Source organism: Saccostrea echinata, unplaced genomic scaffold (assembly GCF_033153115.1).
Source record: "Saccostrea echinata isolate AGI-Se365-2 ecotype Australia unplaced genomic scaffold, CSIRO_AGI_Sech_v1 ptg000048l, whole genome shotgun sequence".
Lineage (NCBI taxonomy): Eukaryota > Metazoa > Mollusca > Bivalvia > Ostreida > Ostreidae > Saccostrea > Saccostrea echinata.
This window is the reverse complement of record NW_026889797.1, coordinates 1,060,673-1,132,761: the sequence shown is the minus strand read 5'-3', so window position 1 is coordinate 1,132,761 and position 72,089 is coordinate 1,060,673. Positions and strand designations below refer to the sequence as shown.

At 32.2% G+C, this 72,089-nt stretch overlaps 5 protein-coding genes across 6 annotated transcripts; 3 read left to right on the top strand and 2 right to left on the bottom strand.

Annotated features, from left to right (window-relative positions):
* The first annotated feature begins 3,894 nt into the window (after nt 1–3,894).
* Nucleotides 3,895–17,470, top strand: LOC133203133 (uncharacterized). Its single transcript, XM_061338978.1, has 6 exons — nt 3,895–3,946; nt 4,243–4,485; nt 4,721–4,975; nt 5,252–5,386; nt 15,547–15,683; nt 17,303–17,470. The coding sequence occupies exons 1-6, from the start codon at nt 3,895–3,897 to the stop codon at nt 17,468–17,470; spliced, it is 990 nt and encodes a 329-aa protein (XP_061194962.1).
* A 14,787-nt stretch (nt 17,471–32,257) lies between these two features.
* Nucleotides 32,258–39,105, top strand: LOC133203132 (multiple epidermal growth factor-like domains protein 10). Its single transcript, XM_061338977.1, has 8 exons — nt 32,258–32,321; nt 32,685–32,927; nt 33,464–33,718; nt 34,010–34,144; nt 35,927–36,061; nt 36,714–36,854; nt 38,273–38,410; nt 38,630–39,105. Exons 1-8 carry the CDS (start codon nt 32,258–32,260, stop codon nt 38,890–38,892), a joined length of 1,374 nt encoding a protein of 457 aa, XP_061194961.1. The 3' UTR covers nt 38,893–39,105.
* Nucleotides 39,106–50,122: 11,017 nt separating this feature from the next.
* LOC133203131 (multiple epidermal growth factor-like domains protein 11) lies at nt 50,123–60,058 on the top strand. Its single transcript, XM_061338976.1, has 6 exons — nt 50,123–50,234; nt 57,391–57,528; nt 57,686–57,826; nt 59,303–59,431; nt 59,605–59,662; nt 59,893–60,058. Exons 1-6 carry the CDS (start codon nt 50,123–50,125, stop codon nt 60,056–60,058), a joined length of 744 nt encoding a protein of 247 aa, XP_061194960.1.
* Nucleotides 60,059–64,615: 4,557 nt separating this feature from the next.
* On the bottom strand, nt 64,616–71,291 carry LOC133203189 (integrase/recombinase xerD homolog). 2 transcript variants are annotated; one of them, XM_061339033.1, is made up of 3 exons: nt 71,223–71,291; nt 68,487–68,954; nt 64,616–66,335 (listed from the first exon to the last, which is right to left on the bottom strand). In XM_061339033.1, the coding sequence occupies exons 2-3, from the start codon at nt 68,947–68,949 to the stop codon at nt 65,359–65,361; spliced, it is 1,440 nt and encodes a 479-aa protein (XP_061195017.1). In that variant the 5' UTR covers nt 68,950–68,954; nt 71,223–71,291; the 3' UTR covers nt 64,616–65,358. The 2 variants fall into 2 exon arrangements, with proteins under 2 accessions (XP_061195017.1, XP_061195018.1); XM_061339034.1 differs by lacking the exon at nt 71,223–71,291 and having other exon boundaries at nt 68,487–69,000.
* LOC133203130 (uncharacterized) lies at nt 70,512–71,111 on the bottom strand. Its single transcript, XM_061338975.1, has one exon. The coding sequence runs from the start codon at nt 71,109–71,111 to the stop codon at nt 70,512–70,514; it is 600 nt and encodes a 199-aa protein (XP_061194959.1).
* Nucleotides 71,292–72,089: the final 798 nt, after the last annotated feature.

Genomic DNA, 72,089 nt, shown 5'->3' with positions numbered 1-72,089 from the left:
ATCTTTTGGTATCATAGTATACTGTTATATCAAAGTCCAAAATCTTTTTGGTTTCAATTGGTATTTAGATAAAAAAAAATGACTCTAAACTTTAGTTATCCTACTTTTAGAAAGACTCTAACACGGGGCTATATATACACAAAAGACAAAGGATTTCTTTATAGTGTGGGTAGCCTAATGGTGTACTCTGGACTGTTTTCGTGTTTTGGGTCACCGGTTCAAAGCCCCCAAGTTCTAGATTTGTTTTTGTATTAATCATAGTTATAATTCTTATTTATTTTTTTTTTACTTAGCTAGTTAATTTTTATTCATCATATTTCCCAAAATATATACACATCAGACATAGTTCTATACATTATTTTTCCAGCACGTCTTCTTACTATTTATATCTAAATGTAACGTTACCTGGACTTAATATGAAATAAGATTTTCGACAATTTTGCAAAGAGGAAACACATGAATAGAAAAAAAGTTGATACTATACTTAAGATCTAGCAGTATTTCTCGAAACGGACATAGTGATCTAGACTTTTCATGAAAAAAAAAATATCTTGAAAACAGCCAAGAAAAAAAAATCGTGTAACATAATTCTGTAAAGTGTTAAACAAGTAAAATATTTTAACAAAAAATTATTTTAAAAAATTGATTTTATTATAGTGATATATGCATATATGCAAAAAAGCTTGTTGTGAAGTAAAAAAGGGACACATCACGTATAATTTAAAGACTGTTGTGAACTTATAGCCTAAAACAAAATTTACGAAGGAATCTTTTACATGATAAACACATAGGAGCAATTCCACATATCCAATGTGCCTGTCACGTGGGCAAGCTGGCTATATCCAAAAATCACACAAATTCAACTAACTTATAACAAATTTCTTCACAAAAATAATAACAACAAATGTTACACACAAACAACTGCACTCTGATCCACACTCTTCCACACTATGAAACAAAAAATGGTAACCAATTAAATAATCAAACAATTAACCGATTAACCCCGGATATACAATCCAATTATCAAGTTATCAATGCCAAACATTTCCCAATGTAGTCGTCATCTCCATATCAATGATTATCATCGTCATCATCATCACCGCATGAGTGAAACCATTTAAAGTTTGCCAATTCGTCAGTGTTCATATAACGAGCTAACATAATGTTATGTGGATTGACTTATCTGTATATGTCCACCACCAGTGAATCTTGACCCAGGCACAGCAATCTTCGCTGTATCTCGACGATCCCCTTAGCTTTGTGCATGTATTCAGCATAGGTCACAGCAGTATCATTAACGCTACAATGAAGAATACTTTTAAGTCATATGTTTCACTAAATAATGTTTGGCAACAGCACTGTTTGGCAATTCATTCTCATAAAAGAAATCAAAAACTATAAAGTGCAATGGTTACCAGTTAACATGTCAAAACAAATCAAAACAATATTACTGCCAACATGGCACACATTGCTTTCAACTTCCGGCCCTTCATTTCCGCCTAGACATTTAAACCAAAAATGAAATGGACAAAATTTTCCACTTAATGTAACAAATCTGCATAAAAGAAAATTGCGAACAATAACAATTTAATTCTATCAATATAATACAAAAGCTTTTTGAACACTCTCGCTACCCGTTACACCTAGCTGAACACCCTCCCTAGCCGTCACACCTGACTGAACAACAAGTGAAATGGGGAGATTTGGCCAAGTTCAGAAATAAGAACGAATAATAAATCTGCCTTAAAAAAACTACTGTAAATCACTTTTTATTCGCGGGATCTCTATTTTTCCTTAATTATGCGAGTCTGTCTGTTCAGGAAAAAATTATTCTCGCCTATATTTGTATTTTAAATGATTATATAGAACGGAAACCACCTCTAGCGAAAATGTTGTCTCGATAATAAATACCAAATAGTTATCTCGCGAAAATAAGGTGTCGCGAAAATATAGTGATCTCCAAAATATACATTACAAATTATTATTAATATCATAAGTAAATACTTACCACGGACCGGAAAAAAATCAAACTTTTTGAAACGTCAAGTGTACTGTGCAACAACATATTCGAGAAGTGGAGTAAATCAGATGTGGATACTAAACAATTTCAAGGAACTTTTGAAATATTTGAAATCACAAGATTTTAACAAAATCAACAGCTTAAAAATTTACGACTTTTCAACTTTATACAAAACAATTCCCCACGATAAATTAAAGTCCAGGCTTTTTGATATCATTGACAGCTGCTTTTTCATTAAAAATGGAACTTTACTTACCTTGTCATTGTGCATTTGCAAAATTATTTTGTTAAAAAGCATTCTGACTGTACACAAAAGTACTCAGAAGTTGACATTTAAAGCTGCTTGAGTTTCTGATTGATAATATCTAGGTGGTTTTTGGAGACCAGGTCTTCCAACAATCTATTGGAATTCCCATGGGTACAAATTGCGCCCCGTTATTAGCAGACCTTTTTTTTGTATTCATATGAAGCAGAATTTGTCCAAAATCTTATACGTGAAAAGAAGAAAACACTTTCTGTGGCCCTCAACTCGACATTTAGATATATCAACGACGTATTGTCAATTAATAATTGTTGTCTCCATTCTTATGTCGATATGATTTATCCCGCTAAGCTTGAAATAAAAGATACCATAGAGTCTGATGCATCTGTTTCATATTTGGATGTTTTACTTGAAAAGACGTTAATGGTAATCTAACAACCAAGCTTTATGATAAACGTGATGACTTTAACTTTTCAATCGTCAACTTCCCTTACTTATGCAGCAATATACCTTCATCACCTGCATACGGGGTTTATATATCTCAGTTGATTCGATACACAAGAGCATGTCCTACGTATGTACAATTTCTAAAACGAGGTAAATTATTGACAAACAAGTTGATGAAACAAGAATATCAGCTGTCTCGTTTAAAGTCATCATTTCGTAAGTTCTATGGTCGATACAATGACCTTTTCAACAAATATAATTTATCATTGAGTCAAATGCTGACTAACTTTTTCATACAAATTGTTAGGCCATTATTTACACACTGAATTGTCGACGGATTTTCCGTTATTTTCGATCATGACAAGGAGCACACGGCGGGTGTGACCGGTCGGCAGGGGATGCTCACTCCTCCATGGCACCTGACCCAACCTCTGATGTTTTGGATGTCCGTGTTTGCTCTGCTCCTATTTTGTATTGTTTAATGGAACTTTGAGCTTGAACACAGTTCGTTATCTCCATATATTCCTCATTTCTGGATATAAATTAATGTACAATTTGAATCATCTGCTCTGTCTCATGAATACAAGATCTTGACTCTGATTAAAAATTGAGCATATTATGCAATTGCACAAGCCATTGTATATAGATAGTTATGGTTGTTAATGAATTTTAATGCTAAAAAATTGTAAACTTTAACGGTGAAGAGATGTCATTTTTTTCTCTTTTTCTTTACGATTAAATATTTATTTTTTCTCTTTTACTTCCTTTTTTCAACCTTTTCCTTACATTTTCTTCGCTTTCGTCCGTGATCAGACGTATAAAGGGAATTAAATTTTTAATCAGTGTTTTTTTTTCTTTAGTAACATCTTTGTCCGTTTAAACGTCATTATCCTCATTTTCTATTAATTGTTTTTCTTTGCCATGATTCATTTGGGACTCGTATGTAAAAATTCAAGTTTTCTTTTGTAAAGTGGTGTTTAAATCGTATGAAATGGGAAAAGAATATATAAGAAAATGGTTATGATAAATATTATTTTTCATATAACTTAAACATAAAGTATGCTTCTTTGAATTCTTTTAAGATAACATGTTTATAAAGAAGCATCAAGGGATGCAGTGCCTGTTCTTTCGTATTTTATTAACTTCCTCAGTCGTGCCTACCACCATGTTACACCTCAGTCTGTTATTGGCAGTTCTGCACATTATTCATGGACATGGTAAGTTTTTTGAGTCATAAATTTGTTTTTAATGTAATAATAAATCATTCTTGAAATTATCACATCGATTAATAAACGTTATGCATTGTTATAAAAATGCATTAAACTTAAATGGTTATAACAATTCTGTTACGTTCATAACAGTGAGAAGAAACTAGCATATTATTGCTATAAAATGTTACTTATAAATGATATTGTTTTCAATTATTTTACAATGATAGGAATAAAAAAGGCAAAACATGAAGCTATTTTCATTATGTAAACAACCTTTGTTTTTTTTGTTTTTTTTTTTTTAGAAAACATAGTTTTAAATAAACCAACACATCAATCGAATGCGTACATGAGTGCCGTATATGCACCTGCTACATTTGACTCCAGCAATGCTGTTGATGGTCTGAAGACTAACCTCTCAGCTCTCAGAGGACAATGTGCTATTTTAGGTGATGGTCAGAAAAGCGCCATCCGGTGGGTGAACTTGACATCCGTCCACAGCATCCATGACATAAGGATATATTACAGGACAGATAATGTACCATGGGGTAATTCTACTCATTGTTTAAATTCATATTAAGGTCAGCATTTTTTATCACAACTTTTATCTTTACGCTCAGGCTTTACGGAAACCGTACAATATAATATATTTTATCTTCAAAAGATCATTGATGAACTTTGAAACTGAATGTTATTATTTTTTTTAAGTTTAAAGGGACAATCTATATAAGACGTAGTCAATACTTGTAATTGATTTTAAATTTCAAATTACATTTTTTTCAGGTCATTCAAATGGTCACACAGCACGTATCTTGGGTTTTTATGTTTATGTTTCTAACACCACAGACAGACAAGATGATTATTTATGTTTTCATGACACAAACTATACCAGAGCCGACATTCCAGCTGTCATCGACATACTGTGTCCTGTACATGGACAATTTGTTATCTACTATAATGAGAGACCACAGAATTCATCATATCACACCCAGTACTCTCAAGATGCACACGCTGATTTATGTGAAGTGGAGGTGAATGGTATGGCTTTTTTAACTTTTTATATCAGCTCTGAGCTCTGTCTTATGTATTCAGAAAAGACTACATATCCTTTTTTGATTATTATAGACAGTTTTAATAATTAGTCTAGAGATTAAGAGAAAAAAAAAATTCTCTTTGAAGCAATTGTTCGACAAGAGTGCATTAAATTACAAACAGAACATTCTTAGTTCTCATATTAGTTCCTAAAAATGGCTATACTATAAAAAAATATCATTTCTATTTACGTTAACAAGATTATATTCCCTGCTATTTAAGGATGCAAGAAAACGGGATACTATGGATCAAATTGTTCTCTCCCCTGTCCAGACACGAACTGTCGATATTGTCACATAGAAACAGGTGCTTGTCAGGGATGTAAACCTGGATACCAGGGACATCAATGTAAAATACGTAAGTAAACTACAAACATATCATAATTAATCCATAAAAAATCCATTTTGTTAGCTTTTGTTTGCTTGAGACAGAATACTAGGAGATGAAATAAATACAGAATTTGAGAACAGGAATTGCAAAAGCTGACTAGAATACTATTATACTGATTGACTTATTCAATGTAACTAATTTTAAGCTTCTGGAGTTTTCAAAATACGTTTTCAGAACAAATCATAGCATTATTAGATAGGAGATTTTAGCATTTAAATTATTATAGAATAAAAATTACATTTTTTGTATTGTCAACTATATCTCAGTGTACATGTAAGTTGTATTTATAGCAATGTTACATGACAAAATTTATCACATGATAATCAGATTATTGTGTAACTTGTCATACCCATATTTATTTAGCTAAATCGTAATAATGTTAAAAGCCAGCTATTAATCAAAGGGAAAAAAAATCCATTTTTCTTTCATCTTAAATCATGTTAGAAAAAAGCTATCTACACTTAGAGATATATCAACAAGCAAAATCTGTATATATCTGAATAGTACATACATGTAGAAGAGATAATATGTATACAAAATAGTTTAAGCTTTTTTAAACATACTATTTTTTTTAGAGAATTTTCTACTCTGCTTTGCAATTTATATAAAAGGAGACAATTAATGGTACAATCCCATACATAATTTAGTTCGCTTGTAAAAAAAAATCTCACTTCTTAAAAAAAGCTTCCAGCACTTAGGGATATAAAAACGTACACTTAAATCTGTATATATAAGAAAACAAAATAGAAGAGGTGTGTAAACAAAGGGCTTTTCATCTTTCCAAAGGTAGCTACTTTGCTTTGCAGTATATAAAAAAAGGCAAGCAAACTACACTTCCGAATTATTTTAGTCCCATTTCTTAAAAAAAACCCAGATCAGAGAATAGTGTGATAATAAACAGAGAGTTGTAGAAAGACCCAGATTCATAACATTGTGATACAAGTACCAGGGATATCAGTGTAAAAATTACTTTATTTTACTGGTTGGTTTTAAGACAACAGATGAGAAAAACACATATTTTTTTAAGTGTTTTCCCCTAAAGAACGGTAAAACCGTATCTTTTTTTTCTAATTACTTAATTCTATAAATTTTCCGTTTTTCAATGAAATATTACCTTAAGGTTCATGTAACTGCATGAACTTCTTTTTCAAAAGTAATAGGATGAAAAACTTTTTAATACATCCTTTTTACTGTGTGTTGGAACTACCTTCATTGCAATCAATAAAATGTGACGGTGGCACATATGGACAGGATTGCGGACAAAGATGTGGAGCCTGTCTGGGTTATAAACAATGTCATCACATCAATGCTTCATGTCCTGAAGAGTGTAACGCTGAGTATGAAGGAACATTTTGTAATGAAGGTATTTTTTTAATAAATAAAGGATATCAAATGTTTTAATTTGTAGCTGAGTATCGAATTTATTTCAGGAGTGGGGCAGGATTTGTTGATATTCTCACGACTGCGAAGCACGAGTGAAAATATATATATGAAAAAAATCCTCTCTCACGAGTGAAATAAATTCCATATCCAACTAGTTTATTACATTTTCTTTGATTTTCCCTTTGTCTTTGTCTTTTCTTAACACATTGTCATAGATTGTAAGGTCATAGTTGAGCGGTTGAGAAGTCATAGCTTAGCAGTTGTTAGATTGTAAACATTGTAATATGGATTTTACAACAAATTTGGGAAGAAATTGGCACTTTTATCTCTGTCAACACGATTTAGTTACTATCTCTATCTTATGACAAAGAGATAATTACTTTGATATCCTTTCACACTGTGAAAGAATATCACTTTGGTATCCTTTTAAACTGTGAGAGCATTTCACTTTTATTCAATAAACAAATCACAGTATTTCACAGTTGAAAATGTATTAAAATGTTTACAAATATGGTATTTTGTATCATTACTCTTGACTCTTGACACTTGCACTTTAGGAATATAAAATATTGTGACATGTCTATTTCAATATGTTTTAAAACCTTCATTACAGAGTGTTCAGCAGGAAAATTTGGAAATAACTGTGAAAAAGATTGTAATGAAAACTGTGGTGATCCCATAAAATGCAATTGAACGACGGGGGAGTGTGAAGGTGGATGCCAACTGGGCTGGAAGGGACCTCAATGTACTAATGGTAAATATTTTATTAAAAGGGTAATTAACAGATTAAATTGTTAAATGTAGAGTGTATTTAACACTACTCATTTTTAAGAGATTCAAACAATACGCGAGATTGTAACTCTCCTACGATAAAGGCGCAAAAAGTATCCATATCAGCATGGAAGTGGGACAAGTTGCCAATGTATACAAACGTGCATAAATAAATGAACGATGGCTAAGGCTTTAAAAATGTATTTAATATTATAAAAAGATGATAATGCTAAGCAATAATCATTTTGATGGTTTTATAAAACTCTGCTATACATATTTACAAAATTTACTTTCAATTAGGATACTTGAAAACGGAAAAAAAAAACGTATGTCATAACGTTAGCTTGGTTAGTCTTTGTAAGAAAAATAATTCTTCGATTATACAAACCTTTTCTGAAAAGTTATTGGGCTCTTTGAATTTATTATAAGATAAAGAGTAATTCAAAATGCCTACCTACAATGATCAGATGCGTGGTATTTATCAGAGATCCATATCTCTTCCCTCGTTTGATAAGTTCTTATCCACTGATATTTTCTTTTGTTCGGAATTTTATTTTCTTTTGTTCCGATTTTTTGTTCATAGAAAAAAAATGAGGCCTTTACTTTAATTCGGTAATTTCTGAGTAGAAGAGTGCATCCCAACATTCAGTTACGATGGTATATCGATGATATAGTGTACCCAATGTATAGATAACTGTCCCGTCTGCCTGCTTAAGTGGAAACAACACTCCCCTCCGTAACGAAAGAGCGCACCGAGGGAAATAATCTCGAAACCTGCGTATTGAATGTATAGTATATGTTGTGTTTGTTAAGCTTATGTATCTGTTTACAAAATTCATAATTCAGACTTCTTTAATATGACATACCTTCAAAATGTATACAAGAAGTATATTGATGTCTCTCAAAATGTATACAATAACTATATGGATGTTTTCAGTGTCCGAAACACGTCATCTTTACATATTTTTGGGAAGTAAATTTAAAAGTAATTTATAAATGTAATATACGCTGAAATAATCTCAGAAACAACTTTATTCGACAAATTACATAAAAGATATTTTAATGAGATTCCCCTAATTATCATTATGTTATATCGAATATATGTGTGTCTTCCTCATGTAATAATAATAATAATAATAATAATACTTTTATTTATAGAAGGTCACCCGATTAATGCAAGCACTAGTCTTCCCCGGGGCCTTCTTTATAACACATATACAATGACCTACATGTATATATACAATAAACACAAAACACACTTATGAGACATTAAATATAAACATTATTTTACAACAAAATAAATTAAAACATCAAATTTTCATTATATGGTAAAAAGGAAAGCGGGAAATAAGGAACATATTTTCATGTAGAGGCAGTACGTTTCGCAAGTAAAAAAATTCAACATTACTTTTAGATATTGCAAGGCATTTGGAATTCCTGATACTCATAGGCAACTCAGTCCAGATAATAACCTCTGAATATTGCAAAGAATTTTTAAATAAATTTGTTTTATATTTTGGTAAACTAAGTTCTTAATTTGTTTCTGAGCGTAACATGTATGATCCAGAACTTTGAAATTCGAAAAAAAAGTCATGCATATAATCAGGAGACATACCATGAAATATTTTGAACATTAGAATGCTTTTCTGTATATATAGAAGTTTATGAATTGTTAACCAGCCTAAAATATTAAATAAGGGCATTGAAGTTGCATCATATTTTTCATTTAAAATAATCCTAGCTGCTCGTTTTTGAAGTCTGTATGTTCTATCGATGTGAGTTTGAGGAGAGTAACCCCAAATGGATAGACAATATAAAATTGATGGTAAATTGAATGCATTATAAGATAGCTTTCCAGTATGCAGTGGAAGGAACTTTTTAATTTTTCTTAAAGTAAACAGTTCATAAGTTAGAGTTTTGCAAACTGCATCTACATGACATGTGTATTGAAGAGTTTGATCAATGTGACCACCTTATAATTTTTCCATTCAACGTTTTCAAGGGGATGACCGGAAAGTTGTAAATGAAGATCAGCATTTTCTAATTTTGATTTCTTTTGTTGTGTTCCTATTAACATACACTTTGGTTTATCAGTATTTAAAATCATCTGAATTTGTTGACACCAGTTTTGTATTTGATACAGGTCATGATTAAGAGTTGTTTCAGTACGTGAAATATTGTTACCATGAAAATGCATTGTTCTGTCATCAGCAAACATATCAATATTACAATGTTCAACAGATAATGGTAAATCACTGATGAATAACAGAAATAATAAAGGGCCTAAAATAGAGCCCTGTGGCACACCTGCTGTGTCTGGCAGTGATTCAGATGTGCATGTACCAATTTTTACACTTTGCGTTTGATCATATAAATATGATTTAAACCAGTTAATTGATGTTGGATCAAAGTGATAGCATTTAAGTTTTCTAATTAGTATATCATGATTTACGAGATCGAATGCTTTGCTAAAATCCAAATAAGTAATGCCAACAAAATTTCCTCGATCTTTTGCATGCAGCCAATTGTCAGTTAGTTTTGTGAGAGCCGTCTGGCACGAGTGAAATTCTCTAAATCCAGGTTGTGCTTTCATTAATAAATCAAAGTGAGAAGTAAAGATGCGTACATTTTCTGCTACATGCTTCTCTAAAACTTTTGATATAGTTGGTAAAATTTAGACTGGGCGATAATTTCCTGGGTCTGATTTATCACCTTTTTTAAATAAAGAAGTTACTTTTGCCACTTTTAACTGTGAAGGAAATGTTTTTGTTTGTATATTGTTTACATGTAACGTTCCTCTCGAGAATTTTTCACTCATATGGAGACGCCACCACCTGCTGGTGGAGAGCTGCATATTTTGTCCTATGCTTGGCACTTACGGCCATTGAGCACTGAGGGATCTTCAAATCAGCGACTATTTCTGCAAAGTCATCCTCAATCGCATCAATGTTGCCGAAATTAGCTACAGCATCATCTCCAGCCTGAATAATAATGTTTTGGATCGAGGACACATCAAACATCTGTAATTTTGAACGAATGTGTGCAATACTGGCACTTCGATTTGTATTTACTTTCAAACTTTGATCTAAGCCACGGGCTTCCATTCTTTGAAGAATCGAACTCCCAATGACAAGTGTAGAAGTTTGGTTATATTCTCTTACAGGAGGCTGAGTATTCCTTGTAATGTTGCTTTTTTTGTTAGGGGTTCGATATATTTTGAATTTCTTTGGAGATGTGTACGTCTGACTTTTTCTTGGTTATTTTCTTCGTGGACTGCATGTTTTTCCACACGGGACTTGGACTGACATCTGCATCTGTTGAAGTACTAGAGGTTCTTTTCACAACATTAAACGTACACTAAGTATGCCTTGAAATTCCATTTGTTACTGAGGCTGAAAGTCCCTCGGTCGAAGTTTCCTTCTGTTTCACTTTTTCCCAAAAGTTTGTTTAGAAGCATTAGAACACGACTTTGCTTGTTCTGCTTCCATTAGCTGCTTCGTTAGGATTTCAATTTCCTTGGTAAGCATTTTGACCGTCTCGGAAAGATGTTTTATACTTTCCGTGCTTTTACAATGGTCGCATCACGTCTCAGTATTTGAATCATTCAGTTTCTTAGAGGGTCTTTAGATCGAGGTACAGTTCGGCTGATCAACAATAATTTTGCACTCTGTTACAAAGTCAGTGTGGCTCATATCTTGTTGACTCTTTATTTTATTTCGAAATTCATTCAAAAGCACTAGACCCTAGAATGAGAATGGTATTTGTGCTTCTGTAAATCGTTACAGTTACTGAATTACATGCAGATTTGTAGATGCACCCATTTCTCTTTTTTTCCCCATGAAATAAAAGCATTTTCTGAAGCACAGATAAAACAAAACATGCTGATGGCCGTCGTAGTTTATGGTCACACGTTCTGTGGAAAGCTTAACCTGAAGAAAGTCTGGTATACTCACTGAAGGGGTTAAGTCCAGCTCCTTATCTTTACCATTAAATAATTGTGATAATCCACTAAATAAGTTCAAAATTGATTTAAAAAGACTAGAATTTACACTAAGATAAATTATTTCTTAATCATTTTACTAATCAGCTGGGTATAGATAAGAGCCCATAAAAACACGTCTTATCTCTCCAACAGTCTGTGGTACTGATTCTCCTATACAGGCACGGAATTCATTTAAGAAATAAGATATCATTTTTAGAGTTTCATTGGAGTATGACATGAAGTCGGTCACGTAGATTTAATCACGTACCGACTTCATGTCATAACGCAATGGACTCTTAAGATGATATTTTATTTCTTATATTTATATTGTACTTTTTTATTTGTGTTACAAAAAATATAGGCACTATTTAGACTTTGCTATGGAAATGCAACATAACGTACCTACTGACGTCACAATCGGAACTTTCCAATGACTGGAGCATTTTGCTTTCCATACGCAAGAAAGACTGATCATTCGATCAACTGCATGTCATTGAAAATTGAATTTCAATTTAATTAGTATTGTTATATAAGGAAAGACATTGGCAAATGTAAATATATAGCTTTGCATGAGAATGAGACAAAGAAAAAATGCGTAATTTTCACATGAAATTCAAAGAATATTTGAAAAAGGAACTCGCACGATAATCATTAAAAAAAATTTTTCAATGAATATCTTGCAAAGACCATAATATTTTTATAACACAATAGCTAATATCAAGCTATTTTTTTTCTGTTACCCAAAAGTTCGATCCAATCTACCATGATTCCTCGGAAACAAAACTTGTGCTTCTTGTAAATTAATTTTTCTTGACTATTCACGATGTATTTACACGTAATATATTTCTTTACTTATTCATTTAATGCCATAATAAAGTAGGCATGATTATACAAAAAAAAAAAAAAAAAAATGATTTTAAAATAAACTAAAGTTGTGTTCTGTATTTCCTGTCTCTGACAATAAGTTCTACATTTAAAATAAATAAGGAAAGAAAAAAAATAAAACATGGTTTTTATTGTCTTTTTCATTGTGATTCTAATCATTTGAAACTTTTTTAACTTTAAATGCTACTATTATTCTTTAAGGAATGGTTTCTTGGTATACCTGAAAACAAACTTAAATAATAATACGTTTTTTTATGCCCCCGTATCGAAGTTTCGGGGGTATATAGTTTTGCCCTGTCCGTCTAGCTGTTTCTCTGCTTGTCTGCAAAAACTTTAACATTGCTCATAACTTTTGATTGGCTGAAGCTATGGCTTTTCTATTTCACATGTGTATTCCTTGTGACAAGACCTTTCTCTGGGTACCATCATGTTTGACCTTTTGACCTTTTAGTTTGACCCAGTTTTGTAAAAGTTTACTGAACTATAAATTTAGAAACTTTTGAACGGTTGTGCCAGGGCTTTTATTCTTTCCATGTAAAATTCTTGTGACAAGACCTTTCTTTGGATACCAACAACTTTGACCTTTTGACCCTTGTCCTAGGAGTTTGACCAACTGTTGAAAAACTTTAACCTTGGCGATAACTTTTGAACGCTTAGAGCTAGGGCTTTCATTCTTCACATATGTAATTCTTGCGGCAAGACCTTAGTTTAGATATCAATGGTTTTGACCCTTTGACCTTGGTCTTGGAGTTTGACCTACTTTTGAAAAAAAATTAACTTTGGCAATAACTTTTGAATGGTTTGGGCTAGGGCATTTGTACTTCACAAATATAATTCTTTTGACAAGACCTTCCTTTGGATACCAACAACTTTGACCCATTGACCTTGTCCTTGGAGTTTGAACTTCCTTTAGAAAACTTTAACCTTGGCCATAACTATTGAATGGTTGGATCTAGGGGTTTAATTCTTCACATATGTAATCCTTGTGAAAAGGCCTTCTTTAGAATACCATCCAATTGACACTTTGACCTTGGAGTTTGACCTACTTTTGAAAAACTTAAACCTTGGCCTTAAGTTTTGAACAATTGTTTCTACGGCTTTCATATTTCACATGTTTATTTCTTGTGAGAAGGCAATTACTTTGGTATCATTAATTTTGACCATTTGACCTTGACCTTGATGTTTGACTTACTTTTGAAAAACTTTAACCTCTTCTCTATCTATTCAATGGTTGCTGATAGTGCTTTCATATTTCACAGGTATATTCCTCAACGCAGCTAGGTTAGGACTTACATTTCTACGGCAGCCTATGCAGAGGTTCGGGAAAGCTATTATGATTTCACTAGAATACTTTCGTTTCTCATAAATGTTATAAAGATAATTTGATGTGCAACTTATCTTGCCAAAATAGCACTTTGAGTATGTAGATTTAAAGCCAGCTTGATCACGCTCTACTTACTGAGATGACGTCATTTCTTAGTATGACACGCAGCTTCTCTGTACTTGAAGCATGGAGCAAGTTATTATCGTAGCTTGTAAAAATAAAAAAAAATCGAAACACGCTTAAATGGACCAAAATAAATATACATTTTAGAATAAATTAAACCATATTTGATTGCCAAACTAAATTGATAATGTGCAGAACTTAGATATAGCCGTAGAGAGCTCATTTGTACAGTAATGTGCTAAAATGAGGGGTCCAGCCCCTCGAAAATATCAAAAGTTCAAGGTTATCCGCTTCACTATAAACTCTGAAAATTTGAACACGTGTAGCTATTATTCCTACTGTTCTGAAAAGTGCTCGGAGCTGGTTGTGCATTGTTTATTTTTTCCGTAAAGTGACATTATTTCAGTGCGTATTACATCTATGTCTGGAGTTTATAGAAAGACGGCTAAATTTTACACAATTCCCGAGCATGGGGAAGTTGCTCCCAACAATTTTCATGTTAAGAAATTTGTCTTAAACAAAACAGAATAAATTTTATAGCAGAAAGATACCCGTATATCGTTGAACTTTTATGATCTTTGTAGTAGTACATATATGTTCTAATTTTAAACCTGTCACATGACAAACAACTGATGTAAGCGATGTCGCTTTGGCCGAACTCAGGAGAGACCCGATATATACAAGTGCAAACACCACAATTCACATTCATCAAAACTAATGCTGTGAAAAAAAATAAATTGTATTCATTTTCTCTGAATATATTAAGGCGTATATTTCATGGGCGTCCTTATCCCAGCTGCGTATTTAATATTAAAATTAAAATTGTAAAAATATGTTCAAATCTTTGTTTTTCTTCTGTTTTTTTCGTAAAATGAATGCGACAAACACATCAAATGATTTTCTTTCTACCAATTGCCAGTTGGATATGAACTGGCACCTATACCGATTCAATATGGAAAAATAGCATAAAATTTACTTACCTTTCACTTTATGATGAACACAAATGAAAAGTTATTCTACAAAAAACTATGAAATCTGAAATATATATATATATAAGTGCAAACACCACAATGTACATTCATCAAAACTAATGTTTAATTTAAATTATATTCACTCATATATATATATATAAGGGTGTATCATGGCGTCCTTAACCTAGCTGCGAAGACAAGACCTTATTTTTGGTACCAACACATTTGATTTGCATTTGATAAAGTTTAACCTTTGCTAAAAGTTGAAACACATCTTGTTTTTATGACTTACGATCAGGATAATTCCATGTGTACATAATCAACCATTAGGGCAGTGTGTTCTTTGGAAGTGATTTCATCGTAAAATTAGACTAAAGCCAACAATGTCAAAAATTCAATCCCTGTGACCTTGAAAATACTAAAATGACCTACATGCAGAATTGTTACATACGCTGTTCTCGGTTCTAAGTAATACTTGTGCATGTATATGTTGTATTCTCCACTGAAATGTTACGGCTATTTTACTTTTTAAATGTACACCCAGTTCAGGAAACCATGTTTGATTACGGATAAAGCTTTGCGACATTCATGTATAAACTTCTACTTTTTTGTTTGCATGATCATACAATTTTTATGAAAAGTAATTACATTTCCAGGTTTCATTATAAATATTTTTTAACATAAATAGAATGTGATAACAGATCATATGGATATTACTGCCTTGAGAACTGTGGAGCCTGTCTTGTCTTAAGCAATGTCATCATATCAATGGGTCATGTCCTGGGGGTTGTGACGCTGGGTATGAAGGGGAATTCTGTACAACTGGTAATATTCCTGATTGTATTATATGCAAATACATTTAATTTTGAGAATGTTTACTTCAAGTATAAATTAAAATACACGGAAATATTAAATTAAAACAAAGGGAAAACAATCATATGCTAGGTTGCTAGGTTGTTTGAGTGGAAAATTTGGTATAAACTGTGAGGAAGTATGTAATGAGAAATGTGCTGTACCCTATAAATGCAATGGAACGACTGGAAAATGTGAGGACGGATGTCAGCCTGGATGGGAAGGACTTCAGTGCAAACAGTGTACGTTGTCTTAACCTTTAGAGGAAATAGGTTTTATTTCAAAATGTAGCAAATATATTTAATTTTTGTGTAGTAAATATATATCATACACTTTGAATGTACAGTTTTGTATTATCAGAAACATATACCACAAATTTACCTTTCAAAAAATTGCCTCTACAAATTTTAGAAGTATTCTTGAGAAGTAGAATCTATTTAAAGGCAAAAAACTGAAATACCTCTATCAGTACAAGCAGGGCACAAGCTTTAAAAAACAACCACTTCTTAAAAATCAAATATAATGGTTTAAGTCGGTACTTTGGAGTATTCTGAGAGACGGGTCAAAAGTCAGTGTGAAAGATATCACATGAGTTAAATACCAAATCCAAGAGTCTTACATTTCTAAACGAAATGAAAAAGATACAGGTGGAAGTACAAAGACAGACAAACAGAAGGATATCAAGGAATGCAATGTAATGAAGGTATCCTTGATTAAAGAAAAAATAAAACTATAAAAATCAATAGTTTTAAAACCAGGATTTAAAGAAATAGACCGTTTTTCTTACAAATTTACAAATTAACTAATTAGCTTAATTTAATGTTTATACATGTATGTTACGTATCGGATAAAAAAGAAGTCATTAAAATTGGAAATATTGTTTTATATGAAGTTGATTTTCCCATATTTTTCTTTCTCTTTTATTATAGTTTGCAATTCAGGATTTTATGGAGATGAGTGCAAAAAAAGAGTGCAGTCTCTTCTGCAACTCGTCACGTGAGTGCAACCACGTGACTGGGTATTGTAACGAAGGATGTATTGGCGGATGGCATGGTCTGAAGTGCTTGAAAGGTCAATATCTTCAAATCTTATATATAAGGGTCAATGTCTTTGAGTGTTGACAATCCAATCTGAATATTAAAGCACCGTATAAGCAAAGTGGTGAATTGTTTCTGTTTATTTTCGTACAGTTGCAGTGGTGAAAATGGATGATTTCCAGACACAATTTTATGTCGTCCTTGCAGCTCTCTGCGTCTCTCTTACTGTCATTTCAATTTTGGTTGCCTACATGTGTATTAATAGGTTAGTGTTATATTACACAATATATTTCACAACTTATTTCAAATTATGTACCTCAAATATCGCCTGTATGTAATTCGTATATATATATATATATATATATATATATATATATATATATATATATATATATATATATATATATATATATATATATATATATATATATATATATATATATATATATATATATATATATATATATATATTGTTTCGCACACATTATTTAAAAAAAATGAATTAGGTAGTTGAAAAAATAATGCACTCTATTTATTTGTATTACATCCAAATAGAAGGAAGATCAAAGAGAGACATACGAAACAGAAGTGCAAAGAAAACAATTCGACCAAAGTAGGAGGACTGGGCCTATACAACATTTTGCAGAATCCAACGATAGTGATAACAAATATCACGAGCTTGGTGAATTGTCGCTGCCTTCAGATTATGAAGGACTCCGATAATGTTTATAGAATGAATGTATAAAATGTAAATACATGGGACGAGTATCATTTTCAAATTTTTAGAATAGTTCAAATACCAAAATGAAGTTGACAAGGAGCAAAAGTATATGCATATCTCTCTCTCTCTCTCTCTCTCTCTCTCTCTCTCTCTCTCTCTGTGTGTGTGTGTGTGTGTGTGTGTGTGTGTGAGTGTTACTGTAAAAACGTTTCAAAACTTTACTACGTTTATCATCGTAAACGTCATGCAAATCGTTATTGTTTGAATATTCTTTGACAGAGTTCATTCATAAATGTGTTTATTTGCGTTTCATATATAAGGGACCAGACCAAAATATTTATACAGAGGTCATATCTTCTTTTAAAGCAATTAAGGGATCTTTCAAAATTATCTGAGTTGTATCAAGCTTTTATGACTTTAGCGCTGACTGGTTGAATGTATTTTTTTTATTTCAAAATAACGAAATAAGTAGGTGTGGTCAGTGATGTATAATTTGAAATATATATATCTTAATCTTAAATATATCTTCATTTTTTGGCAAATTCTGTTGAGTGAACGTGAAAAATTTGTTTTTAAGATATCATTGAAACCAATAATTTATATTCCTAGAATGTAATACTAAAAAAGAATCGACGACTAAAAATATGTATAGGTAAAGTTCTAAGATAAGAAATCAAACGAATGCGTAGATTTGAGAAAATTTCTTCTAAATATCCTTCCACCACATGATAGATCTCCCCCACCATAAACTTTGTTTCTTTACAATTTGTAAACAATTTTTAAATTGAATATCGTATAATTTTCATTGTTGAAGTCAAATATGCCTTACAAATTAAAATTAATAATTTTGAAGTTAGAAGTTCTGGCCAAACTTTTCTCAAAAGCTGAAGCTTGACATACCTTAAGATTATTTCTTGATCCATTGAAATTTCTTATATGTATTCATTCAGGACACTTTTTACAGTTATATGTGTAGAGTTCCATTTTCATTCTTTTTTTCAATTATTCCGTTTCCCGATCATGACAAAGAGAACATGGCAGGTGTAACTGATCGACAGGAAATGCTTACTTCTCCATGGTAACTGATACTACCTCTGATGTTTTAGAGGTCCGTGTTTCCTTTTTGCTTCGATAGACTTTTGAGATTGATTACTGTTTGCTTTTTTCATATTTTCCCTTAAAAACAGATCTACAATTATTGTGCAAAAAATGAGTTTAATTTACAATGCTTATTGAAATATTGAAATATGAAACATCTAGTGGTGTAATTTAAATTACAATCATTTGAAGCTAAAATGAAATATATTGTAACAAAAATGCAATTATAAATCATTGATCCTGTTTTTGACATTTTCAAATTAAATAATTTAATGCTGACTTTGAAAAAGTAAATCACTTCTATCTTTATAAAATCATTTCAGGATTTGGATTTACTATGCCGAAATAGTAGTCATGGTTTGACACATTTGGTGCATGAGAAGGAGGCGATTGCATTATGAGTCAAACCCTGAATACAGTTTTGGCATAGTACATCCAAATAATTATTATATAATAATTATTATTCTGAATATTGTTTGTATACGAAAATTTGATTAAATCATCAATCCAAACCTGTATGCAGACGTTAAATATATTTTTTTTTCTTGAACATTCTTTAATCAAGCTTTATATCAAAGAGCATTTTAGTGACTCCGAAGTAACATTTCGATTTTGGTTATTTAGGTTATAGATACACTGAGTTATTTGTCAGAGTACTTTTGTCAAGAACTCCTTATCAGTTTTGAAATTCATTTATTCTTGTTTTGTGCCTTATGTATGAAAACTACCTTTATATACTTAAAATGTCATCATTAATATAACGATGTCTGTTGTGTAATCGAAAACGAGTTGGAATAACGACCTCAAGTTAGAGAGTTTGATCATTTATGCATTTTTTTGGCTAAGTTTTGATTGTATGCATATATCCATAAATATTTTTTCAATCAATAATTGACAATAAAACATAGTTCTCCTGTCAAAGATTATCTGCACACATGATCATAAAAAGAAATCCTAATATAGCGAAAATTTTTTGCACAATATTGTGTTTCTCTTCGACACAGTAAAGTATTATTTCCCAAGAAAGCCTAAAAATCTTGCACACGGTCAAATGGTCAACCCATATTTACATGTACATTCCGATAAAAGTTTTTAAATACCTTACTTTTAAATGTTTCTAAAATTCATTTCATTTTAAGAATGTTACAATGAAGCGCATTGAAGTGGTAAAATTTTTCTTTCGAATGGAACGTTTTGGTCTTTCTTTGGAATTTCAATTGTTATAGAATGATACGCCTGTTTCTTTAGAAACGAGAAAGCAATATTCATCGCAATGTTTTAAGTCACCCCCACTCTGCGACAAGCAACATGCGTTTTGCTGATATGGAGATTTTATGAAGTTACGAGAGAAAGAGTTAGAGACTCCGCTTCTGTAAAATATATGTACAGTACATAACTAGGAACTTATCATTTTTATTGAAGTTATCACAACACATGTATCGGTCGAACACGTGTTTACTTGTTGTTTATGAAGACTGTCATTTTGATTGGCTAATTTAATTATGGAATACCAGTTCTACAGGTATTCGAATGAGCTATTTGACCGCTATTTGTCTTTCTGAAGAAATGGGCGTGTCATTATGTGACAATTAACGTTCAAATGAAAGCTCAAAACCTTCCAATCAAACGAAAAAAAAAAAAAAAAAAAAAAAAAAAAACTACAACTTTAATGCGCTTCATTGTAGTTAGAATATGGATTCATTATCTCAGCTAATATTGGCAAAATATCCCATACAAAGTATTTGTTTTAAAAATCATTATTTATATTATTCAATGAATTGAGAAATAATATGAACTTTAGATCTTGGATATGCAATTTTTCATTATAAAATATTTTTATGAGATGATTTAGGTTTTGGACAATTTTTTGTATATTCATATTAAGCACGTAATACTAGTATTCTTCTCTTCATCATTTATTCTGGATCAAAGTATATGAAATACCCAAACAATTCGTTGATTAAGGAAAACTCACTGTTATTCAGTCCTCTTGTTTCAGATGTACATTAAAAGCTTTCATACAGACTGAAATTTCTTAGCACAAAAAAGTGCGAAATGACATATTTGTTGGTTACAGTGTTATCAGTGAAAAGGTTATTATTCTGTGTTCAATAATATAAATTGCAATCCCCGATTACCACCTAATACGCAGATATATTTATACGCAGCTGGATTAAATAACAGGGCCTGAATAATTACCTACTGCCTCTCTGTATTCTAAATGTTGAATATTTTCCTCAGGTGAGTTAATCCAATGAGATGTCAAAAACTTCGAAAGAAATGTTAAATGAAAGTATATGCTGTGCATGCTTGGAATAGGGCAGTTAAGTTACCAGTGACATAAGGAAATTACTCATGCTTTTACCCAGAAAAATAAGAGCTTACACTGTAAACTTACTTTTCACCAGTCCCGGAAGCCTAGTGGTCGGTAATTGAGAGGTACAAGGTTCGATTCTTGTTCCCGGCACCTCGTCAATCCTAAGTTGTTTACATTCGTGGTGACTTTTCCTTCGCCAAGCTCTCGACATTGGAAGTAATAGTCAGGTTCTTTGGGATATAACCTAAAAACGTGCCGTTAAGTCTCAGGTCACGTCAGTCGTTGGCACGATGAAGCACTCTCACAGCTCAATGGTATTAACTGCCGAGTATAAGCATAAATTTGAAAACCTTAAAAGGGGAGGAAATAAGCATCGCCTTCAAATTTACCTGGTCTGTGAACCCCTGGAAATCAGCAGAATTTAAGCTTGGAATTGGATACTAAAATTAATTGACATCTAGTTACCAGTAATTGCATATATCCTGTATACCTTGTCTGGCCACCATAGCGCCCATCGAATGAACGTTTGATTTTTTTATGCTTATCGCACATGAAAACGCGAAATAGAAGCAGAACTGATTTTACCCCCTTTTTATATATTATTTCAGCCTGTCAAATGATCGATTTAGTAAATGTATTTAAATGACATGAAAAAGCATGCTTGGGTATTTAAATTTAATTCTTTTTAGAGTCGATTTTGTTTCACGGTATAATTGATAATTATAGACTGTTAAACAATTATTTGCATGTGTATTGATTTTACTTCAAACAGAAAGCTAACGACGAGTGATTTAGTGCATGTATCCGTCAGTTTTGGTGTAAAACTACCAACCTAAGTATTGAACACTGGATGAAATCTCAACTTTTAATAAAAATAGGTCATATTTCTGGACTGCGTCATTTTTGTTAGGTTCAATTTAACAACAAAAAAGCCTCAAAAACATTTCCTAAGTGATCTCCGCCTATTTCCATTACAAAAGAAAGTTGCTTATGGAATTTTTATAACCGTTGTTACACATATTTGGTGCGACACTCACTTGAAGTTTTATTTATTGGATACACACCAATTACATTCACCAAGTTAAAAGAAAAAAAAATCATTAAACAATCCTGACTGTGGAGTAAAAAATATATACATTGAGGGTAGGCACATTATGTCGCCGATGACAATATGTACCTGAATATTTTTTTTTTTTAGTTGACGACAATATTTGATGATAGACGATGTAAAGTGTGGACATGTGCATATTTTTTTTCGCTGACGACAATATGTATGAAACGACAATATGCACCGTCCAGTGGCGGATTTAAGGGGGGGGGCGCACCCGGCGCCCCCCCCCCCCCTAAAACTGTCAAAGTTAGCGTAAACCATAGTTTCATCAAGAAAATCAAGACCTCATTAAAATCAAGACCTCATTTTAACCCTACAAAATGTCTAGAATCCAGGAGCTTCCGGGGCCTTCGCCCCCTGAGCCCCCACCAGGGCTTCGCCCTGGACCCACTGGAGGCCTCAAGGCGGCCCCCAGACCCCCTGCCCACTTTCTGCGCCCCCCCCCCCCTAACTTCAATTCCTGGATCCGCGCCTGCCGTCACATTCCCTTCCTTATGAAAAAAAAATTAAATAGAAATACTCATTGCTGGAATATTTATCTTATGAAAGACGATTTTTTACACATACATGATCACAAAATAGCATGTATGTGTCGTCTGCAAAATACAATTTAGGAATCTATTATCGTCTGCCGTATCTATAAATTAAACACAGCATTTACTGCAATTAGAACATTTTTGTGACGTCATTCTTTTGTTCTACAGTCTCATATTTCAAAGAATGTACTAGCCTAGTCCAATATAATTTTCAGGAGAACAGTATTATATCTAATATTTTACACCAAAATAATACTGGACTGTGTGAAACAAATGCTTGCGTAACCCAGCTTTTACACAACGAATGAATAAGGCCACAAATAGACAAAAAAATGTATTTTATATAGAAATCAACATCTCGTAATCAAATTCAAGCTATATAAAACACAATTGAAACTATATAGAAATCAACATTTCATTATCCAATCGAAGGAAAGAAACTTCCAAAGTAGAATATCCCAAAAAAACCCTTTCAATTTACAGTCAGTTCACCGTTTGTGAAACTACCGGTAATGAAGCACGTTAATTGGTCGAGCTAACACTTAATATTAAATCTATGAATTTTCCTAAAACACATCCAAATAAATCCACTTAAAGTGGTTCACTCGAGAAAGTTAGCATTCAGGGGAAGAAAAAGGAAATGCAGACAAGTTTAAGCTTGATCTATAAATATAGATAATACAACTTAGATTTTTTTCTCGGAAAAGTTTATTACAATATATACTTCCAAGCTTTCGATATCCAAGGGACACAAACGGCGCTTTCCTGGAATATTTGCTTACTGGTCACTAATACTCTTCATCTGTTAGAAATGGATCCTTCCCAATAATTTCAGAATTGCTGCATGTCATGAAGTTGCTCAGCTCATTTTAAGTAGAGTGTCACAACGATTAATAATATATAATGGGGTTCAGTAAGGGTTTTTAATTCAAAAACCATTCATCCCTCTGAAGTCCCGTATCTGACATATTAGGCCATCTTCGTCTTGTTTCCCTTACATAAACTGTAAAAGAGAACGTGTAACAGTAAAGACAAATACGAAGGCAGAACAAGTTTAATTGATTTCTTCCTTTTAACAAGACTAGTGCTTACTTTCCAAGTGTTTAGCATGGTTTATTATGAAAACAAGACCCTTTATGTAACTTAAACTGAGCTGATATTGTCAGGATAAATAAAGTACTTTGATCTTAAAATGAAGGCATCTAATTTGTACAAACAATCCTATTATTCATACAAATATTTGATTAAATAATGATAAATCATAGTTTTCTTTTCCCCCTCTTTTTGTTTTCATCTTAATAGTTTGGTTTAGTATGGATTTATCTAAATCGTATTGATTTTTTTTTTCTGCAAAGTAGGGTTGGTCGGGTAACACACTTTATTTGACACTAAGAAACGAAAATACAATGACAATGATTTTTTTTCTAAAGAATTACGTTTTTTATGATTCAGAAAGAGTTTAAAATAAAAAAAATAAATAAATCAACCTTAGTGTGACGCCCGTGAGATTTTCAATAAACTGCTTGTGAATATTCTAAAATCCTCTGAAAACAGTTGTCAAAATTCAAACACTTTTTATAGGTTTAGACAGGCTGGTTAATCAGTAAGCAAGGAAGGAATAAACGTTGATCTTTTGTATGCAGTAGTTGTAACTTCTACGTTGAAATCGCTGTATTACCACCGTGCAACACATTGTGTTGATATCAGAAATTTTGCTTATTATTCATGTTTTTTTTTTTTTTTTTTTTTTGGTCAAATTCGATGTGCGTATTGTGATGAATTTGCATGCAATGGCATGTATACATAAATCTGACAGAACAAACTCAAAAGAACGAAAACGGCAAGTGATCATTTTTTTTTTTTTTTAGAAAATATAGAATTTAGGAAGCCAACACAATAATCATATGTGTACGTCAGTCCGTATTATGCAGCTGCTACATTCGATTCCAGAAATGGTTTTGATGGACTGGAGATTAGCATTTGGAGGACAATGTACAATTTTAGAAAGTGGATACTGAACTGTTACATGGGTGGTTAACTTAACATCTTTACACAGAAATAATGATTATAAGAATATTAATATTAATTTCTTTAAAATCATATTTTTGTCTTCAGTCTAAGTTCCATCGTGAAGAAGTAGGACCGCCTTAGAGTCACTTTGGGAACACTATGGAAAATTTCTATCATTTAAATATCACGAGGGAGTCTTTGAAGAAATATTCTCACTCATATATATCTTAGAAATGTTAGAATATATCATCTTCTATAAAACATACTTGTTATCTTAACTTGGCGCAAGACTAAGGCGACGTGTTAATATTGGCGTTCATTTAGTGACTGAATTAAAAAAAAAAAAAAAACACGAAATGAAATGAAAAACTCTTCTGAATCACTATTTAATTCGCAGATGGTATGAGGTATTTATAAAGTATTTAGGTAACTAAAAATAAATTTAATTAAAAAAAATGAATATCGAACCAACGTCATGTTACACAAAAATAAGTATCATGTATACATGCATATGTCTGTATACTGTGGAAAAAATGCCCCCCAACACACTTACAAATTAAAGAAAAAAAATATTAGCTTACGGAGTCTGAAAATGATAGTACCAGTAATAACAAGTTTAAGTGTTTAACCCTAATAGTTGAAAAAAAAAATTGTTTACAGAAGGTAAATTATTCACCTTTGTACAGTGTTCATTCAAGGGCAGAGGAAATTCTTGAGGGTCACAAAATCACGCTTTCATCTATGTATTTGCAATTATTGGTTTCATTTGACTGACCTATCTTAAAACTTATGAATAAAAAAGTAAAGAAATCACATAATCATTTACTGTCAGAAATAACTATTTCAATGAATCTTTCTTTCATTTTCAACATTATATCAATAGTGATCAATATTAAAGATACACGTTAGATATCTGACTTGAAGTGCCAATGCAAGTTTAGTGAACTGGTTATCAATAGTTTTTTTAGCTAAGTAATAAATTGGTATTGAAAATTGTCATCTGCCATACCACGAAGTGTGAAAAAAAATGGCTTGTCTCTTTTCATTCTTGCGTAAAGTCCAGCCAGGTCCTGGATTGAGTAAGCCAAACAAACGTGCCGGCCACATTGAAGGACCCATGGGGATCCCTGACATAGTTCAATATTTACGTACAATGATAAATAATCTCATCACAAAGAAATATTTTGCACTCCTTCCTAATTCACACCGTAGTTTATGAGATTTGAGGGATTATATGTGATAGGAACATTTGAAATTGCCTATAAAATAATAATAATGAAATAAATAAATCCAAACAAATTAATTATTCCAATCTAATATATTTTTTAATGGAAACACCCTCGTAAAATCATAACTTATTATGAATAATAATAATAATACTTGTGAAAGGTATGGTAAATTCAAGCAATATATAGTCACATTTGAAAGAAAAAGTCTCATGTGTTCTAATATTTAGATTTGCAAATGTTTTCCCTTAAAGTTTGTATACTTACACTTTATTTCACGCAGAACTTAAAACATTAGGCAGATCTTTTCTTCCATGTGAAATATCAAACGAAATAAAAAAAAAATGTAAAAGTCGATATTCAATTAAACTATTCTTCTGAAATTAATGTCGAAATTTTTACATACCTGAAAGATATTTATGCTGGAAAGACAAAATATAGTTAACTCAGATAAATTTAAAATACCGTTGAATATCGTTAAATATCTGTATTTACGAATTTTGTTGAAAACTTCATAAAATTTGCCTGTCAAACACGACCTAAGGTTATCTGAAATCATGAAAAAATTATCCAACTGTTCATTGAATTTTTCATTCTTTAAAACTTAAGTAATAGGGGCAACAAGGTGAAAGAAAATATACCCCTGAAATTTCGGTCATCAGAATATATGAAATTGCCCTGTACATAGAATCTAAAATTCGACATGCCAACACGATTTTGTTTCATGCATAGTGTTTCTGTCACATATATTACATTGTAAATGTAAAAATAAAAGTTAGGAGAAATATTTAGAAAGTCATCTCAAGTAGATTTTAAACTACCCATATTACACAATTTAATTATAAAAATGAAATTAAATCATTTCTTAATACACTTTATTGCATCCAAACTTTCTCTTTGAGTAATGTAATAGACTCAGTCTGGCGCGGATGAAAATGTTCTGGACACATTGCAACATATTGATTCAAAAAACATTTAAGCACCCCTGTTATTGACTGTGGAGTGTTGGGTTTGAATTTTAAAATTCAAATCTCTAAAGTCAATTTCGCGCATTTCGACACCCTGTATGTACAGCAGCAGGTATCATTTTGAATATGGAACTGATTAGATGGTTGATTGTTCGATTAGGAATGAGGCTCCAATCCCTCGTAAGGAACTGCCTCAGCTCCTAAGTGGTGCTTGAAATCGGACCTCGAAGTCAATTTTTTCCCATTCTGTGGAATCATTTAAATTCGTGGGGGTCAATGTTCGTGGGCAATCAAAATTTTATTGGTTCGTGGGGATGTAATTTCATGGGCAGCTCGTTTATTTGGTAGATTTAATTAATCAGTACGTTGACAAAAAATGTTCGTGGGGATGTAAATTCGTGGGTAAGGGTTACCCATGAAATCCACGGACATTGATCCCCCACGAACAATGCCGATTCCACAGTAATTGCTTTTTGGAAAACAAATAGGGGACTAAGTAATTACTATTGTGAGTGCGTGCGTTGTTGGCCACAAGAATATCTCTTGGAACGTCTTTTTTTTAATGGGAATACTTGTTTTAAAATTATGGCCTGCCTTTTGAGCCATAAACAGATACCCTTGCAAAATGTTTGGGTACAGATTTCTCTCTTATTCTGTTGTTAGGGTTTGCAGGAATGTTACTAGCAGTTTGTTTTGCATTTTGCAATCTGATTCATTGGTAGATTCTCACGGGGCATTTTAAAAACACAAATCATGACTAGTTAACTTATCCCAAATTTTAGCTTCATGTCTTTCAATCTTAAGCTCAAAATTAAGCAACTCATGTTTACGTCGAGCAAGCCAGAATCATTCTTGAACTAATTCAGAATTATTTTAACCATGATGAAACGCAGTTGGAGTAGACCGATTAAACAAAAGAGTTTATTTATTTTTTTTCCTTTCAGCATATAAAACAATAGCAATAATTGTCATACACAAAGGTTTAGGTGACTGCTGAAAACTACCATGCTTATTTACGTTGTCAGCTAAATCTAGAAAGCATACTGAATCAAATATAAAGAAAACGAACAGAGAGAACACGGACCTCTAAAACATCTTTACTGTTATTTAGACGGGACTAGCAGGTGCAATCACCCCTGTCACTAGTATCTCGTTTTATTCGATAACTCTGTTCACAAATTGAAACAGTTTTTGACCTCTTTATAAGCAGAGTCTTGATGCAAGCGATCTCGCTACATTCGGTATTTTTTTTATAAACAAAATATATATGAATTAATACGGGATTCAAACTTCATCCTCTTATAAGCGGTACCTCCCTGTTTTTGATCACCAAAAGGTGTGGATTGTGATATTAGCTTATCGCGTTTCGGTTTTCCGCCTTTCTTCGGAATATCTTTTTTACGGGACTTTTGCTGAAAAAGTCAGACAATATATATATATATATATATATATATATATATATATATATATATATATATATATATATATATATATATATATATATATATTGTAACTTATCTTCCCTTTCCTTTGTATCCAAATTAATAAATGTCTAGATCAGTCAGTAAAAATTGAAATTTTCTTTTCTGTTCTTTTCTTTTTTTCATTTGTACCAAAAGGTCTCTAGATTGATTGATTGTTATTTGTTTTACGTCTCATTCAAAAATTCTTCAATTATATAGATACGTCACCATATACCGATGAGGGGTTCAGAATTTTGACCTTTACTCGGCACCCAGGACCATTGCGCAGTGAAGCATTTTTAACGTGTCAACGCCTGCAGTGATACGGGGCCTCGGTTTTTTAAGGTCTCATCCGAAGGACTAGCAACTTTCACTTCAAAGTTCCGAGCGCATGGCGAATGAACAGTTGCTACCCATTTTTTTTCGACTTAAGTCAATCGCGGCGGGATTCGAACTCACAACCTCCTGATCACGGACCAAGCCGACTGAGCTATCGTGAACGGTCGAAGAAAAGGGGAAAACGCTCAATAATAAGTATATTAATAGACAACTCTGTTACAATGTGACCCCTTGTTGGCAATGCTGTGTTTATCATAGAGGGCACTGTGTGCATTTGAAGCTCTATGATTAAATATGTGCAACAATGTTTATGTCCTGCAATTGACGTTCAAATTGTTTGTTTGTGTGTTGTTTAACGTGCCTTTTGGGAAGTTTTCACTCATAAGGAGACGCCACCTCTTGCCGGTGGAGAGCTGTAAATTTGGACTTTTACTCGGCACTCAGGGCCATTGAGCAGTGAAGATTCTTTTCATGCCAGCAACTACTGCGACATGGGACCTCGCTTTATACGGTCTCATCCGAAGGACAGGTCTACAAGTCCAACAGTGGGATTCGAACCCGCGACTTAATGATCAAATCCTTACTCCGCGACTCTATAGCGAACGCTCTAACCACTGCGCCACGCGGGCGACTATAAACTTTATTAATATTGATATGATTTACGCATTGATAAAACAGGGGGAAACCTACTCCGAGAAAGAAAGAGGGAAAAATATAAGCTCTAGTGTAAGTTTCCCCCTCTGGGAAAGTCCCACCCCTGAGTACAGATTCCGAGGGGGTTGTTTTGGGGGAAATCCTACTTTGCACACCTGTTGTCATAAAAATTACATCATTCAGATGTTTTGATTTCATAATTCTATTTTTCTCGTAGAAAGACACATTTTCTGTATCGTAGAAAAATATATTTCTTTGCAAAATCAAGGTTGTAAATGCTAAGTACATTACCTAATTTAACATATTTTAGAAAAATATGGAAAGAAAAGTATCAAAAATTCAAAAGATTTCAATTAAAAAAAAAGGCAGGCAGGGAGGTCGGGAAGGGGGGGGGGGTCCATACCCCCTCCACCCTCTGGGATTTTCAGTTTTAATTTTTTTTTTTTTTTTTTTTTGCTTGTCAAAAACTTTGAGAGTCATAATTTTTAAATCCGTGTGACCCCCGCCCTTCTTCGGAAAAAAAAAATTCCTGGAACCGTGCATGAAAGGACTACTTTTTTGTGCTTTTCTCTGATCTTGGGTGGACAAAGCCATGGCGCATGCGGAACTTGATACAAATAGAAAACTTGAAATGACCTAATGGAAAAAAATGAAGGACAAACGGTTGAAATAGAAATCTACTTGATGTGTTTTTTTCTTTGAAAGACAGAGAGTACAAAGTGAGAAAAAAGAAATAGAAAGAGTAATCACGGAAATGAATGGGGATGTGTATACCTGTGGCAATTTCATATGAATTCTTACAATTTATTTATAAGATTACACGATCTTTTAGTGTACATCTTACTATTTTCAACGAAAATTCAAAAATTGAATAGTTTGTGCTCTGTTAGTGTATTTAGATTTAAAAATAAATAAATAAATAAAATTCACATTAAAAAATAAAGTATGCAATTGTATGCAATTATATAAAATTATAACGGTTAAACCGTTGCAACAACTTTATGACTTTAATAAAGTTATTTTTTACAACAACACAGTGCCCAACGTCTTAATCGTATGGTAATAACCATAATAATATATGTGTTGCATGAATTGTCTAAATAATAATAAAAAAAAAATATTTATACTATTAGTTAGTCAATATTCATATATCTAACAGAACTTGGTATTTTCGTACAGTAGTTTTCCTTCGCAGCTTCATGTATGTTAAGGCCGTCCGAAGGCTTAATATACATTAAATATATACATTTTATTTTTAGCTACATTTTATTTTTAATTTGTAATTTATGCATTAATTTGTAGTCAACTTGTGATGAGAATTCAATTAGGTATTATAATAACGTATTTTTGTGATGTCACATAACTTTGTTGATCACTTGACGGACACGAAATGTTCTCTAAATGTTGCACACAAATCGCACCGGCAAAAGTGCAAAACAAAATTATTGTGAAAAGTTTGCTACATAAGTCAATTCACGTGACCTTTGGTACGTATAAAGTGCTGCAGGCAATTATAAATTTTACTTCTTAAGAAATTATTTCACGAGAAATTCAACTTAACAACATCCAAGGGCATGTCGCAATTCATACAAAATAGGATAAATTAAATACTTCCCCCCAGCAAAATTCAGTTAGAGGACGTACTTCTCTAGTAAATTCACAAAGAAGATCTTCAGTCTATCCTTATTAATCACTTGTGTCAGTCAAATATATACACGACGTCTACGGTCGTGTAAGAGGGAGCGTTTCACATGCATTTTTTGTTATTGTGTGAATATGTGCATATCGGAAAAGCGAAGGGATAACGATTTAAATTACAAATATTCAATGTCAAAACAACACACTGGAGCTTAAAAAAAAGCAATCCAAACATCTGAATTAAACAACAACGCAAGAAAAATTCTACATGTCACGTAAAAGGAATATAAAAGTTATGACACTATCCCCATCATGTCCACTCAAATATGCAATGACTTGACTTCATATGGTATTGTGACGTCATATCTTGGTAGTTCAGAGAAGTTTCTGCAGTTGGAACAGTTTAATATTTTACAGACAGCCTTATCCTAGCCGCGTTGGTGCCTAAACAATCCTTTTATGTTTTATGATTCTAGTTACATTTGGGAAAAAAATGATCAAAATACCAGACAGAGGGGAGTTGAAGTGATGGTGCTTACTCTTGTATCATTATTAGTCCTTTTTCTTCTTTTTACATAGTTTGCTGGTGGCTTCTTTGATTTTATATATTATATGCATGTTAAAAAAGAATTTAATATTCAAACATGTATACATCAATTATTACTTCTTTAGATATTGAAGGAAAAATCAGTTTGAAAATGGGGGGGTGGGGGGGGGGGTGGGGGCTTCAGGCTGCTTTTTGTTCAGTAACAATCAAACCATAATTAAATATAATTGCACGAACGAGATATTCATAGTGATAATTTTGTAATATAAAAAAAAACAAACAAATGTTCATAAGATGATACAATATAGGCGAAGCTATTTTGTAATTATGTCGATCTTAATCGTGACCCCATTACCATATAATCTTCCTGCAGCACTGTCTAGTAAAACATCTATATTTGACAATGTTATTAAATTTCTTGACGTATATTAAATAATATATTTTGGAACGAAAGAATGGGAATTGCGATAAAATTTCATTTTGCAATATCTGGGACAATTTTTGAACTCGGATGTAATCCACGTGAAAGTGATATAAGATCTTGCTTTATATTTTATGAAAAACAACAACATAGTGATTTCTATGCGCTTCATTTTGTGTTTACTGTTATATGTGCTCTTTGCAGATTTTCTGCAAACTGAAGATGTGGTTACGATTTAAATCAAGAATTTTGTTACCCATTTCACTCTTTCTTTTCATCTTCCTTCTTTCCTAAGGACGTGAAGTATCCTTTAATAGCATCAATGTCTTTATAACTGTCTTAAATTATCCATGCATTATGAGCTTTGTGTTTGTACTTTGCTTAAGCACAAGTAGTACTTGTTTATGAAGTAGTATCAAAAGATGCGATGTTTTTTCTTTTGTTTTATACTGACTATCCCAATGAGTGCCAACGTGTTAAACTTCGGTGTGATATTAACAGTGTTACGCATAATCAATGGATATGGTATGTTTTTAGTCATAGTCTGATTTTCATGATTTAATTCTAATTAATTAATAATATGATATAATTAATGAAATTGTATCATCTAGTTATCAACTTTATGGATTGTTATATCGTAGGAATGAACTTTTTAAAGGTCACAATAATTTTTTAACGTGTGCGCACTCAGATGTACAAAGTTAAGACATAAAAATTTATCTGCATTAGCATTACATCAAAACTGGAATATCACATGTACCTAAAATGTATTTGAAGCAACTTTTTTTTTCTTTTTTTTTTTTACAAAAATGACAATTAAAAAAGGACAACCCTTGACAAAGTATCCGAAACATATTCCGATACGTTTTCCATTTTTTTTTTCTGCAGAGAATATAGCTTTAAATAAACCCACACATCAATCGCAAGCGTATTGGTCTCCATACTATGCAGAGGGTACATTCAACTCCAGCAATGCTGTTGATGGTCTAAAGACTGACCTCTCAGCTTTTGGAGGGCAATGTGTAATATCAGGTGATGGATATAAAACTGCTACCTGGTGGGTGAACTTGACGTCCATTTACAGCATCCATGATATAAGGATATATCACAGGACAGGCAATGTACCATGGGGTAAAATTATATATTGTTTAACTACATATTATTTTTATCACAAAAATCAGCCTTTTTTTATATGTCAGTTTTAAAAAATAAGTTGGTGATGTATGATGATAATATTTACTGTCTTCAAGAGATAATTAACTTTACCTTGAAATACCATTCTTGATGAAAGCCAGATTTAAAATGAAATTTATGCATGGTATTTTCTAATTTGCTTCAGTATTATTAATAAAATATTCTGACTCCTTGAAGAAATAGTTGCACAATGCTTCAAAAAGGATAGTTATTTTTATGAAATGTTGCTTTAAACTTTTTTTTTTTAGAAAAAAAAAAGTATATTCACATCATAATTCGAAGTAGTCAACTCCTTTGATCCAATTTTTCACTACAGGAATTATTCCTTAGTGAAGAATATAAGGGATAGTTCATGTTTTTCGTGATTTTTTTTTAAGTTTAAAGAGACAGAACATGCACGAAAAAAATGTATTAAAACCTCAGGAATACTTGTAGAACATTTCAAGTTAAAGTTACACTTTGCTTTTTTTCAGATTCTGCAAATGGCTACACGAAATATTTTTTGGGATTTTATGTTTATGTTTCAAATACGACAGAAACACTCGATGGGCATTTATGTTTTCATGACACAATCTATACCACATCCACAATTCCAGCCATCATTGACATACCGTGTCCTGTACATGGACAATTTGTTATCTACTATAACGAGAGACCACAGAGATCAGCACATTCTAAACTGTATTCAAAATACGCACACAATGATATATGTGAAGTGGAGGTGAATGGTATGTTTTTTTTTTTCTAGCTCTCATATGAGCTCTGTCTTATGTATTCAGGAAACACCACGTAATTATCCTTTTTGAGGAACCCTTTTAATATTTGGTCTAGGGAATAAGAGACATGTTTTATTTCTTTGAAACCATTGTTCTACAGCAGTGCTTTGACTTAAAATAAAACGTTCTTAATTCTCAAATTAGATTCTTCAATAAATGATTAAATTATGAACTCGATTTTAATTCTTTAAGAAAATATATCAGTTCATTTACTTTAACCAGATTATATTCCTGCTATTTAAGGCTGCAATAAAACAGGTTACTATGGACCTACTTGTTCCTTCCCCTGTCCTGACACGAACTGTCGTTATTGTCATGTAGAGACAGGTGCTTGTCAGGGATGTAAACCTGGTTACAAGGGACATCAATGTGAATTACGTAAGTAGACTACAAACACATCAAAATTCAAAAAAAAAAATGCTTTCAAGGCTTATCCAAAATCCGTTTTTTTTTTTTTTTGCTTAAGCAGAGTAGTTTGAGATGAAATAAATACAAACTTTGAGAACAGGAATTGCTAGTAATATGACAAATAGCTAGTTTTGAGTTTCAAGGGTTTTCAAAATACATTTCAAAACATGTCATAGCATTATTAGTCCCCTACCGGTGAAACCGGAGGGGACTATAGGTTTCCTCTGAGTCTGTCCGTCCGTCTGTCCGTCCGTCTGTCTGTCTGTCTGTCTGTCTGTCCGTCTGTCTGTCTGTCTGTCCGTCTGTCTGTCTGTCTGTCTGTCCCTCTGTCTGTCTGTCAGTCTGTCCCACTTGGTTTTCCGCACTTTTTTCCTAAACTTTTGTAGGTATTGAGCTGATTTTTGGTATGTGAGTGTATCTTGATGAGTTACAGATCAAGTTTGCATTTCGTTCCGCTTCATTGATTTTTGACGGAATTACGGCCTTTTCAATTTTTACGGGTTTTCCGCAATTTTCTTCTAAACGCTTGTAGATATTGAACTGATTTTTGGTATGTGGCTTTACCTTGATTAGATATAGATCAAGTTTGCATTTCGTCCAACTTCATTAATTTTTGACGGAATTATGGCATTTTCAATTCTTAACGGGAACCAGATTACACTTACCGGTAGTAAGTATTGCTAATGCAATACTCTCAGAATGCTTGTTAGATAGGTGATTTTAGCATTTAAACGATTGTAGAAAGAATTACATTTTTTGTATTGATAACTATATCTTAATGTGCATGTATGTTGTATTTATAACACTGTTATATGAAAAAATTTATCACGTGATAATCAGATTATTGTGTAACTTGTCATACCCGTAATTATTTAATTAGTTTGTATTAATGTTAAAAGCCAGCTATTAATCAAAGGGGAAAAAAAATCTCTCTTTCATCTTAAACAAATCTTGTCAGAAAAAACTAATTACACTTAGAGATATATCAACAAGCAAAATCTGTATATATCTGAATAGTACATACATGTAGAAGAGATAATATGTATACAAAATACTTAAAGCTTTTTTCAACATACTATATTTTTTAGAGTATTTTCTACTTTGCTTTGCAATTTATGTAAAAAGAGGCAATTAATGGCACAATCACATACATAATTTAGTTCTCTAGTAAACTATCGCATTTCTTAAAAAGCTTCCAGCACTTAGGAATATAAAAACAAACACTTAAATGTGAATATATAAGAAAAGAACATATAAGAGGTGTGTAAACAAAGGGCTTTTCATCTTTCCAAAGTCTGCTACTTTGCTTTGCAATATACATGTATGAGAAAAAGGCAATTAAACTACAATACCAAATTATTTTAGTCATCTTGTAAGGAATCCAGTTCCTTAAAGAAGCCCAGAGAATAGTGTAATATAAAACAGAGATTTGTAGAAAGACCCAGATTCATAACATTCTGATACATGATTAGTGATATCAGTGTGAAAATAACTTTATTTTGCTGGTTGTTTTTAAGGCAACAGATGAGTAAAACACATATTTCTTTAAATGTTTTCCCCTAAAGAACAGCATGACCTTATTTTTTATGATTTACCTTTTTCTATAAAATGTTCTTTTTTTAATGAAATGCCGGTATTACTTTGGGGTTCATGTAACTGCCTGAACTTTTTTTTCAAAAGTAATAGGATGAAAAATTTTATCAATACGTCTATTTCACTGTGTGCTGAAACTATGTTCATTGCTATCAATAGAATGTGGCGATGGTACATATGGACAGGATTGCGGACAAAAATGTAGAGCCTGCCTGGGACAACAATGTCATCACATCAATGGGTCATGTCCTGAAGGCTGTGACGCTGGGTATGAAGGAACATTTTGTGATAAAGGTATTTGTTTAATAAATAGAGGATATTCAATGTTTTGTAGCTGGAAATGGAATTTATTTCACGGCTGGGAGAGAATTTTTTGATATTTTCACGAGTGCTAAGCACGAGTGAAAATAATAAAAATGCTGTCTCACGAGTGACATAAATTCCATATCCAACAACAAAACATTAAATTTTCTGTTTATTACATTTTCTTTGCTTTTCCTTTTCCTCTATCTTTTCTTAACACAGTGTCATAGGCCGTGACGTCATAATTGAGCGGTTGAAACATTATAGCTTAGCAGTTTTGAGATTGAAAACTTTGTAACATGGATTTCTCAACATATTTGGGAGGAAATTGAATATTTTAGTCTGTATCAAGACGGTTTAGTAACTATCTCTATCTTATGACAAGCCAGGACTTTTTTTAAATTTAATTTTATTTTCTTTGATATCATTTCACACTGTGACATAATATCACTTTGGCATCATTTCACACTATGAGAGAATATCACTTTTATTCAATAAATAAATCACAGTATTTCCCTGTTAAAATACATTAAAATGTTTTAAAATATTGTATTTTGTATCATTACTTTTGTTTCTTAGGACGTAAACTATAGGAATATAAAGCATACTTATATGTCAATATGTCTTAAAATCTTCATAACAGAGTGTTCAGCAGGAACATTCGGAAATAACTGTGAACAAGATTGTAATGAAAACTGCGGTGAACCCTTAAAATGCAATAGAACGACCGGGGTGTGTGAAGGTGGATGTCAACCAGGCTGGAAAGGGCTTCAATGTACTAATGGTAATTATTTCATTAAAAGGATAACTAACAGATTTAAGCTTTAAATGTAGAGTGTATTTAACCCTCTTTTTTTCTTTTTTAAAGAGATTCAAACAATTGTTTGCTTTGGTATCTGTTCACTGAATTTATAATTAAACTTCTTCAGTATGAAACACCTTCAAATAGTATACAAGACCTATATTGATGTTCACAGACGTCCGAAGCACGTCATCTTTACATATTTTTGTCAAGTAAATTTAAAAGTAATTTATGTAACGTACTCTGAAATAATCTAAGAAACGACTATATTCGACAAATTACATAAGAAAATATTTTTACTGAGATTCCCATTACTTTTATATGGAATATATGTATGCCTACCGCATGAAATAAACAGTGATCTTAATAAACAGTGATCGCGTAGCCTTAAGTAAAGGTTTGTATATTTTTGCTCCGCACTTTAAATGCAAGTACGAGTCCTATTATATGACAATCATCAATTCAGTTTAAAAGAGTATTTATTTGTTAATATCAATATTCTGTCGATTTCCTCATAGTGCGCATAAAGGTGCTGCGTGTTCAATTTTCAAATTTAAATTTAATGATATTATTTTTTTTTTTAGCTGTTTGTATCTTTCATCTCAAGTTTATGCTTTACATATAGTAACATGAAATATAGGGGAAATCAACAGGTATTAAAGTTCAAAAGTCCATGCAAACAATGCAAATAAGGTGCAGAGCAAATACGGACCCCTAAAACATCAGGCAATGGAGGTGTGAAAATCCCCTGCCAACCGTTCAAACCCACCGTGTGCTCTTTGTTACGTTCCGGAGAAAACGGAAATATCCGTAGACAACGCATTGTGTTAATAATGGCAAAATAATTAGTATGAAAAACGTCCATCAGCATTTGAATAAATTATCAATTGTATTTGCTGACAACTGCATTGTATCGACCATAGGACTTGCAAAATGAGGATTTCAAACGATACTGTTAATATTATTGTTTCATAAACTTGTTTGTCAATAGCTTGCCTCGTTTCAGAAATTGTTTATACATGTTCCTCTTGCGTATCGATTCAACTGAGATACATAAACCCCCTATGCAGGTGATTAGGGTTTATTGCTACATATATAAGTAAAGGAAGTTGACAAATGAAAAGTTGAAGTCATTATGTTTAATCTAAAACTTTGTTGTTATGTTACCTATGACGTATTTTTCTAGTAAAATATCCAAATTTGGAATAGAGTGTTAGACTCTGTGGTATCTTTTATTTCAAGCTCACAGGGATATACCGTGTCAAAATATAATGGATGTAGCTATTGTTTATTGATAACATAACATAACATAAAGATATTTTAATTGTAAATATATAGCACCAAGAAAAATGAATACATTTTATCATATTTTATTTTTTCTTTTAAATAAATCATATCAGAATGTGATGGTGGATTTTATGGTACGGATTGTAACTTGCAATGTGGTCACTGCCTGGAATCAGCTCAATGTCATCCACTGAATGGGTCCTGTTTAAATGGATGTAACGCAGGATACATAGGATCATTATGCAACGAAAGTAAATTGTATTTAAAGATGTCTAAATAGAATTCATGAATATTCTCACATTTTTCAAGATTTTATGTAATCGCTGATCATACAGCAAGTAATTGTACTAAAAATTGCGAAGTGTTGTCCAATATTTTCATTTTCTGATAAATGATTCAATATTTTACAGCTGATACGATATCAAAGGGTTAAAAAATAATTTTTAAATGTTATTTTTGTTAATTTTCAGCATGCAGTCAAGGCTGGTATGGCTCAGAATGTCAAGAACAATGTGGTTATTGTAAAGGTTATAGACCATGTCATCACGTGACCGGATCCTGTTCTGGTTTATGCGAACCTGGGTATTCCGGAGATACATGTAAAGAGAATGTCTTTTCACAACTCCTTGACAACCAGAGAGAAATGCTGGAGCTGATGAGGAAATTCATGTCTTTTAAAAGACGGAATGCACAACTTAGAGAAAGTTTTACATCTCCAACTGACTTTATGTAGAGAAAGTATTCAATAGTAAAGAATGAACTGAGCTAGTTTAATTTTCACATCAAATGCATGAGTTATAAATGTAGTATTTGGGTTTCTAAAATAAAACATTCATTGAGACAAATCAACAATGTTCAGTGAGCTGTCATTGGTAAATTTATTCGACTGATATGGAAAGTTTAGATTGAAAATTTTAAGTGGAAAAGGATCATTCTCTAGAAGGCCATTTTGCGACTTACAATGATCACAAATTTTCAAGTGGTATTTTTTCCTTCAAAACTGGTATGTAAGTAGGCTAAAGATCAAATTTAATGATCAATTTTGATTGGTTAAATATGCTATAGTATTTGTTTTGATATAAGGTCGCAAAGTAATGTACTATCGATATGGGAAAACTCAAGAGGTTTGGTGTTTTATGCAACTCCTACACATGTCATAACCACCTTTAACCAACACCAAAAGTTACAAGCAATTTTCTTATAAATATAAAAAGATTATCAATTTTGTTAAAGGTGCTAATGTCATATAAATAATAATAATAAAAAAATCTTCATTTTTACGTTAATTGTCAATTAAGTCGTTTGTTTGTACTTCATTGTCTGTTTTCAGACCTTGAAAAAAAAATACTTTTAAATTTTTCTGCCGTAGAAAAAAAAAAAAATTCACCGGCCTGTCGATAGTAGTCGGAACACTCTGGCATATGACTTCTTTTAAAAAAAATCTTCTGAAATTGGTATTAACTTCTAATCATAATATATTAGCTACCACATTATCCGTGTTATATTCATTATTTGTATTATTGACCTGGTAATGTCGCTGAGTCAAATAAATTTTATCATCGTGTTCAATGCTTCCATATTAACATGACGAAAATCAGAAATGTATTGGTTTTTTATAGGTGAATTGTTTCAAATGACCTCTCCATTACCTTTAACAATATGCAACCACATTCTTCACGGTCATTCTTGAAAGTCCACTGTGTACATTCATTAAGAACAAAAGGCCCAGTAAAGGTGGATTTCAAGCAGGTCAATATAAGCGTAGCCCTCCATACCTCAAAGGCGGTGGACCCCAGTCCCTTCTACTAGAACTCTACTTGTACATTAACACTGACGTAATTATAAACGGCCGAAGTTACACCTCCATACCCCTACGATGTATATGTGTATATTGTTGGGTTATTGAACTTATATTGGTGAAAATTGGCACGAGAAGGCTGTGCGAGCTTGCAAGTGCATTTGTACTGCCAACGAGTGCCAATATTCACCAATATAAAATCAATAACTTTATCATATAGCTTAAACTTTTCCCATTGATTTATACTAACTATTTCAATTAAACCCTAACAAAGAATTCTATAGTTAACTTTAGTTTACTATATTATACTTTCATGTAAATCTGTTGAATCTGATTCGTCGAGAAACATTTGTTAAAAAACACTATAACCCGTTGAATAATGAGGCCACGCTCTCCAGCATAGCAACAGTCAACATTGCCTGACGACGGGTGATATTCCAAAAAAAATATTGACTGCGCAGAATTTATGCGCGCAAGGTTCACTGTAATATGTAATTGAATAAAACATTCAGTGTAATATAATAAATATTGCATGTAGTTGAGTGTAACATTGAAAATTTTCACCCCTCGAAAACCATTGTGAACCTCGGCTGCGCCTCGGTTGACAGTGGTTTTCTTAGGGTGAAAATTTCCAATGTTACATTCAACTACATGCAATATTTATATAATAGTAAACTAAAGTAAATCAAAATGTCAAAGTTATCACGATAGAAAATAAAAGTTTTCAAAGTGATCACTATAGTGTCAAAGTGATCACTATGATAAATCAAAGTTTTCGAAGTGATCACTATAGTGTCATAGTTATCACTATAAATCAAAGTTTTCAAAGTGATCACTGTAGTAAATCAAAGTTTTCACCATAGTAAATCAAAGTTTTCATAGTGATCACTATAGTAAATCAAAGTTTTCACCAAAGTAAATCAAAATTTTCATAGTGATCACCATAAGAAATCAAAGTTTTCCTAGTTATCACTTTAGTAAATCAAAGTGTCAAAGTTATCACTATAGTAAATCAAAGTGTCAAAGTTATTGAGGTTTTTGTATTGAGGCTAATAGGTGCTAAATTATTAATTAATAATTTGAATTTCTTGTGAAAATAGAACCATCTTACCTAGCCGATATTTTTCATAAATATTGCCGTTAAGCGGTTGACCAGACGATTTTTTTTTGTTTACAACGGGATGTACGATATTGAACGCTCGTATTCAGAATGTTTTCGGACAGTTTGGAGACTGTGAGGGAGATGAAAGCCTGGTATGGTCCCACAGGCAATTCAGGTATAGATTTTTGTATATTTCTAAAAGAAAGTATAAACATGTATTTCTTACTTCTATACTTATAAGTCTTTATCTTTATAAACATATTTATCGGTTGTATTTACTATAGAGTATAATGGTGGCAGATATTGGCAGCATGCAGTACCCGCAACGTTATTCTTTACAGGATACACGATACGATAGGATAATCGCACGATACGATAGGATACACGCACGATACGATAGGACGCACTCACGATAGGATAAACGCAAAACACGATAAACGCAAATTACGATAAATGCAAAACACGATAGACCTGATAAACGATCTTCACGATAGGATAAACGCAAAACCTGATAGGATTGTTTCAAAATGCAGAACTTTTTTGACAAGACGAATAGATTCTTTTGTTTGATATACTGCTGTATGTTAATTAAAATACCTGCAATGCTGCAAATCTAAATGATAAAATATATTTTAAGTATTATGAAAGAACACGTAAGGTCACTATGCTTAGTTTACAAAACCTCTTTATTTATTTTTTGGCAATAATTTAGTGGATCGTTGTTAAACGCAGACTGTAATTATTTTTGATTAATTCTATTCAGTGGTGGAAATTTTCGAATATTTGTGTGAATGTCGAAATTCTCAATAAGGTTGAATTATGAATCGTGTAATTACAGAGATTTTAACATGATGGTTATTCAAAAATTCCGTAGACAGGTGTTGTTTCTCACACGTACGATAATTCTATGAAACTTTATAAATAGATTTATTATTTATATAAGGAATATATATCTTATAAATTTATTTACAAATAATGATATTTTCTCGGAAGAAATATATGCAGTAAATTAAATATTTATATTCAATGTCTGTAAAGTCTGCGATGTATCCAAAAATCGCCATTTAATAGAAATATCCTAGGTAAAGAATATTATTAGGAGACCGGCCGAAAGAAAGGGTTTATGAAATCGGCTTTAACAATATTAATAAATTTGACATCATAGTTCTATCATCAACTTCTACATCTCCACCCCACCCCCCTCAAAAAATGATTTCCGGTGTAGAAATCTAAATAAATGGTAAATATAATAACGCCCTTCATTAATTCTGGTAAATTATGTCATGACATTTTATTTGCTCGTTCAAATATTTCTTTGTGGATAAACCAAAATTAAATAACTTCCTATGTTTTTGTATGTGTAACGGTGTTACATGTATAAATATTTTCACTCAAGAGAATTTGTATCTGTTACAACTACGTGTATTGCAAGCTGTTATATGTGTGAACATTTATATATCAGATGATTCAAACCTCGTATATGCTTGAATTATAAATTAAGGTTAGATCCTTTTTGTTTAAAATACATAAGAACACAAATATACAAAAATAAATATCTACAAAGTGAAATGCGACTATTCGGACTAAATAATTATAAATTATTGATATTAGAATTTGTTGTAACTGTAACTAAAAAAAAAAATAATTCAATATACATTGAAGACGGCAAATAAAATAAAACATTGTAAATTATGTCTTAGTCCCGTTTGAGGAATATTCGCCGGTCGGGGGGTCGAATAGCCATAACCGATTGAAAATGAGAAAAACAAGATCCGACCAATTAGCCAAAAATAATATTGACTTCTTTAATAAAGTCAAGTATTGAATGAAATCGATTCATACTATAAATTAAGTCCGGTGCATTTACTCTCTTGCGTAATCACGGTGGAACCAACCGATTTCTTTTATTTTTACCTTCTTTTAATACCGGAAAAAAAATAATGCTAGGTAAATCTCATAGTTTAGAATGTTATAATTATTTCACCCTTTTCTTCGATAAATGAAATTTATCAGAGAATTATCTCTATTTGTATTACACAGAAAACCCAATTACCCGGAATTCCATGTACCATAGGTGCAGTATTTAAAAAAAATGTTTTAAAGACTAGGTTATATAAACATTACACAAAAGAAATAAATCAACTGATTGAGCTAAGCGACTTTATTTCATTAAAATTGATTTAAATGTATATGAATTTTAATTTATAATTCAAGCATGCATGGAAAGAATTTTTTTTAAAAATCAATAATTTGTACAATTATCTAATTTTCTTAAAATAAAATTTTTCAATTCTTTTAAGTGTTGTACGTACATCTTACGAACAGAATCACGAAAATAAGTACATGCATTTCATTAGAACCAGGTAGTTTTCAAGGTAGGTAAATACTTGACACCAGGTCCGAGAGCAGCACATGTATGTTGTCAGTGAATACACACGCGCCGAGATGTCACTTGGGGGGGGGGGGAGTGGAGGGGGTGTTTTGACCGCACAGGTAGACAATGTACTGATTAGGGAGGTACATGTATAGATGTCAGTTTTCTGGTAAGGAAAGCTCCTGGATTTGTCACTCAGATACACTATATTTTCAGGGGGTTTTTTTCCACGTACGCCGAAATAGGTAAGCAGTTACGGTAATCATGTTTTTCTGTAAATATTTTTTTTCTAGATTTCTAATGTCAGTGAGAATATAAATGAAAAACTTCTATATAATGGTAAATATCATAGTATGACTGTGAACACATTGTGGATTATAAGCCTTTGAACAAGGGCGCACCTGCAGTTGTGGTTCAAATTTTTACACTGGGAAAATGTAATTTATTTGCTCATTAAAGAAAGAAACATGCTGTAACATCCAGCTTGTATTTTTCTGAGATATGCACTGAAATATGCATTGCAAGATGTGATCTTTATTATTATAATTATTCGTGTACAGTAAGAGTTGTCTAATCCGAATACCACTGGTTGCATGAAATTTGCAAGATTAAACAGCACTCCGGATTAGACAATATATTAAACGATTGATTTTTCTGAAAGGGAATTAAACATTACATCTTATTAAGCAAGATTTCAGAATACACAACATCCTGATTACACAAGTCCCGTTTTACTTCTGTCAAATCCGCAAAACACATGGAAAAGTTAAAATTTATTTTGAGAATAGTTCTGTTGACCCATGTCAAACTTTAAACATAACTTCCTCTATCATTTACAGATTTTATTTGAAAATGAAAATAAGTACATTACTATAAAAATTAAAAAGAAAAAAAAAATGATTTTTTAGCATTCTTTCTTAAAACCTCTAAATAAATATGAATAATCCCATGCTAAGGGGAATTCGATTCAATGACCTTCATGGGGATAATTCACACGTTTTTAAAAATACTGAAAATATATTCATCCTTGGAATCTAAGACATTCGTATTTTTTATTTAGACAAATCTGGGAATTTAGGTTAATAAATAATGATTAAAAAAAAAAAATACAGAGATTGAGCATACGAACAAAATCAGTGTAAATGTCATCATGATCATTGCCTTATGGTTTATGAATCATTTGATATCAAGACTTTAAACAATTGTGCATACATGCGGATCAGAGGCATAGATTCCTTACTAGATAATCAGACAATGCCTCGGGGGAAAAATGAATATCGCAATTTAAGAAAAATAATACATTAGACCCGTGCTTATTATTTCTATTTTTTTGGTACACATACATCCTGTCTTTACGAAAATCTTCCGCTAGTGACTCTGACTATTGTATGAACATTATATCTAATTTGGATAAATAATTCTCACAATTCGATAATTAAAAAAAAGACCAAGGGATCGATTATTTCATTTCCGAAAATAGGGTTTAAATTTCGGTTAACGCTCTCTGCTTGACCATGATTTATTTATTAATTTATTTATTCTTCTCCTTCTACGCGTATTTTTTAATGATGAAAAAAATAAGGTATAAAACTTTCTTTTCATCTTTTCAGTTGAAGTAATAGTATTTTAGTTAACAAAACGAAAAATAAACTCGGGATATCTCGGTAGTTTCTTCTTACAGTAAAGATTAAAAGCGAGAGTCACCGAAAGTACACGATAAAATCAAACACGATAGACGATAGAACCTGATAAACGATTTTCACGATCAACGCAAAACACGATAAACGTAAAACACGATTGAAAACGCAAAACCTGATAAACGGAAAACACGATACCGATAGGATATACGCACGATACGATAGGATACACGCACGATAGGACACGATGGAATTGTAAAGAATAACGTTGCGGGTACTGTGCCCCCCCCCCAAAAAAAAAAAATCGGAGGGTGGCTGGTATTAGCCTGGTTGCGAAGGACTTCAATGTTCACAGGGTATATTTTCCTATTGTTAAGGGGAACCGAAATTTTGAATGAAATTTTTTCCTATTGCTTTTGCCGAAAGATAAAGAATCCACTGTCTTTTGTATACTCCCCTGATAATAAGAATGTCTTAAAATCACAGAAGGAATGTTTGACTATCTAACAAAATTCTAGTTAAAAAAAGATATTTGAAATGTGTTATTAGCAAATCTAAATTAAGAAGAAATAAAATAAGAAATAAACCTGATTAGGTATTCTCTGGTAAAAAAGTATATTTTCTTTGTAATTTCATTTATGTTCTAGTTTCTAAAGACGTACGTTCGGAAATTTTGTACCTTTCTCCGTAGATTCTGTCGGACTCCACCCGCATCACATTAATGGATATTGTGAAAGAAAATATGTGGAAGGATATCAGAAACTCAGTTCAATGAAAGTATTCCCGCTTTAGAATGAAATAATAATAAAATAAATGTGACGTCATATTTAAAGTTTATACGAAATAACTTATTGCTTCCTTACAAATTAAGACATATACATTTTATGATATAATATCTATGAGTATTTTATCTAAGGTATAAAGGAAAAACAAATATCTGAATTTCGAATTAAAAATGAAGTTTTGTTTCTTATTTTTTTCTTTTTTTTCGGAACAGAAATACAGCCTTTAATTGTGACAGTTAAATAATGAAGTGCGGTCTCTGCTGCAAGCCATCCCCTGACTAACATCAGGTGACTGGATGTTCAAAGGTATGGTGTAATTGGAGGGTATGGACTGTTTGGAATGCCAATCTATATTCTTCTACTTCTGCATCCCAGGGGCCACCGTGTATTGATATCCACACTATAAAAATTAAAACACCTAAAGTTAATTGCTGAAAGCCAGTTTTAATTGAAAATGTGTATTTTCTCAGAGGAAATGGATGATTTCGATCCAAAATCACGATTTTTTGTGTGTTTGGCAGCTAATGTGTTACTGTAACTATACATATAATTTTGGTCTACTACATTTTGAGTAATTTCTAGCAGATTAAAATCACGCTGGGAAAAGGTCGCTGTTTTCACAATATGCAGCAAATCATTTGTAGTTTGAGTTCACAGAGGATGAAAATGTTTTTTTTTCGTTTGACTCTAAAAATGTATGATTTAATTTTACTACAAGCATAAACACATTTTATACTACAAATGTTCAAGGTGTCCCATACTCAACTCCTGATAATGATGAGTAAGTTGCAGTTTTTCACATGTAGTAAATTTTTATTTTTTACTAAAGAAATGTTTAAGTGTCTTCTCTTCGATAAAAGAAAAGACAAAGCAGTTGTATTTCTATATAAACTTCTCCCTGTGGTGAGACATAGGGTTATTGGGATCAAATAATGATGTTTTCAAAGATTCACATATATACACTTACTTGAATAAGAAAAGAACCACGCAGTAGATATTTATTTTTTTCTAAGTAAGGACATTTACCTATTTATTTTTGTTTCCTGTGTAATATGGGCTAGTGTTTTTCAGATTGCAACAAAATAGGTTATCATCGACCAAACAGTACCTTGTGGTTATAAGCCTGGCGATCATCTTGTCTTTACTTAAGAGTCGTCTTTCAGACAGCCATTTAGAAATTGAAAAAAAAGAGAATAAAAGTCCTTCAATAAGTTTCGAAAACCGTTCTTTTTTTCTGGATACAACAGTTAAGCATTTAAAAACATTTCCTGTAGCTATTACTTATTCCAATATAAGGTGTTTAGTCGTAGAGATAGAAAAATGTCTCATTCTACTTGTCCGTATCTCTGTCTCTCTCTAATCTTTTTTTTTTTTCATTTACTTCATGAAATATTTCATTCCATAAGTACTTACCTTATCTTCCCTTATATTTATTTGCTTTTATCAATTTCATCTTCTGCTTTACATAAAGCGTTCCTCTATATAAATACTGTTAAGAGCTTTAACAATTGTTCTGTGCACAAAGTTAATATTAAGAAAGATTGTGCTGTCTATTTTATTTTTTAATAAATTAACTTCCTGATTGATAAGGCTGTCTCTTAACAACATGCTACGTATCGTTCTGATACTAGTTGTTCTACACATTATCCATGGATATGGTAAGAATTCATAGATATGATCTGCTTTAAATGGATTTAAAATACCCATTTCTGTTTGTAAATGCTCCATAAATCATCAAGAATTGGGAATGCTTGTGTTTAAGAAGATACATAATACATGCTTTCAAAACTCATTTAAGAAAGCGTTATTATATTGCAATTTTATTTATATATATTTACATTTTGCAATTTTTTTTTTTCATAGATGTTTAATTCTATATGAACTTATTAAAATTCGTAATTTTATGAAAAATATTATTTAGAAGTCTTCATTATCAAGATATTGAATAAAATAAAGGTTGCTGTAAGCACATTTTAAGAGAAATTTAGAGTTAAAATTCAAATACGGCGATATTTCAATTGGATTTCGGCGCCGTACTGATGTGGCGTCATATGCAACAATTCAGTTATAGTGAGATGAGAAACTATATACTTTTAACGAAGTTATCAATGACAAATGTAGGGTAATAAGGAAAATTCCGAATCTTACGTGCTTTTCAATAACTTTAGAGGTATGAAATTGTTCTTATTTAAGTGTAAACATTTATTTAAAGATGAATTTATAAATGTATGCATGTAGATTTTATAAACGATCTACGATCTAAAATGTAGATTTATACGGTGTAATGATGTTAGTAAGAAAATTAAAATTTTAAATCTCCAAAAAACTTGCTGATTTATTGCAGAGCTTTTTCAGTTTTAATAACAGTAACTGATTATAGAAGAAAGAAAAAAGTAGTAAAGATCCCGTCACCTTTTCAAACTATAGGTATAATGATCAATATTACCCTGGTCCTGCATTCACTTTTGATTCATTGACGATTTAGTCGCTCAGGTATTTACATTATATGATTTGATTTAAGATTATTAAATAAAATGAATAAGCAAAGTTCTGTAATTTTAAGATTGTGAATGAAATTGGATAATACGTGTGAGAAGATGACAAATAATATAATTATATTGTGCAAGCGAGTTTCTACGTCTTCGCTCATCTCCCTCGCTGTCATCACTGTTAACAGGTTAATTTACCATGTTTACATATATTTTTCGTAACTATTTTTTTCTTGTTAACAGTTCTAAAAAGGTTGAATATTCAACTTCATACAGATAGCGTACATTTTAGTAAGATAAAGCGTACATAGCTAATCAGCCATTGTCGGATATGACGTATCATGGTCACGTGACCGCTATCTAATTAACTTGGATTTTTAACTGAGGGTTTTTTTTATTTTAATCAATGAAATATAATTACCGCGTTATCTACACAAAAAAAAAAAAACACGAAATCTATAAATTATGTTCATAATGGACAAAATAAACTTTTCATTTCAAGCAATTAGAAACATGGGACAAGTCCTTTAAATATTAATTGAAATCGCGCTTACCTTTTTTACCCGAAATTCCTTTTTAAGGTATATAAACTGAAATAGACAATACCACTGCCTTTGTCTCCACATATAAGAGGACTCTCAAAACAATAAGATTGCTTTCAATATCGATCATTGTCCTATCATTATGGACAGAGATTTCCTGAACTTGATCGCGAAACATCATTATAAACATTCAAATGTTGGATCTAAACGAACTTTCATTAGTAAATAACTTCCAAATCCAGGTCACTGCGTGTCACAGCATAATGATGCTGCGGACCGTTTGTGTGATATTTCTATTCGATTGATTGGTTAATGTTATGTTGTTTTATTTCCCGTTCGAAAATTTTTAACTCATATAGAGACGTCACAATATACCGGTGAGGGGCTTCAAATTTAGACCTTTACTTGGCACTCAGGACCATTAAGCAGTGAGGGATCTTTATCGTGCAAACGCCTACCATGACGAGGGACCTCGGTTTTTAAGGTCTCACCCGAATGACCTGCAACTTTCACTTCAAAGTACCGAGCCCTTGGCGAAGGAACAGTTGCTAACCAATTTTTTATCGACTTAGGTCAGTCGCGGCCGTGATTCGAACACACGACCTTCCGATCACTGAGCGAGCGCTCTATCGATTGAGCTACCGAACCGGTATGTTTCTATTCGAATATTCGTCTCAAATGTAAATAAAAGTAATAAACAACAATTTCAAAAAGTTCACTGGGAAATGAACTTGGTTGGTACGTAATCAAATCTACTGAGAAGCCCTTCGAGCTTCACAGGAATTGATCACGTGATCAACCACCTTCATTTCCCAGTGAACTTTCAACATTTTTTTTATTTTTCATTTAATATATATCAAGGGTTCCACTAAAGGCACATTTTTGTGTGTAGCAACACTGTAAACACTGGCAAGACACATTATTGTGCATTATTAGTGTAGTCTGAGAGTTATACTTCTGCAAACCTTATTTATGAAGTTGCCAAAATTGCTTGGAATAAGAGTTCCCCGTGTAACAGATATTCTAAGGATAAAATTAACTAATCAAATTTTCTTTGCAATTGTCTTTAGAGGAACCTTAATTTGCTATGTACGTGTGACTTTTATTGAGAAAAATGATTGTTTGGTGATTGTAATTTTTATAAACACTACTGGACAATAGTTTTATTTTTAGAGAATTTGGCTTTAAATAAACCAACTCATCAATCGCATGCGTATGTTAGTAATAATAAAAACTATGGAAGAACTACATTTGATTCCAGCAATGCTGTTGATGGTCGGAAGTCTAACCGTTCAGCCTTTGGAGGACAGTGTACTGTGTCAGCTGATGGATACAAAAACGCCACCTGGTGGGTTAATTTGACATCCATCCGCAGCATTCGTGACATTATGATATATTACAGGACGGACAATGCTCAATGAGGTAGTAAGATGTAAAAAAAAAAATATTTAAATCTATTTGTTCAATTGTAACATTCATCTTCCTTAAACCTTAAAGGAAAAAAAAATGAATTCTTTTCTTTATATATACTTTTTTGCTTAACCATCTTTTGTTTTCCTTATCTATTTGTTTTGTTCTTTTACTATCATGAAAACTTTTTAACATATTTTTAATTGTAGAAACATCATCAGAATATAGTGTATTCTTCAAATGAAAGTCTTATTTGTCACTGGTTTTGATTTTTTTAATGCAATTTCAATTGATCTTCATGAAATTAATAATGAGATAAAAATAACCAAATTATGAAATGAAATATGAAGATAACGAATAGCATTCAATCTCGAAAAGTCCATCAAACAAATTTGTTTATGCTCATCGATAATCATTTATAACAATTGAATCAATGTATGTATGAGGATTTTTATTTCAGAGATCCCTCCTTTTTTTACAACTGCAAAAAAAAAAAAAATGTCTTCAGAGTTTTTTTGGGGTTATGTTATTACTAACATTATTTTAAATAGTCAATATGTACATAAAAAACACAAACTCCACAAGGAAAAACGTGTAATCATTAGAGTTATTCAAATTGAGAACATGATTATTTCTTACTAGGTTTTTCAAATAACTTCACGGCATCGTTCTTGGGATTATATGTTTATGTTTCAAAAACCGCACAGACTTGATGGCTATTTATGTTATCATGACACAAACTTCACAAGATCTACGGTACCCTCGGTCATCGATATACCATGCCCTGTACACGGACAATACGTCATCTACTACAATCAGAGACCACAGAATTCAACGTATTCGTATCAATTTTCGACTGACGCATATAATGAGTTGTGCGAAGTAGAAGTCAATGGTATGGTTTAATTAATCTTCATTAATGCAACATTGCATTTCCCTTCTTTCAGACATTGAGTTTTATTATCAGGCGGTTGGAATAAAGTAAACTTTTGTTATACACGCGGTACTTTTAGTTAAAATAATGTTTTCCTAATCAAACAACAGTTTATTCATTATTTTGCGTCATATTTGTCCACATAAGCAACTGGTATGATATCATAACTGGCTTATTTATTAAGACTTTTGTGATACGTTCAGAAAAAAAATAAAATATTAATGTTTGTTTTGGTACACGAATGAAAAGCAATCTTTCAACTTGATTAAAAGCCATAATAATAATAATTTTAGTAATAGTACGAGTTCAAGGTTATATTATTTGACCATTAAGCAAGTGCTATAGTAAATTACAATATATTCATTCATGATATTTCTTGACTCTATATCTTCGTTAGTAAAACCCTTGCAAAAATTATTCATCAGGTAATTCCATTTTTTAAATAGCTAGGGCACATCATCTGACGTGAAGATGATATACATATAATGTAATCTGGGATATTCATTGCAGATAATAACTAGGAAACTTACTTATTAATAAACCCATCTGATTGTTAATTATTCCTCAGAATTTTCTTGTCTTAAAACCCTCTTTATTTCTATATGTAATAAGTGATGCAAGCTGTGATTTTAGATCAGCTGGTGAAGTGATAAATCCTGACTATTGAAAGCATGAATAGGATAAGGGTGTGTGAGAAGAGTAGCGGATCAGAAATCCTTGCCTAGCGAAGATGAGCTTTTGACATTAAATAGATGAATGAAAGGATGGTAATGCAATAGCCACTTATTTGAAAAAGAGAATCCAAATTTCATGCATTGTCTTCCTTTTGATGTTTATTCATGCTTATAAAATGACAAAAATGTTTTAACAGACGAGAATAAGGACAGGACATCTGTTGAAAATTAGAAAAATAAATAATTTTAAGAAGATTGTAGAAAGTATTTATTATATCAAAATTGACAAAGGAAATTGTGTTATTTTTTGAAAATGTTGAAATGAGTACTTCACCTTATACATTATGAAAAATTGTTGATACTGCTTGCATTATTTTTTGACCGCATTATTTTGATACTATGTGTAACTAAGGTTAAACTACACGTAATCACATCTGACAAATTTTATTGTCCCCCGCTTTCACTGAAAGTGGGAGATGTTAATGTGGGTCTGTCCGTCCGTCCGTCCGTCTGTATTTCTGTCTGTCTGTAACACTTTCGTTTCCGCGCGATATCTTAACAACCTTGTGAACATTTGCAATGAAATTTTACATGACAACACCTTTTGATTTTGAGGTCAAAGTTCAAGGTCGTATATTCATACATTCCGTCTGTGTGTAACACTCTCGTTTCCGGGCGATATCTCAAGAAGCTATTGAGCTTTTGCAATGAAATTTTATAACATAACTCCACTATAGCCTCTCTCGCCCCTCTGAAAGTGTCCCGACTCGTTATTTATTTATTTATTTATTTATTTATTTATTGTTTTAAAAGTCGCTTTGCACTATTTTTAGCACAGGGGCATGTGGAGAGTTATTAAGTATAATACATCTTGTAGGCGGACTTTATATTCTAATTACATCTATTAGAACTGATTAGTAAAGGCTATTTAATATTAGACACCATGTATTGTGTAAAATTCTGTCAATATTGATGGTGAATATGAACCTTATCTGTGACCTAATGTTTGCATTTAATTTCCTGTAAAATCAGGCGCCCCCGTGGTATAAGGGTAGGAATCTTGCTTAGCAAGTGAGAGTTCCTGGGTTCAAATCCCGGGCGATCCTTTTTTTTTTTTTGGGGGGGGATTTACTAAATGATAGTATTCAACATGTGAAGTGAAAAAGTTACGACGTCTGGCGTGTACACACTCATAAAATCATTATCACAGTGTTATAAATATTCTATATAAAAAGAATCCTTTATACACATATTAAAGGATAAGGAATCAAATCTTTATATCCATATTGACATTTTATCTGCTTCAATAAACATGTATATATCTAATAATTCTACAAATCGAGAAGTGGGGAGGCCCCCCTCCCGAACTGCGCATGCTCTTCTTTTTTCCCTAAGCGGGGGACACAAATTTTCTGAATTTGCTTGTTTTAGTTCACTTAAGTTTTAGACATATTTTTGGTATGGCAACCAAGATATGCAAAAAAAAAAAAAAAAAAAAAAAAAAAGAATAATTAAGTCATTTTTGTATTTTGTTTGTGGACTTTGTTGTTCATTTTTTACGTCAACTATTAGATGATAAATCTATAATAATTGCAGCAATATGTATATATATATATATATATATATATATATATATATATATATATATATATATATATATATATATATATATATATATATATATATATATATATATATATATATATATATATACAATTTAAGGCAGAATTATGTACTGATTTGACCTTGAACTCCTTAAGAACAGAAGTGTCATAATTTATACTTAATACAATTATCCCTAGTATGTTCTTTACATTGTTTTGACCCCATATCCTACTTACAATATCATGGAATGAACAAAAATAAACCATGGATATTGGAGCTGAGCATGATGCCTTCTAGAGATTACATTCAGAATTTCCTATTTCAGCATCCATTACTTATTTGACATTGGCCCTCTTAAAAAAAGGTTTAATGAGGTCATAAAATCATTATTACAGTGTGATAAATATTCTGGAATGCATAAATGTGTCTTAGATGAGCAAAAAACGAAAATTACTGCCCGAATATTGAAAAATACCCCGTTACTTAGCAACCTCTTTAATGTCTTTATATGAGGAATTGAAAAAAAAAGTTCATGTGATAAATGTATATTAGTATAATGCTCTCTGTCAGTATATTCCAAATATCATATTAAAATATAGATCGTTGTAAATTTTTAACTTGAAGAATAAAAAGTGTTAAAAAAATTCGATAAAAAATTTGAGCTTGTTTGACTTTTGACCTTTATTTCTACTAATAAAGTCAGTCGTTGGGTACCTAAAAAGTCAAGAAATATTATCTTTAAGAAATTCTCTACAAATTGGTATGCATTATACTAAGCTTTCTTCTTGATAAAAAAAAGTAAGAAATAATTTGTCACTTAAATGTGCCGGTAGAGAAAGGGTTAAAAAGAAGGAGAGTGCCGAAAAGGAACGTCAGAACGACGTCGTTACATTCTTGCTGTGTGGCGATAAACAAAACCAAACTTTCTGTTCATCTAAATGTTTAAAAAAAAATTGTTTAAACAATAAAATGAGATTCTGAGGTAAAATCTAAATATATAGTGTTTTCAGTATGTGAACAATTTGATAACATTTTATTTATGACTTTTAATGCAGTTGTGACATTATTTTTGTATCAACCCTTGTAATACTTCAATGTTTATACTATTTAAAAAAAATACAGGTAAATGTAATTGCAAAGGGGGGGGGGTTATTTTAAACCACCTTCTACAAGAGTCACGAAAGGAAAAAAAAAGACATAAAAAAATCAGATGTCAATAATATATTTTTATTAATTGGACTACATTTACTTTTTTAAGGCTGCGCGCGCATTGGATACTACGGATCAAATTGTTCCAATTCCTGTCCTATTAACTGTCAATACTGTCACATAGAAACTGGTGCTTGTCAGTTGAGTAAACTTGGTTATCACGGACTTCAATGTGAATTCGCAGTCGGTAGGTAAACAAGAACATCTCAATTTATTCAGATTTATTGATAAGATAGACTGATATCAGTTGGATATTCCGTTCTGAAATCAACCAATAGCTCGATTTACTTCAAAATATGATTTGCTTTTACGGATTACTGAGTGCCAATAACAGTTGCATGCTATAAGATAAGCATGGCAGAAGAATGTCTACTTCCTATAAAACTAAATCTTAATTTTAATCTTATCGCATTCCTTCATATAAAATTTAGAAAAAAAAATGTATACTCTGTCCATTCAAACAACCATCTGGTTTAATTACAGCTCTCAATGGCATAAGTTATGAATTTCGTTATATCATACATTTTTTTTACTGCCTTCATGTACCAAACATATAATGTATTTATGAATATTCTTCCAAAATATGAAACAGAAGTTCAAAACATTGATTAATTGTAAAGTTAATGATTAGATCAATTTAAATATTTTCCCTTACGATAAATCAAACAGCAACTTTTTTTGATACCTTGCTTTTGATATTACAAAGAATTGCCCCCTGTATAAAATGGAACATGTGTTTTCTAATATCTTGTGATTGGTCATCTACAAAACTAATTTGATAAAAATCATTCTGATTCTAAATACAAGCAAACTGAAATTGATATAAATAAATATGCTGAAGTTTCTCCAATGTGGTCTTTTGAAACGAAGTCTTCCAATTATCTGAAGGATAACTTCTATGGACACTTCTTTTGCCTATACTTCTCGCAGTCAAAATGTGGCGTCTATAAATAGAAAAGAAAATATGCAATGGAAAGTGAAAATTTCAACACCTCACAGGGAATAATTCATTTCTTCTTGTAAAAATAATTAAGTCAAAAAATTCACAGGAACATGGAAAGTGCTGCTATAATCCTTCTCTGCTATCACAAAAATAGTTATTTCACAGTTTGGCATGAAGGCTTACCATTTTTTAAAAATATTTCATATATACGATCAAAGTATTTTCATCAATTCACATTAACCACAGGATTCTAGCTGCAATTTTAAAGTACTAGAGAGGCCTTCGATAGGGTAAAAATATGTTTCAAAGTTTGCGACGTAGTGTTGAACTTATTTATCTGTCTTGTTAAGAGCGAAAGACGCAGCTACGTTAAGGATATTAATAAGCATATGCAGAGGTTTTTAAAAACATTATGACCTCATGTTAAAACAGTACAAAAGAATCTCGATGAGGAAATGCTATATGTTCTTTTTTTATAATCTCAGATACTTTTGTTTCGCCTTAATATTATTATAGTAAGTGTTTCTTAAAGACTCTTTTATTTCTTCACTAACATTATTAGGTCTTGCAATGTGTAGCAACTGTGCTACATGTGACACATTCACAGGGATATGTACATCTCCTTGCACAATAGGTTGGACAGGATTATATTGTTCAGAAGGTAACTTACATTTTTACCACTAACTTGAACTTTCTCTTAATTAGTCGTCTCCTATACAGGCATGAAATTCATATAGCTTTGCATGAGAATGAGACAAAGAAAAATGCGTAGTTTTCACCTGAAATCCCAAGAATATGCGAAAAGGAACTTGCACGATAATCATATAAAAACATGTTTCAAATGAATTTCTTGCAAAGATCATTATATTTTTATAACCCAATAGTTTATATCAGGCTATTTTTTCTATGGTTACCTCAAAGCTTGATCCAATCTATCATGATTCCTCGGAAACAAAATCTGTGCTTCTTGTAAATTAATTTTACTTGACTATTCACGATGAATTTAATATATTTCTTTACTTATTCATTTAATGCCAAAGTAAAATAGGTATGATTATACAAAATAAACTGATCTTAATATAAACTAAAGTTGTTTTCTGTATTCTCTGACTAATTTAAATAACGATGTCTGTGACAATATGTTCTACATTTAAAAAAAAAATGTGTTTTATTGTCGTTTTTCATGATATTCTAATCATTTGAGACTTTCTTTAACTCTAAATGCTACTATTTTAAAGAATGGTTTCTTGGTATACCTGAAAACAAACGTAAATAATAGTATTTTAACGTTTGTTTTCCTATGACCTTCAATTCTTATGACTTATGATCAGGATAATTTCATGTGTACGGTATCAACCATTAGGGCAGTATGTCCTTTGGTAGTAATTTCAGTATAAAATCAGACTAAAGCCAAAAATTTCAAAAATTCAATCCCTGCATGCTATGACCTTGAAATTGATAAAATGACCTACATGCAGAATTGTTACATACGCTGTGCCTTCGGTTTTAAATAATCCTTGTATATGTTTTATTCTCCACTGAAAAATTACGACTATTTTATTTTTTAAATGTACACCTAGTTCAGGAAACCCAGTTTGAGTCCGTATAAAACTTTGCTACATACATGTATAAACTTCTACTTTTTTGTGTACATGATCATACAATTCTTGTAAAATGGAATTGCATTTTCAGGTTTTCTTATAAATATATTTTTTTTTTACATAAATAGAATGTGATAACGGATCATATAGATATAACTGTCTTGAGAACTGTGGAGCCTGTCTAGGATATAAGCAATGTCATCACATCAATGGGTCATGTTTGGAAGGGTGTGACGCTGGGTATGAAGGAGAACTCTGTACAACTGGTAATATTCCTGGTCGTATTATATGCAAATAATTTAATTTTGAGAACGTATACTTTAAATATAAATTGATATACACGGAAATATTAAAAAAAAAAAGATTTTAAACAGAGTAAACTTCATATTGAATTAAAACGAAGAGAAAACAATCATATGCTAGGTTGTTCGAGTGGAAAATTTGGTATTAACTGTGAGGAAGTCTGTAATAAGAAATGTGCTGTACCCAATAAATGCAATGGAACGACGGGAGAATGTGAGGGCGGATGTCAGCCTGGATGGGAAGGACTTCAGTGCAAACAGGGTACGTTGTCTCAACCTTTAGAGCAAATAGGTTTTATTTAAAAATGTTAAAGATATGTTTTGTTCTTTGATATGCTATAGCCAAAATAATTTATTCAGATTCCAATTTTTTTTTTAAATTTTATGTGCGTGTGTTTTAATTTCCTAATGATATGAATGTTTAAGAAAAGTATCAAACTATATTTTATTTAGTTTGAATCTAATAAACAATGATGTTTAAGAAGTATAATAACAAAACCCGAATATCAGTTAGATTAGTTTAAGAACGGGTGATTGACCTGGTTTAATATCATTGCTTTTTATGTGAAAGCTATTATACATTTGTTCATTCAATTGTCATCCGAAAAAAGTAAGGTCACTATAGAATACTGTTTTTTACTTTAATGTGAAAATGTAATAAAAATTATAATCAATAGCTAAATCAAAAGTATCACAATAGAATGCATTTTTGAAATACTTTTATTTTTACAAGTTTGATTTAAAAATTCCTATGATAAGAAACTTAGCAGAAATCTCTGTTTATCTTGGTCTTTACTGCAACACACACTTTTACTAAACTTACTAACCCGAATAGGTTTGCCAGCTGTTAATTATTTTATTCGTACAACTAGCAAATATATTTAAATTTTGTGAAGTAAATATATATCATACACTTTGAATGTACAGCTTTGTATTATCAGAAACATGTACCACAAAACTACCTTTCAAAGATTTGCCTCTCCAAATTTTAGAAGTATTCTTGAGAAGTAGAATATATTTAAAGTCAAAAAAACTGAAATACCTCTATCAGTACAAGCAGGGCATTAGCTTAAAAACAACCACTTCTTAAAAATCAAATAAAATGGTTTAAGTCGGCACTTGGAGTATTCTGAGAGACAGGTCAAAAGTCAGTGTGAAAGATATCACATGAGTAAAATAACAAATTCATGAGTCTTACAGTTCTCAAAGAAATGCAAGAAATACAGATGGAAGTACAAAGACAGACGGGCAATTAGTCAGACAGACAAACAGAAGGAAAAAGAAACACTTACGTGCTTCTTGCCTCTCTTTTCGGGAGGCATGCAAAATGGAGGAATACAATTATTTTTCTTTTCCTTTCTGATTCCATTCTATAGTCTGTACTGGAAATGTGTACGGTAAAAACTGTAATTCTACATGTGGATTTTGTCGTAACCCCGTCTGTCATCACGTAAATGGATCGTGTTCTGGAGGGTGCACACAAGGATATCAAGGAATGCAATGTAATGAAGGTATCTTTGATTGAAGAAAAAAAAAACTAAAAAATCATTATTTTTAAAACCAGGGTTTAAAGAAATAGACCGTTTCTCTTACAAATTTACTAATTAGCTTAATTAAATGTTTATACGTGTATGTTACGTATCTGATAAAAAGAAGTCATTAAATTTGGAAATATTGTTTTATATGAAGTTGATTTTCCCATATTTTTCTTCCTCTTTTATTATAGTTTGTATTTCAGGATTTTATGGAGATGAGTGCAAAAAAGAATGCAGTCTCTTCTGCAAGTCGTCACGTGACTGCAACCACGTGACTGGGTATTGTAACGAAGGATGTATTGGTGGATGGCAGGGTCTGAAGTGCTTGGAAGGTCAATATCTTCAAAGCTTATAAATCAGGGCCCATGTCTTTGAGTAATGACAATCCAAACTGAATATAAAAGCACCATATAAGCAAAGTGGTAAATTGTTTATGCGTATTTTCGGAAAGTTGCAGTGGCGAAAATAGATGATTTCCAGACACAATTTTATGTCGTCCTTGCAGCTTTGTGCGTCTCTTTTACTGTCATTTCAATTTTGGTTGCCTACATGTGTATTAATAGGTTAGTGTTACATTACACAATTTATTTTACACTTTATTTCAAATTATGTACCTCAAATATCGCCTGTATGTAATTTGGAGATTTTATATATATATATATATATATATATATATATATATATATATATATATATATATATATATATAGTTCCACACACATTATTTAAAAAAATATGAACTAGGTACTTGAAAGAATGATGCACTCTATTTATTTGTATAACATCCAAATAGAAGGAGGATCAAAGAGAGACATGCGAAACAGAAGTACAAAGAAAACAATTCGATCAAAGCAGGAGGTTTGGACCTATACAACATTTCTACAGAATCCAATAGTGATAACAAATATCAAGAGCTTGGTGAATTGTCGCTGCCTTCAGATTATGAAGGACTCCGATAATGTTTATCGGATAAATACATAAAATGTTAACACATGGGAAGAATATCATTTTCAAATTTTAAAATAGTTCAAATACAAAAATGAAGTTGACAAGGAGCAAAAATATATGCATCTCTCTCTCTCTCTCTCTCTCTCTCTCTCTCTCTGTGTGTGTGTGTGTGTGTGTGTGTGTATGTGTGTGTGTGTTACTGTAAAAAAGTTTCAAAAATTTGTTATGTTTAACATCGTAAACATTATCCTAATTGTTATTGTTACCGTTCACGGTAGCTCAGTCGGTAGAGCGCTCGCTCCGTGATCGGGAGGTCGTGAGTTCGAATCTCGGCCGCGACAGACCTAAGACGATAAAAAATAGGTAGCAACTGTTCCTTCGCCATGCGCTCGGCACTTTGGAGTGAAAGTTGCGGGTCTTTCGGATGAGACCTTAAAAACCGAGGCCCCGTGTCACGGCAGGCGTTGGCACGATAAAGATCCCTCACTGCTCAATGGCCCTGAGTGCCGAGTAAAGGTCAAAATTTGAAGCCCTTCACCGGTATATGGTGACGTCTCTAAATGAGTGAAAAATTCTCGAATGGGACGTAAAACAACATACAATCAATCAATCAATAATTGTTATTGTTGAATTATTCTTTGACAAAGTTCATTCATAAATGTGTTTATTTGCGTTTCATATAAAAGGGACCAGACCAAAAAAAAAAATTATACAGAGGTCATATCTTCTTTTAAAGCAATTAAGGGATCTTTCAAAATTATCTGTGTTGTATCAAGCTTTTTATGACTCTAGCGCTTATTGGTTGAATGTATTCTTTAATTTAAAATAACGAAATAAATGGTTGTGGTCAGTGATGTATATTTTGAAATAAATATATGGTAATCTTAGACATATCTCCATTTTTGGCAAATTCTGTTGAGTGAACGAGAAAAATGTGTTTTTAAGATACCAATTGAAACCAATATTTTATATTCCTAGCATATAATACTGAAAAAAATCTCCGACTTATATATGGCTAAAGTTCTAAGATAAGAAATCAAACAAATGTGTAGATTTGAGGAAATTTCTTCTAAATATCCTTCCTCCACAAGATAGACCCCCCACCATAAACTATGTTCCTTTACAATTTTTTGAGCAGTATTTAAATTGAATATCGTTTAATTTGCATTGTTGAAGTCAAATATGCGTAACGAATTCAAATAAATGATTTTGAAGTTAGATGTTCTGGCTAAACTTTTCTCAAAAGCTGAAGATTGACTTACCTTAAGATCATTTCTTTATCCATTGAAATTTCGTATATGTATTCTTTCAGTATACATTTTACAGTTATATGTGAAGGGTTCCATTTTCATTCTTTTTTTTTTTCAATTATTCCGTTTCCCGATCATGACAAAGAGAACATGGCAGGTGTGACTGGTGGACAGGAAATGCTTACTCCTCCATGGCAACTGATACTACCTCTGATGTTTCAGAGGTCCGTGTTTCATTTTTTCCTTTTTGTTTCGATAGACTTTTGAGATTGATTACTGTTTGCTATTTTCATATTTCCCCTTAAAAACAGATCTACAATTATTGCGCAAAAAATGTGTTTAATTTACAATGCTTAATGAAATATTGAAATATGAAACATCTAGTGGTGTAATTTAAATTACAATCATTTGAAGCTAAAATGAAATGTATTGTAACAAAAATGCAATTATAAATCATACATTCTGTTTTTGACATTTCAAAATAAATAATTTAATGCTGAGTTTGAAAAAGTAAATAATTTCTATTTTTATAAAATGATTTTAGGATTTGGATGTACAATGCCGAAATAGTAGTCATGGTTTGACACATTTGTGCATGAGAAGGAGGCGAGTGCATTATGGGTCAAACCCTGAATACAGTTTTGGCATAGAACTTCCAAATACTTACTCTATAAGAATTTTATTCTGAATATTGTTTGTATACGAAAATTTAATTAAATCCTCAATCCAAACCTGTATGCAGGCGTTAAATCTATTTTTTTTCTTGGATATTCTTTAATCAAGCATTATATCAACAAGCATTTTAATGACTCCGAAGTAACATTTCGATTTTGGTTATTTATGTTATAGATAAATTGGGTTATTTGTCAAAGTACTTTCTTCAAAAACTCCTTGTCAGTTTTTAAATGATATTCATTTATTCTTGTTTTGTGCCTAATGTATGAAAACTACGTTTATAACCAGCAGGCATTTCAACATTGATTCAACGTTGAATCAACGTTGCACTTCAACGTTGAATCAACGTTGAAATTTGGTTGCATATGAAAGTTGAGGCAACGTTGAGACATCAACGTTGTTTCAACGTCAATTTTCAACGTTGAATAGACGTTGAAAATGGGTTGAACTTTGGTTGATTTATAGTTGAATTTTGGTTGCAAATGTAAGTTGAGGCAACGTTGAAACTTCAACGTTGTTTGAACGTCAAATATCAACATTGAAAAAAAGGTTGAACATTGGTTGAAATTAGGTTGACTTTTGGTTAAAATTTTTTGGTTGTACAAATGTTGATATTTGGTTGAAATCACGTTGAAGTCATACTGAGTTTTGCTTTATAAACAAATACATTTCACATTCTAATAAAAGTTTTTATTCAAGTTGCGAAATATGTAAGTTGAATCCAGTATTAAGATTCTGAGTAAATTTATTTTAAACTGTATTTTAAAAACAAAGATAAATCCAGGATCCAATCACCGAATCTCAAAAATCACTGTTTAACCAAATTTATCTTCCTAGTGAAAAGAGGTCACAGTAATCATATACAGGTTCATCATATCACGCATCTGTCTAAAACTAAGTTCCACAAAGTGGCGGATCCATTGATTTTATATCACGCGCATAGTTACATGTAAGTCCCACAAAATGACTCGTCAGTCGGAAAGAAATGAACAGGAAGCTTCATCTTCTAATGCAAAACCTATTACCAAAAGAAATAATGATATGAAAGTCATTAATTTGATAACTTGTTATTTCAAATGATAAAAATATACATGAATAATAATAATAATAATAAAAAACAGACAAAAGTACATGTTCTTATACTTTGAATTAATAAAAAGAATTATATTTGTCCTCGTGTTAAAATTCACAACTGTAACAGTATGATTATAAATAATTATTACTCAAGAAAAATGTTAAAAACATGGAGGTGTACATACACAATGTTGCATTCCTTTGTAATTTTCACGGGCGATGGATCTCATCCAATCAGGGCATCAATTACGTCTCAAATCCGCCAGTGGTTGATGGAACCTTACGGCCAACTGCAATTAAATTGTATACCTTATTTTAATTTCATTTGTAAATGAATATCAAACTAACACATAAATACACGGATTAAGGATGTGCATTTCACGCAGATTAATTTAAACAATATTTTATTGAAAATTGTCATTTATTCAATACAGTAAATGACGAAAAAATAAGTTTTACAAACAAGGGGGGAAATCAGCAAATACCAAACATTTTGAACATATAGATATATACATTTTACAAGATATGCACACATATGTTCTGATTTCCCCCATAGAAAATAGGTCACAAAGAAAACTTTAGTTCTGACTAGATACAACATAAACTTTATAAAAATTGGTATACGGCTTACAAAAAGCAAAAGATGGCGACAAATATGGCCAATATGTATATGGCATTACCAAAGACAAAGGATGTTCAAAAATTGTGATATTAACAAAAACTCGTAAAAAATATACATCATGAACACAGACTTCAATATGCAAGGGATGTAACACTGTATATAATACAAAAATAAGAATCACATCAAAAACTTCAACCCTGAGTACAAATGAAAAACAAATAGGTGGAAATGAGAATGGGGAGGTGGTGGGCAATTAAAATTCCAAAGGTCTAAAAGCATGTTCCTCGAATCAATGTTTGGCAATAATAACATAACCACGTGACTCTTTATCAAATTCTCATTGGCTAAAGCACCATCTACTTGGCTCATATTACTAGGGGTTCAACACAGGGTTTAATCAACAGGGGTTCAAAAAAGGGGCAACTATTATTACAGGGAAAAGTATCGCCATAAATGCTATTATCTACATAATAGGTGTTTTATGTCTCTCACTATTTCCTAATACAAGCAGCTCACCGCAGCTTTGTTTTGCTCCGAATTTTATTTCAAATACGACAGGACAATTATATGTGAGAATGAAAATTGTCATTTATTCAATACAGTAAATGACGAAAAAATAAGTTTTACAAACAAGGGGGGAAATCAGCAAATACCAAACATTTTGAACATATAGATATATACATTTTACAAGATATGCACACATATGTTCTGATTTCCCCCATAGAAAATAGGTCACAAAGAAAACTTTAGTTCTGACTAGATACAACATAAACTTTATAAAAATTGGTATACGGCTTACAAAAAGCAAAAGATGGCGACAAATATGGCCAAAGATATGATCATCAGATCATATCCCACGCCATCCAAGGTGAGCTGCTATTTTATATATAACCTAATGAAAACATACAAAATAGCTATAGCAACTTGACAATTTTAATTAAAGTCTACTTTTCATGAAAAACTACAAAATGTATTGGTGAGCCAGCACATTAATGGGAGACCTTTTTAATTTTACTGAGGTTTCTTAAACAGTTAAACACTGACCTGAAGGAACCAAAGTTTAAATTGACCATGATCCATATTACACTGATAATGTGGCTACAGCAGTTACACACTGACCCGTAGCATTTACTTTACATTAACATTGAATATACCACAGATAATAATGGCTACAGCAGTTAAACACTGACCTGTAGCATTTACTTTACATTAACATTGAATATCCCACAGATAATAATGGCTACAGCAGTTAAACACTGACCTGTAGCATTTACTTTACATTAACATTGAATATACCACAGATAATAATGGCTACAGCAGTTAAACACTGACCTGTAGCATTTACTTTACATTAACATTGAATATACCACAGATAATAATGGCTACAGCAGTTAAACACTGACCTGTAGCATTCTCCTTATGGTATACATAAAAATAATGACAATCCTAATGATGAAAGCAGCAGTTAAACACTGACCTGCATGTAGAAACAAACAATTAAATAAACAGGGGTAGGCTAATCATGCATAGTGCTATGTGACACCTTTTGTACAGCAGTTATACACTGACCTGTATAAGTAAGTTGTGCATTCCATTATTACATACATGTATCAGACCTATTAGTTAGATAGCAGTTAAACACTGACCTATCATCAAGTATTAGATTGGGTTGTATCTACAGACAAGGATATTAAACAGAGAAGGCAGGGATTCGAATATAACGCTTCAAGGCATTAGAGTTCCAACGACCCAGTTGCTGTATATAATTCTCAGAGTACCCTTTTTGAGCAGCATAAGTTGCGGCTCCAATTCGGAAACTATGACCTTTATATAATGCTGGATTCAGACCAGTAAATTTTACTGAGGCTGCAAGTTGCTTGGAAACATAATTATATGAGAGTGGTGTGCCATCTTTAAACTGAAAGAGTGGGCCTGAGATATGTGAAAATTGAGACTGATATACACATAATGCATTGACGGGGCATATTTCAGAATTGGGAGAACTCTCTAAGCAAATTATGATGGGCTCATTCATTTTTTGAGTTTTAAAATGACGTAAAACTAATTGAACACTGCAGGGATTTTGACCTTTGTATTGAAAAGTTACATCTTGCACCTGAATGACCTTGTTATGGGCAATACCCTGCTTTACAGTGACTTCTCCCATCCTAAGGAAAGCATGGAAACAGAGTAAGAAAAGGGCTTTTAACATGATATGATGGTCAAAAACAGGGACAGTATTTGGCAGAGCATTAATAATTTGGCCTAGAATACCTATAGTAATTGGAAGGCGTGAATCTGCAGTGTGAGACAATTTGTGACAACCCCTTAATATTTTTTTGACAATAAACATTTGTGTAGGATCAGGTAAACCAAGTAGCTTGTGAACATAGCTTAGCGCAGATATATGAGAAGAGATAGTACTTGCACTAAAATGAGAGCCATGGAGATGAGCAATGAAGTTGCAAACATCTGTCACCTGTAACGGTAATGTTGTATTGGCTTGAAATGATTGAAGAAGCTGCCATGATCTTCTATATGCTGATTGTGTTGAAGGTGATAATGATGCAGAGAGTAGAGATTGTGCCTCACTGGTCAAATGTGCAGGAGGCAGTCTGGTATGGGTGTCTGATCTTCCACCAGATGTGGTGCCAACTGCCGGGCCGCCTGAAATTGGAACCGGGATAACTTGTCTGCAATGACATTCAACTTGCCCTTGATATGTTTTGCTTTGAAATGTATGTTATTATAAAGACAAGCAAGAACAAGTCTTCTTACAAGTCTCATAATGGTTTTATCTTTACTTGACTGCTTATTTATAACTTGAACAATAGCCATGTTGTCTGTTAGAAAGAGTATTCTTTTGTTCTGCAGTTGACTGCCCCATATTTCTAAAGCTAGTACAATGGGGAATAGTTCTTTGATAGCAATTTGAAAATGATACAATTCATCTGACCATTGTTGAGCAAACCACTGTTTACCAAGTACAGCAGCAAAACCAATAGACCCTGATGCATCTGTGTACAAACTGATAAATTCCGAGGAATCCCAATCTTCAGCAAGAAAAACTGATTTTCCATTAAAACGAGAAATGAACTGCAACCACATACTTAAATCAGCCCTTGTTTCTTTCGTGAGACGTACCCAGTAGTAAGGTTTTGAGATGCCACAGGTAAGGTCAATAAGTCGACGCAAGAAAGCCCTTCCTGGTACAACAACAGAGCAAGCAAAATTTAACAAACCTATTAAAGATTGTAATTCTCGTAATTGTACTTTTTTCTTTTTACAAAACCCACTAAGTTTATCATTAATTTTAACAACTTTCTCATGTGGTAATCTGCATTCCATGGCCATGGAATCGACCTCAATACCATATATAGTCAACCGAGTTGTAGGTGTGGTGGTCTTTTCCATGTTAATAGGTATGTTGATTTTTTTGCACAAGAAGAGGAAACGGGCTAAATCTTCACTACACTTTGATGCACTAGATGCAATAAAGAAGAAATCGTCAAGAATATGAGATATCCCAGATGCATAATATTTATTGTACATTATCCATACCAAGGCCTGACTTAGTTCCTCAAAAATTTTGCAAGAACTACTAGCTCCCATCGGGAGACAACGATCATAATAAAATTTCTTATTCCAAGTGAAACCAAGTAAATGGTAATCTAGGGGGTGTATAGGAACAATGCGGAAAGCATCCTTAATGTCAGACTTTGCCATCAAGGCACCCTCACCAAAAAATTGTACAAGTGAAATAATTTTATCTACTGTATCATACTGAACTTCTGAATTTTCCCTAGGAATAAATGAGTTCACAGAGTAGCCCTCAGGAAAGGATAAATCATGAATAATTCTGAATTTTCCTGGATCTGATTTTGGGACAATGCCAAGTGGTGATGAAATAAAATCTGGAAATGGTGGGCCATCAAATGGCCCTGCTATTCTTTGAGATTGTAGACCTTTTAAAATATGTTCGTCAATGATCCTAGGATGATCTTGTGTAGATTTATGATTTTGCAGGGATGAGCTAGAGGGGGAACCAACACACCCTAATCTAAACCCAGAAGTAAATCCTTCTACTAGGTACTGAGATTTCGCAATGTCGTAACCCTGTAATTCATTTTGAAGGGGTAGTGGTCTTACTGGGGTTGGGAGGGGTGCGGGATTGACTAGGTTTTGTCCTGTCTTTAACATAGCATTTTGTTCGTGGATGTTTGTATGAACATTCTTGACAAACATGGGCATATCTACATGTGGATGCATTACATTGTTCTCCCCTGTTGTATGCGAAACATACACGTTGGGTACGAAAAAGATTCTTTTTCCCATGGAACTGATTATTTTGTTTATATTGGAATTTTGACCCCATAGCTGCTGCTTTGAGCCTAAGCTCATTAATGGGTTGTTCCCAGGGAAGATTAGAGGACTCTCTCAACCTGCGAAAGGTTTCATCATAGCTTCTCCAAGCCTCATCCACATGCATTCTGCTCATTTCTCTGATAGTATGGCAATATTTAAGAAGGTGGCATGCATCATTGGGGGTTTTTTGTAAGTAAATGCATGCGAAGGTTAAAAATGCATCTGTCCATTGGTTAATAGTGAGGGGAGATTTTTGTTTTTGGGTGTGTTCCACATCAATTTTGCCAGCTTTAATTGTTATAGAAAGGGGATCTTCAGATTGGTTAGGGAGCAATGTTTTAAAGTCAATGAATTCATTAGACCAAATTTTACTTTTCATTTTTGATGATATGGTGGCCCCTAATGGTATGCTGTCCTGTATTGTGATGGGGGTACTAGTTTGTGCTGACTCACCTCGCATAAAAATAGCATCTAAAATTGTATTGACATTGTCCGAATTGTCAGCTGTTGACTTGGTAGAGGTGGACGGTTGATCATTGGAAGCAGATGCTACGTTGGACTGAGCCACACTTGAGGAATCAATTTCCTTGACTGCATTGGTTGAAGTTTGAGATCCCTCTGTATTTTGAGTGGTAGCTTGATCACTGCCATTATTCGGTGTGGTGATGTTCGTTGTGGCTTGGGTGACAGTCCTGTCTGTAGACTGGGATGCTCTCACTTTGTCTTGTTCCCTCACTATATATTTTGCAAGTTCCTCATAATTGATTGCCGAGGACAAAGCACTTACGGTCATCGGTGGGTCTGCATCCCTTCCCTGAGCCTCCAATGCAGTACTTCTTACTGATGTTTTCTTTTTCGGTCTTGTTGTGGCAGCCATTGTTGCTTTACGTTTTACAGCTGGGTTGCCTCTCGGCATCTTTACTAAAACAGAAGAACACTTGTTATATTTTATTTCTATAGATATATAAATATACTGAGAAGTCATTCAGCTTGTGCAGTTTCTTAAATAAAATGTTGACTTTTTGAATAAAATTGCTATGAACCTCTGCCATCCATCAAAAATTATATATCAGAAACTGCAACAGACTCATTTTATAAGTCTGTTTATAATGACACAGATAATATAAATTCTGTGCCCCAATATGAGCCTTAAAGAGTGAAACTTTCACCATGTTCACTGTAATGAGAAATTATATCTAACCTATATATAACTGAAATACCGTATACATATAGCCATATATAAATCATTACAGCCCGACTGAAAAACTTGAATTGTACCACAATAAGAATTTAAATTGGATTTCCCCATTACCTACCTAATCTGCAACATTGTGCTAGACTAGTATACTAAACATAAAATAGACAACATTATTGAAACATTATACTGAATGTTTTCTTAATGCAGAATTGTTGGAACATTATACTGAATGTTCTTGAAACATTATACTGAATGTTTCTAAAGAAAAAATTGTTGAAACATTATACTGAATGTTTCCAAAGAAAAACTGTTGAAACATTATACTGAATGTTTCTAAAGAAAAACTGTTGAAACATTATACTGAATGTTCCTGAAACATTATACTGAATGTTTCTAAAGAAAAAAAAACAGCTGAAACATTATACTGAATGTTTCCATATAAAAACTGTTGAAACATTATACTGAATGTTTCTAAAGAAAAACTGTTGAAACATTATACTGAATGTTCCTGAAACATTATACTGAATGTTTCGAAGAAAAAAAAAAAAAAAAAAAAAAAAAAAAAAAAAAAAAACCCAGCTGAAACATTATACTGAATGTTTCCATATAAAAACTGTTGAAACATTATACTGAATGTTTCCATATAAAAACTGTTGAAACATTATACTGAATGTTTCCCAAAGAAAAACTGTTGAAACCTTATACTGAATTTCATAGAAAACTGCTGAAACATTATACTGTATGCAAGATTCCCAAATAAAAAGCTGAAACATTATACTGAATGTTTCCCGCCAAAAAAAAACTGCTAAAACATTGTCCATTTGTACTGAGATGTTATCAAACGACTCAAATGTTAAACAGAATATTTCTATTCTTTAAGAACTGAAACACTTATGTATATTAAAGCAATTGAAACATATGCTGTCTATGTCTACAACATCTAGAGTGCATGTAACCAAAAGATTTTTGTAGGACTGTGTATGAAAATTATGAAACATGACACTAGATGCCTCCGAGGAACACTATGTTACACTAAATGATGCACAGTATACGATGTTACACTAAATGATGCACAGTATACTAAATATCATCACAGAATGGTTATGAATAAGAAAGACTGCCAAACATTACAGCTTTTAGTCTATTTTTTTTTTTTTTTTTTTTTTTTGCTTGGAATAAAAATTGCATTTAGAACAACTATCTACAGTCTATCATTTCAATGATATAGAATTGTATAACCAAATATCCATACATGGGACTTAAATTCAGTAACTGAATAACTATACTGGCCTAATTTTCTTTGAAGTGATGATAATGGCATTGCGTATACTGCGCAGAAACTTCCTCATTGGCTGATCATTGGATGGTGTGCACTGCAGATGTACTCCATCTGGTCCCAGATATGAAAGGCTATTCCAGAACCCCCGGTGAGGCCAGAAGACAATTCCTTTCAACCCCGTTGTCATCTCCCGTAGAGCCCGATTAACTTCAAACACGGTGTCATTGAAATCGATACATGCTGCATAGGGGAGGCGACGCAATAATTGGCCTATAATGACTTTTTGGACACCAACTCCTTCGTGTAAATAGCTTGCAAGCGAAAGAATGTCTTGTGCAATTTTTGAAGCATTGCTTTCGGCAACTATGTCATTTTCACCAATCTGTAAAAAACATATATCCGGGGCATTTTCGAAATGCACAATGTTTGCATCGCGGCGAAGATGTCTTAAACAGAGACCCCCTTTTCCTCGAATTGTCACAAAGAACTGATCAGTGTCTAATCGCAAATTATGAATGTTCTGTTGAACTGCATAAACTTTCAAACGTCGTACGTAAGAATGGCCAACTACTGCTACTGAACATGTTTGATCCGCCGCCATGACCGACTATCCCTTGAATCCCGCACATAAACAATCAATACTTCCAATGATAAACCAATGAGGAGTCCGTAATAACATATACAATCGATAATGTCCGCAAAAGAAACTTACAGTTTTCAGAGTCCAGTAATAGATACAAATGCTAAACTGAACAATTAAAATTCCAAAGGTCTAAAAGCATGTTCCTCGAATCAATGTTTGGCAATAATAACATAACCACGTGACTCTTTATCAAATTCTCATTGGCTAAAGCACCATCTACTTGGCTCATATTACTAGGGGTTCAACACAGGGTTTAATCAACAGGGGTTCAAAAAAGGGGCAACTATTATTACAGGGAAAAGTATCGCCATAAATGCTATTATCTACATAATAGGTGTTACATGTGTATATTCAAAAGAAATTTATAAAAATAAGACAAAATAAATGGTAGAAAATTAATTATAAGTGAGCTGATGATACAATATGTTTGCAGTTTAACATAACTGACAAAAATAATAGAGGTATAAATGTGAAAGTTAACAAGAACACATTAATAGATGCTGGTTCTGTGGTTTGTCAATTAAAAAAAAGAAGAGAAACAATATCATGCAAATCTCTTTGTAGATGTAATAAATTCATGAACAAGTTTAAATACTGCAATATTTTGGTTGTAAGTAAGGTTATTGTCTCCATTCAAAATAAATTGTAAGGAAAAAGGCATTGGTAATTGCGAAGTATTAAAGTTTTGCATGCAGATTACAAATATGCTTACAAAACAAGAATAAAATGATGTATGGGTACTTGAAAATCTAAAATTTCTTCTAAATCCATGAAAAGGAAATTATACTTACTGAGCAGAAGTCGATTATCCAGCTTTAATCCTTGTGCATGGCGTGTAAAATACATAATATGTGAACAGCAAGAAGACGCGCACTTCTTGTCCATCAGTTGAATTCAAATTTTGACCTAGATAAGCTGCAAACAACTTCTCTGTAT

Bases quoted from the DNA above. Each gene is read 5' to 3' on its own strand.
- LOC133203133 (XM_061338978.1), top strand. From the start codon at position 3,895: ATGTTACACCTCAGTCTGTTATTGGCAGTTCTGCACATTATTCATGGA. The intron at 4,486-4,720 runs GTAATTCTACTC...CATTTTTTTCAG, and splicing joins GACAGATAATGTACCATGGG to GTCATTCAAATGGTCACACA. The intron at 15,684-17,302 runs GTAATATTCCTG...ACATCCAAATAG, and splicing joins AGGGGAATTCTGTACAACTG to AAGGAAGATCAAAGAGAGAC.
- LOC133203132 (XM_061338977.1), top strand. From the start codon at position 32,258: ATGAGTGCCAACGTGTTAAACTTCGGTGTGATATTAACAGTGTTACGC. The intron at 34,145-35,926 runs GTAAGTAGACTA...TGCTATCAATAG, and splicing joins GGGACATCAATGTGAATTAC to AATGTGGCGATGGTACATAT. The intron at 36,855-38,272 runs GTAATTATTTCA...AAATCATATCAG, and splicing joins AGGGCTTCAATGTACTAATG to AATGTGATGGTGGATTTTAT.
- LOC133203131 (XM_061338976.1), top strand. From the start codon at position 50,123: ATGGAAGAACTACATTTGATTCCAGCAATGCTGTTGATGGTCGGAAGT. The intron at 50,235-57,390 runs GTGGGTTAATTT...TTACATAAATAG, and splicing joins GGATACAAAAACGCCACCTG to AATGTGATAACGGATCATAT. The intron at 59,663-59,892 runs GTTAGTGTTACA...ACATCCAAATAG, and splicing joins GCCTACATGTGTATTAATAG to AAGGAGGATCAAAGAGAGAC.
- LOC133203189 (XM_061339033.1), bottom strand. From the start codon at position 68,949: ATGCCGAGAGGCAACCCAGCTGTAAAACGTAAAGCAACAATGGCTGCC. The intron at 66,336-68,486 runs GTGAGTCAGCAC...TTCCAATTTCAG, and splicing joins AGATGCTATTTTTATGCGAG to GCGGCCCGGCAGTTGGCACC.
- LOC133203130 (XM_061338975.1), bottom strand. From the start codon at position 71,111: ATGGCGGCGGATCAAACATGTTCAGTAGCAGTAGTTGGCCATTCTTAC.